General features: G+C 43.8%; 1 protein-coding gene across 1 annotated transcript; it reads left to right on the top strand.

The window, feature by feature from the left end:
• The first annotated feature begins 39,049 nt into the window (after nt 1-39,049).
• Nucleotides 39,050-63,883, top strand: LOC144248204 (3'-5' RNA helicase YTHDC2-like). The gene is made up of 27 exons (XM_077790147.1): nt 39,050-39,224; nt 39,853-39,943; nt 40,319-40,512; nt 42,123-42,322; nt 42,928-43,094; nt 45,529-45,631; nt 46,803-46,959; nt 49,168-49,275; nt 50,368-50,516; nt 50,905-51,040; nt 51,394-51,520; nt 52,478-52,543; nt 53,325-53,509; nt 53,660-53,756; nt 53,833-53,920; nt 54,020-54,100; nt 54,540-54,622; nt 55,544-55,649; nt 55,787-55,906; nt 56,261-56,533; nt 57,027-57,153; nt 57,597-57,802; nt 59,096-59,291; nt 60,399-60,508; nt 61,937-62,226; nt 62,622-62,799; nt 63,599-63,883. The coding sequence occupies exons 1-27, from the start codon at nt 39,050-39,052 to the stop codon at nt 63,641-63,643; spliced, it is 3,858 nt and encodes a 1,285-aa protein (XP_077646273.1). The 3' UTR covers nt 63,644-63,883.
• Nucleotides 63,884-71,138: the final 7,255 nt, after the last annotated feature.

The raw sequence follows: 71,138 nt of genomic DNA, 5'->3' as shown, positions 1-71,138 counted from the left end.
ACAATTTGATAGTGTAGCACTTGGTAACTGTGATTTTATATGTAATATTAATTGTGTATGCATTGTTTTGTTCTTGATGTTTTTTCATGTTTATAACAAAGATGTTGATATTTCCATTTCTTCATGCAAATTTTAAGAAACAGAATTGAGAGAGGACCCTCCAGTCCCTGTGGGGAGTGTTGAATTTGTTTGTGTTTTAGCAGGTGCAGAATCTGGATAGATTTCAGTGAAGAATGTTAAACTTATCAATTTCAAGAGAACACTAATCTCTCCACAAGTAAATCAGAGGATGCACAGCAAAAGTGAATTGTGCAAAGATTTGTGTTTCACCCGCAGAAGATTGTAGGCTTTTAAGTTTTTTCATAAGTGTGTTTTTAATTATGTTATAGACTTTTTTGCTAAGTTTTAATGAGTTTTAGTAATGCCTGTGATTTTTCTGTTCATTTTGCCATTGCTTTTCAATGGCAAAAGAAAAAGAGGGATAATCAATTAGATAATCAAAAGCATAACATTAAGTTTATCATAAATATAGTTTGTATTTAGAATTAAGTTTGTTCCTTTCATGTTAAACAGAACAATCAAAAACATGAGAAATATGAAGTGGGGTGCACTTCTGTAATATAACCTCATTTTTCACCCCACAAGTTGCTTCAGTGCAAGCTCTCACACAATTGAAAATCCTAGCCTACTGGACAAAAAAGTAAATTAGTATTCCATCTAAAATGTTGAGTGAGCTTGCCACAAATATAAGTAGTATCTGTCATGCAGTTCTGCAAAACAGAGCAGCTACCACTAATTTACTTCTTCTAGCCCAAGGTCATAGTTGTGAAGAATTTGAAGGAATGTGCTGTATGAACTTATCTGATCACTCTACATCTATCCATAACCAAATACGAAAATTGACCGAGCTAACTTAACAGTTAAAGGTAGAGGATAGATTAGGTTTAAAAAGATAGCTAAAAGGATTAGAGATCAGACCATAGTTAAGAGACATTATCAAATACGGCATAATAGTTCTAAGCATAATTGTGATACTTTTGCTTGTTTTGCCCTGTGTGTTTACTTGCTTGCAAGGCTTGATGCAGCAGCTTTTGCAGAAAATGCTGAATGCACACCTTCTTGTACAAAAGGAAAACGGGGGAGATGAAGAGAGCCTGACAGAGGAATGGTTGAACGACAAGGGACATGATACTGTAAAATTAACCCAAATAGGGAGGGCTACGTGGCTGCTGCAAAGTTCGCATGGCCCTGAAGAGTAGATGGTGTGCAGAAAGCAGGATATTGAAACTGCTTGGTATGTAGAAGTAGAGAAGAACAAAGGAGTACTAAGCTGTTCTAACTGCAAGGCCAGCTGGACAGGCATGTATCGATCACAAAGATATTTTTAAGATAATAGTACAAGTCACATAGCAACCAATCATGAGCTTGGCTTTTGCAATATGTATGAGCTAATTAACAAACATATATAAACTGTGTAATCTGTCACAATAAACTGAGACTTGATGATCATGATAGCATGAGTCTTGTCTCCCGCGGCATCCCTCTAACACCTTACCTCTCTCCATGTTGTGCCCCTTCACTGTACCTGTCATCCATGTTGCGACCGCCGGGTATTGCCTCTGCTACTCCCGAAAATGGCGACCAGAGCACTTCTGGGGATATCCAAATTAAGGACAGTAACCAGAAACTCCGAAAAACCCCTGAAGACAACAAGCCAACTTAAAACCTGAACAACAAACTGACTTTGGCCATCGGGAAGGAGTCCCTCCGCCTTACCAGCACTACAAATCATCTCCAAAGCGTCGCCATACCTAAGTAGAGCCAGCCGAGAGCAAAAACCTTAGTCGACGAGTCCAAAGGCGTCTTCCCAGGCACGCCCGTGAGGACGGAAGCCCCAGTTCTGCTGCACACCAAAACTGACTACCTCCTCCTCTGCGTCGCCAAAGGGAGCAGTGGCGGTGTGCGCGACCCCTCGGGCCCCCACCCAGAGCTGGTCACTTCAATAAAGGCATTAAAAAGGAGCTGGTCTCCTTGCCCGTTCTTAACAAAAAGCATATGTACACTTTCCTGATAGCCTTGGGATTTTACTCCTTAAAAGTTGCTAAGTTTCTCTATCAGTCTATTTGCAAAATAACTGGTTATCCTAATAAATTTAGATACATTTCCACTTTGATTACAAATTAAGCATTGCACCTTCAAGGCATATCCAGGGATGCACAGGTGACACTGCGCTCATTGTCTCAAACAAGGTGAGCACAAACATAGAAATTCCTGTTATTACCTTCCCATGCATAGCTTTTACCTTTCTGTAGCCTCAAATGACCTCAGTTCTGTGATTATATTAAAAGCCATGGTCATAATTTGGTTTTAAACTAAGAAAACATGCAAATTAGTATTTCAGTGATAGCAGTGGCAGATCTTTTAGCTTTAATCCAATTCCTGCTATATTCAGAAACCTGCTATTGGCTTCAACAGGAGCCAGCATGGGTGCTTAACCAGGAATAAATCTGGAAGGTAGTTGTCAGTGATTTTCAGCATGAAAATGTTTTTATAGACATTGTAAAGGGAAGTGACAGGTAGCAAATACTCAGAGTCAGGAAATTCTGCAACCAAAACCTCCAAATGAAACACCTCTCCTTTTACAGACCTAGCCTTCAAAGACCTCTCTCAGATCTGTGGAGCTCATGGGAACCTCTAGCACCTTTATTTATAGTACGCTTAGTACCTTTCTTTATAAAGGTAAATTATAATTGAAAGCTGTGAACACAAAGGGAACATTTAAGCACATGCAGTGTCTTTAGACACTGCAAACTATGTTTGCTTTTGCTCTACCATACTCCAGTGTATTTGGGAAAATAATGGTTATGCAAACCTGTGTGTCAGTGTAGTTAATCACAGTGGCATTGTGTGGATGGATGGATGGATGGATGTACAAAGCCTTGGGATAGAAAATACAAGTTCAGACTTTGCTAATTATTACTGATAGATTAGGAGTGCTTTGGTTGATCTGATTTTGTAGTGTTGCAGTATCTCTTATCTTAAGGCGGTCAGTAAGATATAACTCTCTACCCCACACATGCAGACCTGTCAGTGACCAAGAAAAGGACCCATCTGCAAGAGGATCCAAAGTGCACCAAGCAGAAAACCCCTAGAGACTTTAAAAATCCCTGGGTGGGACGCACCCGGGGTCTTTCGAGGGTACCTCGCGTCTGGAGAAACACCTTGTTACACGGCACTGCTACAGTTACCTCTGGCTTTTCCCACAGACCCTAGGCTTACCCTGAGGCCTCATCCTCTGTTGTTCTAGTTTTTAATAAATAGGCACATGTTTTTCAGAAGTCATCAGCCTCCTTTTAATTTCATTTTGCCTGTTTACCACAATGAAATTCAGGATTTCAGCAGGACAAGACAAGAGCAGGCAGCTTGGCAGGCCTCCATCATCTCCAGCACTCACCTGCCTTGCCAATTCCTCCTCTTCCTGTAGCCATTGGCTGAACTCCTGTTGTTGACCTGCGGCCTTCTCCTAGTACCTGTGAGACTGGGACCTGTTTGCTTCTTCCTGTGGCACATTCTGAGGAGGTTTAGAATGAAAAGAATTCCACAGAACCTGCACTTTGGATCTTTGCCTATTTGCTGCTTGCAACTGTCAGCAGCAGAGGTGGAGTTTGTGGTTCACTGAGCTATACAGCCCAGAAAAGAAAAGACTAAGATCAGGAAAACCAGGATCAATTCACTCAGTATTTTGTCTCCAATGACTGGTGACAAGTCAGGAGTCTAAAGGGAATCTAACAAACCAACTGTTCTGCTCAGTTTGGCCAGACTAGTGCACACACCTTCTCCGAGTCATTTGCTAGGTGGCAGCCTTCTGCTTCTCCCAAAACAATCCCTGCTTTTGTCTTCACTGTAGAGGGAAGCTCAGGCAAAGCCCACCCATGCCCAGCTGCCCTCAAAGGCAAAAGGAACTCCCCAAGCAATCTCTGCCTGCATCCAAGCACCACAGTGGCTTCTGTAGGGAGTCCAAAATTCCTCTCCCAGCACCAAAGCAAGGAGGAACATGTGCTAGAGCCCTTGCTGAGGCACACACACTAGAATACACTGCTGGATTGGACAAAGAATGCACAGGACATACTCAGCAGCTTCAGGAACTGCTTCTCTCCTGGCTTGAGCGGGGAAAATTGCTCATGCTCGGGTTTTCAGGCTGCAGAGAGGAGGATTCTTCGGAGGATACTGCTGCAGCAACAGCTTTGATGGCATATCCTGCACCCATCTGAGACAAGAAATTTGTTTGTGTCAGAAAGGTGCCTGGCAGAGATGCACCAGACAGAGCATTTCAAAGGCAAGCCCTTAGGAGCAGCGCTGGTGTTCGGCTGCAAGCGGAGCTGTCAACTCTTCCCTCTCCAGTCAAACCCAAACAAGCAGTCAGTGACTGCAGCTTGTCACAGTCAGCCGTAGTAGAGACTGTGAAAGGGAAAGGGCAACTTTACCCTTCACCCTGTTCTGAGGATTGCATTCACCATGGACAGGGACAACTTGTTCAGAATCTGCATGGGTCACCATGCTCGCCTGAACAAACCCCTCAGAAAACAAAGGGAGCACTAAGAGGCCAGTAGAAATACATTCCAGGATTGCTGGGCCCAAGCACTAGCCCTGCTGCCCAGGGCAGCAGCTGAGATTAAGCAAGCCAGCAAGTGTCCTTCTGAGCAGCTGCCATGGAGACCACAGAGCATGGTGGTCAGAGACATTGGCCCCATGCACCTGCAGCTCTGCAGGGGAAAGGCAGCAAGGGCAGAGACCACTTGTTGCATGACTGCAGTGCTTCCTCCTCTTCCACTCACCTGCTTTCCTTCAGACAGCCTGTACTGCAGCAGGACCTTGTGCATCCTTTCCATTTCTTCATTGTGCCTCTTCTCCATTGCCTTCATCTTGCTCCAAGCTTCCCGCAACACTGCCTGCAGCTTGTCCTTGGTATTCTATCAAGAGGAATCTTACTGGCATCTGCAATCTCGCTCAGGTTTCTGCTGTTGCAGTCTCAAAAGCATTTGTGTTCAGCCACTTCCTTCTGCTTCTCTACCCAGCTCTAACCCTTCCATCCTAGCTATTCTTCCTGTTGCTCAGTGCTGGAGCCTGCCAGGCTCTGTGCTTCCAGGGCCTACAATGGTCCTTGCCTCCCCTTTCCTCACATCTCCAGTTCACAATCCCATCACTGCCCCTCCAAGCTCTGCTCCCTGGCTAGTCAGGCTCACCTTTCCATTCTCCCGCTCCTTATTCAGCTCCTGCCTCAGCTGCTGTAGCTGCTGCTGGCCTTTGCTTAGATCTCCCAGCAGCTGGCACATCTCATCAAGTAGAGCAGTCTTCGTGCACTGTTGCTGCACAGAAACAAAGAGAAGACGGCTTTAAATGTCCCACACAGCACTTGTGTGGCAACCAAGATTGATGTGCTCATGCTTTCGAAAAGCAGTTTGTTCTCCTTCCTGTATTTACCAAGGGCCAGATAAGAGACAATGCAGACAGACAATATCCAGAGAAGCAGTGCCCATAAGGAGCCAGAGGAGTCCAAAACAACTCACAAACTCTTTTCACACTCTGTGCCTCTTGACTCGCTCTGGCTCTTATCTTTTCTCATCCAGGTTGCATGATGGCTATTTACTGCTTCATCTCCAGCAGCCTTTTCTCCTGTCCCCTCTGTACCTCTGCCATGAAGTTTGCCCATTCCTCCAGCTGCTCCTGTGCCTCCCAACTCTGTTGTTCCAGCTGTCTCTCCTGATTAGGGGAAGAGAAACATCCAGATCAAGTCCCATCAATGCTCCCCAAAGAAAAAAAATAGAAGCTTCACCCCTCCAACAAGCCCCACACCTGAAGAGTGCACAGTAGTGGCTTTGTGCCCTCCAGCACATAGGAGAAGGGCCAGCATGTGTAAGGAAAGGAGAGGTCACCTTCCTTCCCTGCTCTGATGGCTGCCTGTTTTCTGGCCCCCCTCTCTTCAGGATTTCTGTCTGTTCTCAGAGGCTCTGTTCTCAAATTCCCCTGCCCTTTGATCAAGGAAAAGCTGCAGATGGACTGCAGGACGAGGACGGGGCCAGCACCTCAATGACCCAGTCACAAGACAGGCCACCAGCTGAAGTGCCAGCACCACGGGGCCTGTTGCAACTGCTTCAGGCTCCAAGGGAAGACCTGTGTCCACCGTGGGAGGACAGAAAGCAAGGAACCCAGTTGCTGGGACTGCAGTTGGCAGCAATGTTAGCAGCAGTCTGCTGCATGGCACGAGGCTGTGGGGACGATGCTGCCCCTTCACTGCCATGCTTTGGGTGGTGAACACCCAGCCTCCTGGGGAACTTGGCTTCTGCCCATGCTGAACCTGTGGCTGCATATACTGTCCCAGCACTGTCCTCTGGCTCTTCACAGGCCTTCAAGTGTGAGCTCTTGACCCTCTCTGCTGCCTGGCTCAGCAACGTGTAGCCTACAGCAGATACCTGTGACCATGTCCCATACTCAGGCTGCTCTTCTGCTAAGCCAGCCCCCCAAACTCATCTGAAAACTTCAGCCATGTATTGTTTCTTACCAGTTTTTGCACCATCTTCCTTTTCTCCACTCCCTCTGCAGCTTGCCAGGGTCCCAGAGCCTTGCTGCACTGCTCTTCTGCCCAGCGCAGCTGTTGAGCCATGGCCTCACACTGCTGATTGCTGAAAGATCTTACAGCCAGCAGCTCACCACGAAGGCCCCTCACATCCTCTGCAAACATGACACACGGCAACAGTCAGAGGCTACACAAGCAGAGGAATCTAAAAAATGATGGAAAAATTATGATGATTGTTGGAACTCAAAATGTCTCTCAGACATTTTTAGAGGTTCCAGGCTTTGGTCAGAAGTATTCTAGACCCCAGAAGGCAGCTGGAAACAGCTGTGATTTCGAGTTTGAGCCATGGAATGAGTTACCAACTTTGGAGGTGGAACAAGCAGTCACAAAGGGCTAGATCGTATAGTAAAAGTAGTTACAAAGTAGAGGGGAAATTTTTTTAGTATTGTACAGGGGGGTTTTAGCACCTGTACAGGGGGGTTTTTACTTTGTACATGGGGGTCAGAAGTTCTAAGATGGAGGAAAGTGAGCTGATCCTGTCCTTCCTCCTTCTTCTTCCTTACCTCCATGTTCTTGGTGATGTTGGTACTCACAGATTGGTTTAGAGTAAAAAAGCACTTTGCAATATAGGTATTAGGTATTGGGGGAAAACTATAAACACGTAATACGTAATATATAATATAAAAGATAGCAGCAGCCCTGGGTGGGGAGAGAGAAGAAGAAGACAGTAGATAGAGAGGATGTCAGTGTGTGTGTGTGCCTCTGCCTGGGCTGCTGATCAAGCAGCCGCAGCCCGAGAAGACAATCTTTTAGATAACTAACAATAAACTGCCTTGAGTCCAAAGAGCAAGAGCCTGCGCAGGTTTTCTTTGGAAGCACGGGTTGGAGGAGGAATTTCACCACCACATGGGACCCCAGAATAAGGCCGGGGTTCTCACAGATGATGAAAGAAAACCAAGAAGGAAAAGGAATAGAAAGTGCAAAAGGAGATGTATGAGAAATACCAGAAGTTAAGAGTTTTACCAAAACTATGAAAGTTCACTTTGATGAGTTAAGGTTGATGCAGGCTAAAGCCCGATCAAAGAATTAGAGGGGGGATTGTTATGAACAAAATAATAAAATTTAAACTTTTGGGGAATGTTGTTAACAATGTATTTATGAAAGGGATGTTGCTGATACAAGTAACAAGATCTGTAGTTAACAGGGCGAGGTGCAGGGTTGGGTGTTGTGGGCGCAAAGCAAGGTGATTAGTTGTATTAAAACTCAATACTGCTGTGTATAGCTAAAAGGGGACTGGACCCAGGGAGGAGATGCCAATCTTTGTGGAGGGGGGCAGAGAAGCTTCCAGAAGTATTGCACCGTGGAACACGGCCACAGCTCGGATCAGGACTGGAGGAGAGGCCAACCAATAGGAGGCGAGAATCTCAAAATGATTGGCCAAGACTGCACCAACTTATGGGCCAATCAGCAACAGGAAAAGAGACCTATCACAGCACGGATCCTGAGCGGCCAATCAGGAGAGGAGAGAGACTTTAAAAGGCCTGGGGGGTGTGACGCCCGGGTCTTTCATGGGAGCAGGTGTGCTTGGAAATGCTCCTAGGTATACAGTTACTAAGTAGTTGAAACAGTCTCTGGACTAGCTGCAGGCTTTGGCTTCCAGTTGTTCTGTCTGTAATAAACAGGCTTGCTTGTTTTTAAGTAACTGGCCTCCTTTTTTTTTGCTACTTTGAAGTTTTCGTTGTAAGCCTGTCCATAACACCGGGAGCAAAGAAAACTCCTCAGCCCTTTTGGGAAACTCTGGTAGAGTAGCATAGGACCCCTGAAAATGTCAAGACTTCAGAGACTTGAAATAATGTACTGAATTGTTAGACTTTCAACAGTCTGGAAAAAAAAAAACAACAAACTTCGATTTTGTTTTAATGGCTGTTTACTAGGGTTAAAGTTCAAACATTCGGATAAGAGTTAAAACAGCAGCAGACTAATAAACCAGGAGGAGGAGGGTTAAGGAAGGGTTTAAACTTCTTTCTGACTTGGGGAGGTGTGGTGTGGTGGGGTTTCTTTAGCCACAGAAAGGCTCCAGTGATGCTCGGGTTGCTCAGGCTGAGGGTGCGGGAAGTGCAGCTCTGCCCCTGCTCTGCCCCTGCCCTGCCCCACGTGTGGAGCTGTGCCCAGCTGTGCCCAGCTGTGCCCAGCCCAGCAGGATGTGCCTGTGGAGCAGGGCCGGAGGAGCCGTGGGGATGTGTGGGGGCCTGGAGCACCTGTCCCCTGGCCAGGCTGGGAGAGCCGGGGCTGTCCAGCCTGGGGAGGAGCAGGGAGCGGGGAGGCCTCACCGCGGCCTTGCGGTGCCCAGAGGGGGCAGAGAGCCATGGGGAAGGGGAAGGGTTTTAGACGAGAAGGGGAGATTGGGATTGGGTGTTCGGGAGAGCTGAGGGGCAGTGAGACATTGGAACGGGCTGCCCAGAGAAGCTGTGGCTGACCTGTCCATGGACCGCTCCAGGCCGGGCTGGGCAGGGCCCTGAGCGCCCCGACCTGGGGGGCGGCAGCAGCAGCAGGCGATGGCTGAGCTGCCTCCATGGCCTTCTGGAGCTCCATGGGTGAGCACTGCGGCCATCAGTTACCTGGGCATGGAATGTTGCCACCGGTTGCCAGGGGCACTCCTGGTTCCAAGGTTCTGTTGGCACGGAGTCTGTTGAGCCAGTTGAGGGATTCTCTGCTGTGCAGCAGACGCAGAGCATCCGTCTTCTCCATCCCACAAGGGAATAGAGAGCAATTTGCTGACATTTGCCAGCCAAACTCTGGACTGATCGTACAGGTGAGTGCAGAAGATTCCTGGAAAGGCTTCTGATGCTGAGGGGCTGGGCTGGGCTGCAGGATGGGCTGCGGGTGGGCTCAAGTACCGGAGTCATGGACTTCGCCTCTTGCTTTGGACAGGAACTGGAGACTTGGGAATGGGAGTCTTAAGGCATGGGAGTGTTCAAGAAAACTGGCAATCCAAATGGATAATCTCACCTCTACTTTTCTGATAGGTTTGGAAGAGCAGTTTTCTGTCACGCCAAAAAACCTGCAGTGGGCTGCCTAAAGGAACCAAAGGGATTGATCACATCCCTGACATTCCTTTTTTGCAGTTTGTCCCACTTATTTTGGTGGTTGTTTTTGATCATGAAACACCATGAGCTCAGTAAGTACTTTGCAACTCAATGCAAATCTGATTCTTGAAACGTTTTCCAGGGTACGTCTAGAAAGCATTTCAAGAGTTTGTAGCAAATGCAGAGGAACAGAAACCTTTGAAAACTTCATGTAACTTGATGTTCTGGAATTGGGAAGGTTTTGAATGTCTGTGCTTGTTAGCAGTAGTGCAGAAATGCTTACGGTGTGAGCAGCAACCTGCTGGAATTGGGAGCTGGTCTCCTCATTTTCAGCCATTGGGACAGGCTCTTTCTCGGGGAGGCGGCTTGTCAGAGATCAGGGGTGCTGTCTTTTCCCAGATGTGATGTGCTTGGGTGGGAATGGCCCACAGCAGCATTTGGTGTGTATTCCAGCCTTTGCAGGAGTGCTTTCTGTATCCTTGTGTGCTGTCATTGGTGTTGCAAAACCCAAGGGCCATGTTACTATTAGTGGCAGAGAAAATGCTGAGGCTTTGTTCCCTGTCAGCATCAGCGAAAGCACCCTGGAGGAGCAGTTGATTCCGGACCAGCTTGGAAACGGAGCAGGCTGCTGCCCTCCAGCGCAGGTGGAACTTTGCAGACGGAGCCAACAGACCTTGAGGAAAGTGCTTTTGAGCCTGGTAAGAACAGAAGCGGCTTCTGGAGGGTTGAAGACCATCTGGCCATGTGCTTTTGCCAGTTTCTAGGCCCTTTACTGGGGAGGAAGGGAAACCTTGGGATTGAGGAAGCTCCTGGTATGGCTTCCCTAAACAGCAAGCCTTCTGACAACGGTTTTGGTTTGTGACTGAGATCATTATTGCTGCTGCTTGTTATTGCTGCTCTTAGTGGCTGCAAGTGGGAGATGAGCTGTGTAGGAAAGGTCCTCAAGTGCTGCTCAAACACCTGAACGTGTGTTCTGATGAGCTGGCAGTCACTGCAGCTGCCACAGTGGAGGGTGGCAAGCTGAGTTTGAGATCTCCCAAGCTTGACGGAGATGAGGAAAACCTGTCATTAGCTCTGCCCCATCCTTCAAGGAACCAATCTACAGCATGGTGCCATAAAATTAGTAATTGCTGTGGTTTGTTTGGTTGGTTTTTTTCCTGTGTGCTAAACACTCCCCTGTGTGAAATGAATCATCTGTTGGTGTGAACCTCCTGTAATCTGTTGTCATCCAACAGAACCTGTGAGGAGCTCAGCTGCCCTTCAGCTTGTTTTGCACAGGGTCTGCCCTGCTCCCTGTGCACTGTTGAGGGCAAAGCTTGAGTGAAATGTTGGACACATTCCTGAACTTGAGGGCACGGTGAATCCAGCCACAGCCTGTTCTACAGTGGTAACCCATTGCATTCCTCTGCAATCTCTGACCATGGTTCTAATGTTCTCTCTTTTCAGCTGGTGTAGAAGTCATAGATCTCACAGGTGCCTCTTCTGAGCCTGAAGTCATAGATCTCACAGGTGCCTCTTCTGAGCCTGAAGTCATAGATCTCACAGGTGACTCTTCTGAGCCTGAAGTCATCACTATCAGTGATGATGAGTCTCCTGTGGTAAGTGATGACTGGCACACTCCTCTCCATCTTGCATTCAAATTAGTTTTCTTGTCTGTCTTCTGAAATCTTACTGAGTACCCTGGCCTCAAAGGTTGAATGATGGCTCTGATTTGCCACAGTTTAGTCAGCAGTTCCCAGTCAACCACAAACACACTCATGAACATATCAGCATGCCTGAGAACTGCTTGCAGAGAGCAGGTGAGCAACCTAAAAGGTTGTTGCTTCTGTGATTTAAAGGAAAGCACAGGAGGTTTTTGACTTCCCAAGGAAGAAGTGTTTTACCTGCAACATCAGTTTCAGGTACCTCTGTCATTGAGGTGTAAAATGCAAGTGGGGCTGACTGGGGTACACAATGATCTGGTTTCTTATTCCAAGAAGTCTTTAAAAGGGTCACATTTGGTATTTTTTCATTTTCCCTTAATATTTGGTAAGAATATGCTTGGATCCAGCCCACAGTGCAGTGTATCTGCTCAAATTTGGGTTGCCACTGCTGCTGTGCAAAACAGAAACATGCAGCAAACATAGCACAGGAGTTATATCCTGACAGGGTTGTTCCTGAACCTTTGCAAAGAAAAGGCCTCAAATTTTACAGCAGAATTTGCATGACCCAGCTCCACATGCACCAAATGCAAGAGCAGGGTTGGGTACTGGGTTTTTTCCTCTTCAGTAGCTGTTCATATAATAAGTAGTGTTCAGGCTATCACAGCTGAAATTGCCAGTCTGGGGGAAAAAGAGAGACACAGCTCCATCCCAAATCCAATTAGGGAACTGAAATAGGGGCACAGGAAGTACAGTGTTCAGGTGGTTCCTAAGTGGTGGTTCCATTTCTACCCCATTTCAGGACATGCAGCAGAGCCAGCAGCAGCCACATCTTTCCAGAGCATCAGAGAATTCATCCGAGCCACTGGCAAGTAGTGATGAAGAGGAACCAGGAGATAGTGGGTATGTGAGAGTAAAATATCTCTCTAAAATCTAATTTCTGATATATAGTGGGAACAGGTTTTTCCAGGCTTCTGGGTTCTGCTGAAGTCTGTGCAGAAACTTCAGGCCTGGAATGTAGTGACCTGTCTGGCAGAGAAGTAAGCAAAAGAATCCAAAAAACCACATAGCAAGATCCAGCTGAAACCTTTCTTTTCTTTTCGTGATGTCATGGCTGAATATTTGTTACAGTGTGGCTTGATAGATGTTGAAATGCTTGCAGCACATAGCGGCTTGGGGAACAGTTGTGGTGCTGGGCTGGGATTTTGTTTAATCAGAGTAGGTATTACATGCTGGTAACTCTGTCTGCAGTGAGATTATTGGCTTCACGTTCAATGGCTGCATGTTCTCTCTGGTTCCCTCTAGTGCATGGCCAGCAGGTCTTGCTAGTCCTGCAAAGCGGGAGGGTGTCAACTCACAGGTGCAGGACAAGGAGCAGAGCCAGCAGCAGCCACATGGCTCCAGTGACACAGAGAATTCAGCGGAGCTATGGGCGAGTAACCAAGAAGAGGAGCCAAGAGATAACGATGAGTATGTGACTGATGAAGTGTCTCTCCAAAGTGTAATTTCTGATATTCAGTAGACAGATTTTTTTGCCAAACTGCTTGATTCTGTGTGTTGGAATCTGATTTGAAACATAGTGGCCTGTGTGGAAGGGAACTAATGGGAAAAAACCCCCAACAACAGAGCAAAATCCCAGAGAAACCTTTCTTCTCCATTCAGGAAGGCATTATTGAATGTTTCTTAAATGATGGATTGCAATACACTGTAATGCTTGCAGTACATAAAAGCTCTTGCACTGGTGTGTTTCTGGGCTGGGATGTTGCTAAATGAGAATGAGTGGTTATTTCTGTTTTTGCAATTTTATGTCTTGGTAGCTCTCTTTGCACTGTGAAATGGACAGCTGCATATTCTTCTAGTTCTATTAACTCTGATGAATGGCCAGATCATTTTGAGAGTCCTCTGACATGGCAGGATGACATTACAGATGTAAGCATGATGATCTTATCACATGTTCTTGTCCTTTCTGCTTTGTGGGAGGGGAGGAGACAGAGTGGGAGCTCTGTCTCTGTCTCAGCTGCCACTCTGTCTCCTCAGTTGTCCTCGGTGGGATGCCACATGCAGCTGGCTGGAAGCACAGCCCTTGCTGGGAAGCTCCAACTTGCCCATCCCTCCAAGTCCTTTCTTGGTGGTGTCCATAGAGGGAGAAGCCCTTGCCAGGATGGCACTGGCAGCTCTGTGTGCTCCTTATAGTTTTATAGCATTGCCTGAAAGACTGCACATAGTCCAAGTCCACTTTGCCTGGTGCCAATAGAACAGCAAACTGGAATTCTTTACTTCCAGATTTCTGTTGTGGCTTCTTTTCTTCAGTAGCTGTTCATCTAACATGAAGTGTTAAGGTTATCATAGCAGAATTTGCCAGTTTTGGGAGAATGAGGAAAATAAACAGCGCCAGGTCAAATCCAAATAGGGAACAGGAACAGGGGAGAAGGGTGTTTAGGGGGTTCCTAAGCTGCCCCTGTACCCTGTTGCAGCAATGAGAGCACAATCAGCAGCACCCACTTCTTTGCTTTTCAGGGCAGCAGCTCTTTGTGCTACTGCTTTGAATGCTCTTAGGCAAACTGAGAGGGTGATACCCTACCCTTGCTCCCCTCTTCTGCTGTAACTGCTTTCTGAGCTGGGGTTTGCGTGCAGCACCAGGGGGCTCACCAAATCTAATTGTATCTTCTTTTCTCTCCCTTCCCATGTGCACCAATGCAAGCTTCTTGAAGGTGAGTTGATGTTTTCCAGTAGGTAATGGACTTTTATCTAAAATGTGATCATTAGTTTTGTTGTACTTTCCCAAAAAAGTCAAGCAGCAGGGATTGAAACTGCTTTTAGCAAAAAGCAAGGGGCAGGGCTAAAGCCTCTGGCCAGTGTCTTAGAGAACGGATGCAATGTGTGTGTGGTGGCCTCTGTCAGTCACAGTGGGAAATGCCTGCAATAAAACTAGCAGAATACTTACGCAGAAGGAACTTTAATTTGGTAACACTTTCTGCAGTTTTGATTGATTAGTGATTGATTAGTGTTACATGGACCCTGGAGTTGCAGAGGTCATCTCTGCCTGCGGTTTCTGAGAGTTAAAAAACATTTCTTGACCCTTTTGCTGTTACAGAGCAGGCCCTTTAAAAATGGCTCTCCCTGTGACTTGGTCAATATGTTGTCCACAAAAATTTGATTTGTTACTGGGGTGTGACAGGTAAATAATCCTACACTTGAGAGAGACATTGGTTATTTATTTCAGTGTTTCACCAGTCTGGGTGCTCAGTGGTATTTCACAAATCGGACACACGCACTCTCAAAATAATTTCTGTTATTTATAGATTTTATCAAACAAAGAAATTAGCATTACAAGTGACATGGTTATCTCCTTAGCTCGTATTCTGTCTTCTTTTGGGTAATGATTGCTTATTTCTCACTTTAATTAGTCCACTTGGTCCATTGCTCAGTTTCCCTCTTCTTTTGGGCTGGGGAGTTTCTTGAGTTGCTGCTCCATGAGTTGTGGGTTGCAATCTCCCCCTGCAGGAATTATTGTCTACCAGTCAGAGCTGCTTTCAGGAGTGCTGGGTTTCTTAGTCTCTTCCTGGTCTTGGGAGTTATGCCAGATGTTCTTTTGGCTCCTCAATTCTGCATTTTTTGTGTCCACTCTCAGTGGGCATCCTTCTCCCCAAGCTTTGTTAACCCTTCCCCAAATCTGAGATCCTTCAAGCATGTCAATCCTGGAACCTTTACAAGGCAATTCTACCAAGAAGGAATTTGTTTTTCTTCCCCACTTAGAAGCATGTTTGTTAGTTGCTGTCTATTTAATGGAATAAATCTCCCTTCCAGGTGATTTGGTTTGAAAGTATAGAATGATCAAATATAGCAATACAAAGTGCATCCTTCCTTAAGAAATCTTTCACATAGTCTACATTTTGCATAACATATAACTCCATTTTCAAATTATCTTAATTCAGGAGGATGATGATGGCAATTTTTAAAGGGGATACTGCTCCGAGTAATTTTATAGTATCCAGGGACTTTCCTTGAGAATCTCTTGGGTCATCTTTTTTAGCTGTGTGGAGGCTGAACAGAGCAAATATTTTATGTTGTTTTGTAGCAGAGTAGTCACAATGTATGGAAGGGTCCAGTCCTAGTATTTGGGAAAGTTGTTTGAAATTGTTTTTAACCTAGCTGAATAGTGTCCATTTAAAATAGGAACCATTGCTGACTACTTATATCATTTGTTTCAAAGGTAGCTCTGGGGAGAGAGAGAATAATAGATCTAACTTCTGAAAATTAAATTACAGTGCATGGAGAGGAAAGGAGAAATGTTACACTGAGCAGCCAGGAACAGGTGGATGGCTCTGGTAATGGAACAGGAGCTGATGATGCACCTGTGGCTGACTCAGGCCCTGCAGAACAGGGAGCAGAGGAGGAGGACTCTCAAAGTTCAGAGTATGTATGCCTCATGCCCCACCACACACAGAATTCTGTGCCTTTCTGTCTTTTCTGTGCAGGACTTAGTAATACTGCTATGCCTGATTTATCTTTGATGCCTTCCCTACTCTACTTATTTCCCTCCTTCTCCCATGTTGCAGGATGATCACATGATACCATTTGAATTTTGGGAGAAAAAAGCAGCCCAAAGCAGATGTACATCTTTGCGTAGAGCCTTAGAGAAGAGTGTGGGAGTATGGCAAGGAATGGGGATTTGTCACAGGCCATAGCTCAGTATTGCATTTGCTTTTTCTGACAAGCTGTATTAGTGATGTTCGGTATGGAAATGCTTCCATTGTAATTACTGGGGCTCGGCATCACGGGGCCAGCAGGCAGCAGCTGGGCGAATTCCAACAAAAATTCCCTGCTGGAAAGGTGCTAGGTGGTTGCCTTTCTCCTGGAGCTGGATCCCTTCTTCCCAAGGTAGACTTGCACACAGGCACTTGTGGAGGTCCTGCTTTTATGGCCAGTGCTGGATGTCACAAGCCCTGATTTGCTTGCTTCTGTGATGGAAATCTTGCAGTTCAAGTTGGGTGCCTGTGCAGTAAAATTCCCATTCTGCAGAGGAACAGGAAAGTCCTGCTGTAGGAGCACTCCATCAGGATAAGAAAGACACAGTTCATCAGACTGATTAATTTTAACCAAGTGTCTTTGTCACTAGGGACAACAAAGAACATTAGAATTATGATATAAGGTTTTCAAAGTGTCTTTTTGGGGTGGGGGAAAGACACAGGTTTTAATAAAGCTGGTGTGCTTTGAGCCTTTTGGAAAGGCAATGTAGGAGACTACCTGAGTATGGAACTTTTAGGTGTCAGGCCTTAACTATGCCACCTAAAGGGCTTCTACGATTCTAAACCATAATGCATTTTACCAATGAATTTGTAGATGCTTAAGTTTTGGTTGTTAAGTCTGTAGGTGACGAAATCCCAACCCCTGGTTAATATAAAACAGGAATACTTTTTCCCTCCAGTCTCAAGCTTCTCAGTTACTGAATGTAGCTGCTCTGTTTAGTTAAGGCTGAAATAGCTCAGTGCTGCAGCATTTAAAATTGACCAAAGGCTCCTTCCCAGGGCTAGATCTTGCCAGAACTGTGTTACTCTGCAGTTTAAAATTGGGTCCTGGAATGAATATTCTGGGGTGAATAATTCCCAGAGGACAGCTGATGCTGTAGTTACAAAGCTGTTACTGATGACCTGCTGGAAGTCAAAGTTGCCATACACAAACTGGCCTGTGCTAGAGACTGCTGCTACTTCAAAGCCCAGAGCAGGGTGACTGACTGCACCTTTCTCCTAGGGAAAGCCAGGACACCCTTTCCCTCAGGGCAGGGGAAACCCCAAATCCTCATTAAATGCACAGCAAACAGAGTCTTAAAGACAGCAGGGTTCTTCAAAGGAAATGTGTCATGGCTAGTCAGCGCAGTTGTATGAATATGTGAGATTTTATATATCAATAACCACTGAAGCGTGGTTATATTAACAGCTGCGTGTTCTTTCTAGTTCTGTTTCCTCTAGTGCTGAGCAAGGAGTTGTTATCAGGTGTCCGCTTTGCATGGAATTTTACTCAGAGGTAAGGATCCACCTGTTGTTGTCCTTTCTGCTTTGTGGGAGGTGAAAGCCAGAATGGGGGAGCTGCACAAGTCACTTGGATGATGTGGGATGCTGTGGGCAGCTGGCTGGAAGCACAGCCCTTGCTGTGAAGCTCCACAAGTCACTTCTTGGTGAATGTAGAGGCAGAAGCCCTTGCCAAGATGGCACTGGCAGATGTGTGGGTCCCTCATAATCCTAATTCTAGGTGCTCTAAATAGAGCCTGGTGCCAGTTGAGCAGCAAAATCAAATTCTTTCCTCCCAATACATGTTGTGGTTTTCTTTCCTCCAGATTGTGCAGCACGGACGACAGCTTGTGGCAACCCTATGTGGCCATGTCTTCTGCAGCAGATGCCTCCCTATTGCCCTTGGGGTTGCTCACATATGCCCAACCTGCGAGGTGAAACTCAATGCAGCAGTATATTTTCCCATTTATTTATGAGTGCTTCTGAGGACAGACTGAGATGGATCTTGGCCAATAGACAGTGTAGAGACTTGTTTCTTTATGTATATAGTTCTTCCTGTATAAACTTTCATTTCTGCTGAATTCAATTATAAATAAAGTTTTGATTGATTTAAATATAGCCTGTCTGCTCTTCTGTGCTGGACTGTACTGATTGTAGTTCTTGTGGCCGGTGTGTGTTGTACAGGGAAAAAGAAGCACAGCCTGCTTGGGGTGAGAGGGATTCAATTTCTCAGGCCAGACTCTGGTGGATGCTGTGGTGAAAATGTTATGACTTCATTGCTCAGAAGATGAAAAGAGTAGCAGGTTGTGCACGCAGCCAAAGAAAGCAATGTTCTTTGACAATGACTGGTATATTAACAAACTGCTGCATTTAGTGCTGTAAGGTTTCATTAGAATTAGAATCTGGAGGCTTCTGAAGGAATGTGTTTTTGAATGTCTGCAGTTGGTTACCACCTTTGAGCTGTTGGCAGTACAACTGTGTTGTAGCTTCCTTCAATCACAGCAGTATAATCCTATGTTACACTGAAGAGAAATGCAACTGTCCAGAGATTTAAAAAGTGGACATAAGAGAGGAAAGACAATTACTTCTGTTATACACAAGTAATAAAGAGGCACAGGCAGATCTCAGGTAAACAGTGGGAGAGTAAATTCATTGTGCCATGAAACAGAAAACTCAGATGACCAAACTGAACTGAGGTCCTCTGTGTATTGAAAGTTGGTTGTCTGTGTGGACATGAATCCTTAGTTTTGGTTTTTCATTTTTGTCTTTATCGTATTATTTATCTGCTTCCTCAGTCATATTTCAAGATGTCCTAATATTGCCATATTTAGGTAGAGGTAGTAATAGACAAGGTTCAATGTACCCTCTAATTTTTATGTGGCTTGGTCTTAATAAAAAAAATGAAAACATTAGTATTAGCCTGATAAAGTGACTTTTTGATTTTTGTTTTTAATGAAGACTACTTGAGTTGTCAAGAAGACTACTTGAGTTGTCAAAATTAAACTCAAAGGTAATTTTTCAACAGACACAAATAAAATTATTTAATTACAAGATGGCCATAAATTTTAGACCGATGTTTTTTGTTTCTCATTTTTTGGTAGACTTTTAGCTACTTGGTGGATGCAATGACAGTACGTAGAAATGTCTTACTAAATTATCTAAATGTCTTTCTAAAAGCTATATTCCTAGGTGACATGCAATGCCACGTATTCTCATTAAAAGGAGCACTTAAGGAAATGATTTATGGTCAAGTAAATTTAAGTAATGAAATGGCACTCAGCTGATATTATAATAGGTTTAAACAGATGTTAGTATGGTTCAACACTATCGGCTGAGGCAATTTTCTTTAAAAATGTTGGTATAGGGTTAGGAATTAAAGCATTCTCTGTGTGTATATATATATATATATATAATTTTTTAGAAAGTATTGATCTAGGGAAGCACTGATTAGCAAAAAGTAACTGAAGAGTTAAAGCATTGGTTTCAGTTGTGGTGCATAGCTGTCAGCATAAGGAAAAGCACATTTTCAGCTCATTTCATCATTGGTCTGTAGGCATAGGAGAAGTGGGGCTTTTTGAGCTTTGAAGGCCAGACCAGAAAGACAGCATATTTGCATTGTTCATTTCTCATAATCGGTGCTTTCAGATAAATACAAGGTGCTTAAATATTCGTCTATTAAATGTATATTTGGAATTGCTTTAGTGTCTTTGCATTTTTATATAAAGTATTAAATCTCCTTTTGGATTTTTCAAAAAATGGAAAAGTCATCCCTACCCATTCTTCAACACCCAGCATGTTGTCAAATACCCAAAAGGATGAATTGTAATAACAGAGAAACTTTTGTAAGAAATGAGCTTCCTCATGCAGAGCAGGAGTTGAACATATCCTTGTGCTCTCCAGAGCCCTGGATCAATTCCCACCATTCTCCCCACAGCCCAGAGCACCCAACGGGACCAGGGGCGGAGGAGCAGCCCTGAACCTGGCAGGGCTGAGATGGGTTCCCTGCTGCTCTCAGGAGCCACAGCCCTTCCTTCTGAACACAGGTCCCGTGGCAGAGTGGCTAGAAGGAAAAGTGAATACTGATTCTGCTCCTTCTGCTCTGTTCACCTTCCGGAGCAGAGCAGGGCCTAAGGAGAAAGGTGCTGTCCCTGGTGTTATGAACAAAAAAAAATAAAGTTTAAACTTTTGGGGAATGTTGTTAACAAGGTATGTATAAAAGGGATGTTGTTGATACAAGTAACAAGTTATAATTGGATCTGTAGTTAACAGGGCGAGGTGCAGGGTTGGGTGTTGTGGGCGCAAAGCAAGGTGATTAGTTGTATTAAAACTCAATACTGCTGTGTATAGCTAAAAGGGGACTGGACCCAGGGAGGAGATGCCAATCTTTGTGGAGGGGGGCAGAGAAGCTTCCAGAAGTATTGCACCGTGGAACACGGCCACAGCTCGGATCAGGACTGGAGGAGAGGCCAACCAATAGGAGGCGAGAATCTCAAAATGATTGGCCAAGACTGCACCAACTTATGGGCCAATCAGCAACAGGAAAAGAGACCTATCACAGCACGGATCCTGAGCGGCCAATCAGGAGAGGAGAGAGACTTTAAAAGGCCTGGGGGGTGTGACGCCCGGGTCTTTCATGGGAGCAGGTGTGCTTGGAAATGCTCCTAGGAATACAGTTACTAAGTAGTTGAAACAGTCTCTGGACTAGCTGGAAGCTTTGGCTTCCAGTTGTTCTGTCTGCAACAAACAGGCTTACTTTTTTTTAATTAAATGGCCTTCTTTTTTTGTTAAAGTTTTAAGGCTGTCCATAACAACTGGGGCCTCGCCCGGGAAAGCCACACCCAGAGGCGGGTCCGGCGTAGGACTTGGATTTGGGAGGTGCACCCATCTGATTTCAGCTGCCCGGATTACTGAGGACTAGGTCGGATGCACAGAGGGGCTGCTGGCTTGATCCCGAGGAACGGCTGGAAGCCTCAACAACTTAGAATCGCCTTCCAGGCAGCAGGAGAGGTCCTCGCAGCACTTGGGTGAGCGGCACTTGGGTGAGTGTGCGAGGGGGACGGAGGGTACGGAAGGGTACGGCCCGAATGGAGGGAGTGTGTGTGAGTGAGACGGGGCCGGCAGGCCAGACCCCCGGAGCGATAGTGGAAGGAAGCGAGAGGGCAGAGGACTGAGTGTGGTACCCTCGGGGCTCAGCCATCCCCAAGACCACCGGGCTGGGCTGGATTGAGGGATTCGGTCCCAAGAGCACCCAGGGAACGCCTCGGAGTGAGGGGATACCCCTAACAGGGCCACGGAGGGCTGAGTGCCCAGAGCTTCCCAGGGGTGGGTCTGGGAAGACCGTCCAAAGGCATTAAAGGTGACTCCCGTGGGTTCCCAGAAACCCAGTGCCTGGAAAGGTCCTTCCTACGTGGAAGGAGGACCTCAGCGTCGGTGGTAGTAAATACTCCTACCTGGAGACCGACGACAGGGAGCCACCGTTGAGAGGAGTGTCCTCCTTTTTGGTGGGGGGGATCGGAGTCCCGGCTGAGGGGGGTAGGACCCCAATTCTCGGCAGGGCCGGGCGCTCGGGGCGGGGAACGCACCTGGTCCTGCGCGGGGTGGGCTGGGCAGGTGGACGCACCTGGTTTCGGCTGGCGAGGGGAGTTAGGGGGATCCTCCTGGCCTGGTGACTCGAGGTGAGAGTGGCCGGCTCGGGGCGGCCGTTCAGCTCATCGGGAGCTGGAGACGGAGCTGGGATCTCGTCCCAGCGCGGCGAGCCAGGGTCAGGGAGAGTAGAACCTGCCTCCCATAGGGAATTTATTGTTTCCTTTGGCATGGTACTTCAGTTACATAGTTTTTACTTTTGAGTCCAGGACTACCTAGTACACCTAATTGTTGGTATAATTGCTTTCTAGGTGCTGATTATTTGGGGATACAAATGGTTATTGTTTAACTGTTTCCCACTGAGTTCATTGTGTGTGTGTAGAAGGTCGGAGCACCGGTATAGTGAGGTTCTGGGGAGAGGTGGTAGCCAAGAGTCCCCAGACCACTTACCGGACAGGGAGAATGAACTTAAAAGCATTTAGTTAGAGAGAGAGTATTTCTGTTTAGTGTACTGTTAGTTTGAAGGTAGAAGCATTAAAAATTATAAGTTGCTAAATTTTTATGTTTGAGTTCAAGACTACTTGAACGCATTTAATTGGTACAAATTTCCAATTTTTGGCATAAGTAGAAAGTTCAGTCTTCATTTTGGAGTGAGTGGTGCTGCGGGCTCCGAGGTGCCATTTGGGGGCGAGGCAGTGGTGGCTCAGAGGAGCCACTTTGTGGCGGGGCTGGGCCCTCCTGGAAGGGGCAGTGGTGACAGGCAGGCATTGATTGATGCAGAAGGAGGCGGCCGAGGGGGCCTAAGGTGGACAGAGGGCTTGGGGGCCTTCTTGTTAGTTGTGCTCAAGTTTGTGATCCTGATCACCAAGCTATAAGAAACATAATCTATTTCTATGTGTGACTTACTTGTGATTGGAATCTTGTGGTCAGTTATAGTGAGTTCTTTTATTCTTTTTGTTTCTATAGATTGTTTTATTGGATTATTCCATTACTTTTGTTCATTGTGTTCATTTCAATTATGAGAATTGTAATTTGGTATTTTGGATCATTACTAGTAATATTTAGATTGATCTTTTTATTGTAATCTATTCAGATTGTTTTATTTCGTTGTTTCTGTTAGATTAATTTGGTACTTTAATAGTATAGTTTTATTTTGATTTTACATTTTGTTTTATTTCCGTTTATGAGTTCTTTTATTCAATTGTTTTACTAGACAAAATTTGTCCATCTTAATTATTTAATTCCAATAATTCCATTTAATTATTTTATTTAAATTTGACAGTTGTGACTTCAGTTATTCTAATTCAATTATTCAGTTTCTATTCTACTAATTATTTTATCCTATTTCAATTATCTGATTTTTAACTATTCTCATTTAAATCTAAACTAGGTTAAAGTTGCTATTTCAATTCCAGTTGTTTTATTTTATTTGTTTTATTCTGAATGGTTTATTTCAATTGTTTTATTTAAATTGATTAATTATTTTATTCAATTGTTCATATATTTAAAAAAATAAAAGTAAAAAGTATTCCAAAAATTTTATTTTAATTGTTTTTTTCTGACTATTTTTTTAATTGTTTTGTTTCAATTCATTAATTATAATTTGATTGTTTATAAATAAAAAAAATATATATTCTAATTGTTTTATTTCAAATATATAGTTTAAAGGATTAGATAAAATAAAGATGATACAATATTGCATGGAAATATGGCCAAAAGAAGCTCTCCAAGAAGGATCAGTTTACTGGCCTTGGTATGGTTCAAAGGACAGGTGGCTGTGTTTAGCTTCAAACAAATGTGTGAATTGGAGGGAGAGTGTGAGTGAGGAAGAAAATAAGTATGCAAGTTGCTGGTTAGAAAGTAATAGCCTGGAGGAAAAAGCTAAAGTGTACAAAGTGTCAAAGGACATTAAGGGCGTTAAAGACGCAAGGGAAGAACCCACAAGAAAGTGGGATCCTTTGGATTATCTTCCACCCTCTTCACCTCCTGTTCCTCCAACACCTGCTCCTGTCCAACCTGCTCCTTCAATACCTCCTCCCGTCCAACCTGCTCTTTCAATACCTCCTCCCGTCCAACCTGCTCTTTCAATACCTCCTCCCGTCCAACCTGCTCCTTCAATACCTCCTCCCGTCCAACCTGCTCTTTCAATACCTCCTCCCGTCCAACCTGCTCTTTCAATACCTCCTCCCGTCCAACCTGCTCTTTCAATACCTCCTCCTGTCCAACCTACCCCTTCAGCCTCTCAGACTCCTCCCCATATTCTCTCCACACCATCAATAGGAAGTACATTAACAACCCCAAGTCAGGTGGCTATAACCCCTGACTCCAGGATTAATGTTTCGTCACACCCTCCAAACCTCCTCAGATCCAGTGCTAATCAACCTCCTTTACACAGTGTTGTCTTAACACCTCCAAGACACATAAATGAAACAAAGATTGAAGGGAGAGAGGGATCAGTAGTGAATAGTGATTGGCAGAATAGTGTGCAAGGAAATAGAGTTCAAGGTTGTAATTGTGGTAAAGCTGAAACAGCAAGTCCAATAGCCCACCATTAGAACTCGGTTTAAAATGAAAGAGTGTTGCTCAGGAGCCAAAAGGGCAGAAAGTCTGTGTTCCCCTAAGGGAAGTTCCCATGGGAGGAGCCAATGAGGGAATAGGATTTGTGAATGCCCCATTGACAGCTTCAGAGGTCAGAAATTTTAAGAAAGAAATAAAGACCTTGGTAGAGGATCCCCTTGGAATTGCAGACCAGCTAGATCAATTCTAGGCCCTAATATCTATACCTGTGAAGAATTAAATGCAATAATTGGGATTTTATTTTCTCCTGAGGAGATGCAGCTAATACAAATTGCAGGAATAAAAGTGTGGGAGAAAGAAAATAGAATGGGCAACCCTGCAGATGTTCCCCCAGGGGAGGTTAAAATGCCCCTAACACCAGCGGATTGGGACCCAAATAATGAAGCAGGGAGGAAAAGTATGAGAGAGTATAGATCTTTGAACATAAAAGGAATCAGGAACGCAGTTCTGAGAGCAAACAATGTAAAGCTAGCATTTGATAGCCATCAGGAAAAGGATGAAGCTCTAAGGGCGTGTTTAGCCTGGTTAAAAAGAAATTTTCAACTTTATTCCAGTGTGGATCCAGAAAGCCAGGAGGTAAAGGCACTCATTTGTTGTGGTCGCTGCCATGTCCCTGAGGGCTGGTGGGACAGGGCTGGAGCCTTCCTTAGCCGCAAGATGGGTGTCTGTGAGCTCAGCCTGCTCATGAAGGGTGAGGGTCCCGATGCTGAAAGCACTGTCGACATTGGTTATAGCATGAGCTGCTCTGGATTACAACTGGAAAGGCATTGTTTGGGCAATGTTTTGGCTGAAAGCTGGAGAAGATGTGCTCCTCTCCTGGGAATGCATCTCCCTGTGCTTTGTTTCCTGTCAAGAGAACTCTTCCAAGGGCTCTACACAATCAGTCTCTGTGCCAGCCATCTGCACTGCAGGGCTGCCTGTCCTGTTGATGTTGTTGCTGTTGTTGTAACTAGCTGACTGCCTCCAGACACTGGGGCTGCCTTTTGTATCTCCTGGAAGCTGGGATCTCTGCTTTAAAGTGAGCATCTTGCATTTTGTTTCCCTCAGGGAAAATGGTGAACGTGGAAAATCCCAAGATGAAATACACTGAAATGGAATATATTGGCAAGGGGTGAGTCCAGCCACACTTACTTCTACACAACCATGGGCCAGGGGTTCTTCTGCTATATCACTGGTATATCAGGAGTTCCACTGGAATATCTATCCAGTGTGAAGTCAGGTCAGCTGCAAACATGTTCAGACACTGGAGATTGTCCCATCTCTTCAGTGCTCCTCAGAACTTGTGAGGGTGCTCAGAAGGCATTGTCAGAGACATCTCCATGCTGCCAAAGTCTGCCTACATCAAGGAGCAGGACCTGGAAGATCTCCTTGTCTCTCAAGTGTGGGACAGCTCTGTGTTAATTTCTTCAGTATTTTTGTATGTCTCAAAACCACACTGCCACACTAATGAATAAAGAAGAATCTTGCTTGCCTGAAAGGGCAACCTAGCCCCTCTCAAAGCTGTGAGATAACAGTTCCCAGGAACATTTCTTTCACATGGTCTGTGGAAGGAAATACTCCATGGTCAGGATAGGAACCACTCTGTTTAGAAACTGAAACACAAGATGAAAGAATAAATTCCCTTTAGGAGCTGAGGTAGTAAACCCCAGCGCTTCTGCAACCAGCCCAGGCACTGCCCATGCACTTGAGAGGAAAATGCATCATCTGCCTTCTGGCAGAGCCCTCCTGCATCCTGCAGGTTTTAGGCATTTACAGCAGAGATCTCCTGTGTGGGCCAGCTTTCACTCTAAGAAATAAACAGCTTCTCCTTTCTCTGCTTCTGTTTTGTTTCTAGGCATTTTGGATCTGTGGTTAGAGCACTGAACCAAGCCACAGGAGGAGAGGTAAATGCCAACATCCCCCACAGACTCTGCTGCACTCAAGGGCTTTCCCCTCTGGTGTGAGCAGCTGTGGCTGGAGCTTTGGGTTGAGCTGTGCTGAAGAGGCACAAGAAACACAGACTGGTACCAGCCTGCAAAATACATTGGGGACAGTCTTTGTCCTTTTCAGCTGCCAGAAGGAAGTCACGCAGGGCAGCAGTTCATTTCAGAGAAGGATGTGCTCACTTTCTCTCAATTGCTAAAACAAAGGTGGTGCCTTAGAGCATCTCACTGCTCTTTGGGGCTACAGCTTCAGAGTCCTGAATTCTCACTTCTGGTTGCCAGCAAATACATCTGAAAGTTACTGGTAGTTCTTTAGCCACCTGCAGTGCTGAAATTGGGAACTGCACATAGGGAGAGATCTGCAAGGCATCCCTAGAAACTCGAAGCCCTGCCCATAGCCCAAGATGTAGCCACAGAGTATTAAGGCATGGATTACTTCTTCTGAATCCCATACAAAGCAGCAGGGAGTGGGCTCAGAGGTTTGTGGGTGATAGTTGAGACACCAGTGTCACCAAGTGTTCACAGCAAAACTTCAGTGGCCACGTGTCCTGTAACTAGCCCCCAAGGGAGTGGAGAAATGGGCTATTGCAATGTCACTTCCTAATTACTGCAATGCCTAATCACAAGGCAGTTTGGCACAGCTCAACTGTGTCATTGCAAAATCACTTGCTCCATGTGCTTTGTGGTCTCATGCCACCAACTTCTCAAGTTACTGATTTTCAGTGTCATTTTAGGTGACCATAAAGAAAATAAGCCTTAAGGGACGGCAGAGGAAGCAACTAACCGTTAATGAAATCACAATCATGAAGAAGCATAGGAGTCCCAGTGTTGTGAATTATTTAGACAGGTGAGTGGCCATGGTCTTATCCTGTGAATATGCATGTACATACTGCAAACATGAGAGGTTAAAAATCCACTTTGGACACTTCTAGAAGGTAGAGCTGTTAATTATAATGTATTAATATTTCTCTACTCATCTGCAATGGATGAGAAGAGAGTGCATCTTGTCTGCATGAGTCTTCCCTGGCACACGTAGTTTGAAAATTATTCAAAACCTGGGTCAGCTGTATTTTATATGTTAATACCTTTTAAGTTCACTGCCTCCACATTTTTTTGGATTGATTTTTTAAAGTTTCTTCAATGCTGAATGATGAACCATCCTAAAGTGGATTTCCTTTGGATTGTTGCCCCACTTTTCTGTTGCTATGCATGCCAGGAAGACTAGGTGCTTATTTCCAGAAACACCACGCGTGACAGGCTTTTTATCTGGGCTCTTACTAAACCACACTTTTCACTTGCTGGCCATCTAAGACATCTCCTTTTTCACAGCTGTGCCTTTCTCCCTGAGACTGTACAGATTGCAAACAAAGCACAGCCAAGAGGAAATGTCTATTCCTTTTATTTTGTCCTTGTCACAAAGGGCCTTGGAAACAAGATGCCCGGAAGCAAAAAATCAACCTAGCCATGCATGTTTATCTTCACGCCCTTGTTTCTTTCCTTCAGCCACCTTCTGCGTGAGGAACTCTGGCTGGTCATGGAGTACATGGATGGAGGCGCTCTGAGCGATGTCATCAGGAAGACCTTCCTGACTGAAATCGAGATAGCAGTCATCAGTCGGGAGGTCAGCAAGCCCACCTGTGCTTCCAAGGGTTTGGGCAGGATTATCTGAGAAATAGGGGCTCAGAACAGGAGAGGTTTCACGTACCAAACTTTGCTTCTGCGTTGCTGGTATGCTATGGGCACGTAAAAGCATCTCCAGTGAAATGCCTGGAGTGCCCCTGCACTCACTCTACTCAGTTCTTGTACTCTTATCTCCTGCTGTTGTATTCTCACTCTGCCTCTTGTATCTGCTGTTCTCCATCTTGCCTCCCTAAACTTTTGCCTGTCTTCACTGCATTCCTCACTTGTAGAAGCAAGGTGCTGGTAGCAGGATTTGAAATGAACAGCAAAGGAAATAAGAGAGACTCATTTCTCTCAGTCCTCAGCTAAAAAGGGTACTAGTGCAGCTAAAATGCTCTTTGCTTCTGAGCACATCCACTGCAGCAGCAGTCATCCTGGCTGGTTTGCAGGGGACAGTCTACAACAGCAGGTGCTGTTGCTCTTTCAAAAGGTGACATGCCTTTCCTTAGAAAGGTCCTGCTCTGCAAGTGTTGGAGCAGCAGCTCTTCCTCTCAATGGCACTGTGTTCTGCCATTACTCGCCATTCTCCTGGGGAATGGGAACCTTTTAGAGTCTCTGTTTCTTTTCTGGTGTGATGAAATCCCTGGGTTTTGCCCTCCTGGTTCTGTTGACTCTCTCAGTGCTTGCAAGGATTGGCTTTTCTTCACTCAAACCAAGTGATCCACAGAGATGTGAAGAGCAACAACATCCTTCTCAGAACTGACGGCTCTGTCAAGCTGGGTCAGTATATTCCTGGTCAGGTGCAGCTTTCAGGGATGTGGGGTGAGGGGCTGCTTTGAGTGGCTGCCAGCTCCTCAGGAATGGTGCTGGTGGCAGTGCGGGGACCCCCCGCTCTGAGCTGATGACATGGTTGCAAGGTGCACAGAGGTATGACAAGGAACAAGCAGTCAAAAGGGGTGTTGCTCTGTGTGTGTCCATTGCAGAGGGAGGGAGCAACAAGTCTAAAGCTTCCATAGAACAAAAGCCACTGCTGAAGGCAGTATACAAAATGTGGGGATTTGGCTAAAATCCTGAGGAAACAGAGCAGGGACAGTTGTCCAGGAGATTCAACAGCACATTCTCAAAGTTCTACTGGGCAATTCTTTTGTTTGGCTTCCTAATTGCACAGAATTCAAATAAAAGCAGTATTTTGCTTTCCCCTTAGCTGATTTTGGCATCTCTGTTGAGCTCAGCCCTGAGAAGAATAGACCGTCCTCGGTAGCCGGGACTCCTTGGTGGATGGCGCCTGAAGTGGTGATGGGTCAACCATATGGCCCCAAAGTGGACATATGGTCTTTTGGAATTGTGGGAATCGAAATGATAGAACGGAAAGTTCCCTACTGGAGCCGAAGTCCTGCCACGGTAAGGAGCAAATACTCACTGATCCCGCTTGTCTTTCTCACCTGCCCTGTGTTCTGCATGCCATTGGACAAAATCCCATTGCCATCTGCTGGAACTACTGCCACCAAGGTCCCCTCCTTAAAATGTCCCTGCAACACATCAGCATCTGCTGTAGTTTTGGTTGCATCAGTGTGGAACTCAAGCTCTACCACATGCAAACAAACCCCATGCTCAGGCAATATTTTCCTTTGGGTTGTAAGTGGTTCCAGTTCTTTGGTCTGTGTAGATGGCCACAATAAAAGGAAACAAGCATCTTAGAATTGGTGCTGTCCTTCCAGAAATTAAGGAAAGAAAGCCAAACCTAACAGAGTTTCTAAAAGAGTGGTTTTAGTGAGGAACTGCATCCCCTGTGCAGTTTCTGCACACTGAGAAACATGCCTGGAACCTGAACATGAGGCTGCAAGGGCCACAGAGTCTCTTCTGCTTCTTGTGCAGTGTTGCTGAAACACTTAGTGACTGTGTTTCTCTCATAGCCCAAGCCACCTTCTCCACATCACCAAGCCGGAGCCTGGTGAGAGGGAGAGCCTGCAAAAACCTCCTGTTTGTTTCCTGGCATTTTCTGGGATGGGCCTTCCATTCATGCATTGACTTGTGTAGCTAAATGAGCAGAGGGTGTCCACAGGGATGGCACCTCTCCATCTTCGGAGCAGGAAAAGTTTTTCTGTTGCTGCATAAGGGAAGCTGAAATTTTCAGACTGCTGACAGAAAGAGCTGCAGGTGGCTCCTGTGTGTCCAAGCAGGCATTTTCATCCCCATACATTTGTGCATGCACCTTAATGTGTCTGTGTGGAATATGAGATTATAAATATTTGTTTCCTTACCTGGGGATTAACTGATGGATTTCCTTTCTTTTTGTTCAATTACCATTGTTTTCAATAACAGACAAAAAACCTGATGAATCTTGTTGTATGGCAACCGGGCTGAAGGGACCCACAAGCACTGCAGAGATGCCTTTCATGTCCTAATCCTTGGAATTAGTTAGTATTACAAAGTCACCCTTCCAAAAAGGCTGCCAAACTGGTGTGAATCCTCAGAGAAGCAAATGTGCTTTTGGTGATGTAGTTCCCAACTAACTAGGTCAATCAATGAAATTGGCTGCCAAGGCAAGATCTGCGGGATGATGGCAAAGCTGTGGCTGCATCAGAGTTTGGTTTTTTATTGGTAAAGGAAAGTAATCTCTGGGTCTCTGCCAGGGCAGAAACTGCCACTGAAGAAGAGAGGTTAAACAATGGCTTCTGGGAGGGCAGTTACAGATGGGAAAGAAGCAGGTGGAGCCTTGTGTTTCCTGTTTCTCCAGACTAAATTCCTGATAGCCACAGCAGGGACGCCACAGCTGCGGCAGCCCAAGCTCCTCTCGGCTTGGCTGCGTGACTTCCTGAGCTGCTGCCTGCAGAGAGACGAGGAGCGGCGCTGGTCTGCCAACGAGCTGCTGCAGGTAAAATGCCAAGGGGCTGAGGTGAAACAGTGTGCGAGGGATGGGCTCCTCCTCCACCAAGGTCCGAGGCCTCAGATGAGCCCCCTTCCTCCTCACCTCCACTCTTGGTGCTCTTCAAATGAAAATGCTGAGGAGTGCTAGACTGGGCTGGGCTGGCAGGGCTCTGTAATGTCCTGTTTTACCTAACAGCAAAAGAATTGACGTAGAGCATTGTAGAGAGACATGAAATGGTGGTGGAGGAAGCCACGGCTGCCAGTCCTGGCAGAGCACTCTGGAGAGATTTGGCTGTGGGCAGGAGGGGCTGTGGGGGATTCACTGTGAGCCTCTGAGGGGTCCTGGTTTGTGCCCCCCACCCCACCCTTAGAGGTTTCTGGCACACAAACAGGGAGAGCTGAGAGGGACTTGTCCCAGCCCCATCTGCTGCCTGGCACGCTCAGGCAGAGGGGAACTGGCCCAGGCTGACTGCCAGGTTGTGTGGCAGAGAGGGAACTGCAGGACCCAGCGCCACTCGGCTGGCCCTGCTGGGAAGGAAGGTGCCATGCAGCACAGGAGGGGCAGGGCATGGAAAGGCAGACACTGCTCTGTGTGCCTGTGGAAACTAGCACAAGACAGGGACCTATGGGAGTCATTGGAGCTTCTTGAAAGGAAGAAACCCCAGGGACAGAAAGCACCATTTCTAGAGCACTGGCAGGGCAAAAACCCCAGCAAGATGGAGAAACCAGAATAAATGGATGAGTGGGATTCTGGGCCGGGTTTGCCTGTGATGGCAAGATCCTGCACATGAGAATTGAGCAGCTGATGGTCCCATTGTTTTACTTTTCAGGTCTTTCTAGGAACCAGAGGAATCGTGATTGAGTATTTGAAGCACTAAACTTGGAAGGAGATGATTCACTGTTCTTTGTTTGGTTTTTTTTTTTTTTCCCCTTTGGCCAGCATCCATTTGTAACATCAGCCAAGCCAGTGTCCATCCTGGCACCACTCATCACTGTCCTGAAGAGGATGCAGGAGGGAAGAATGTATAACCAAGACAAGGTGTCATCTCCACAACCAGTTTTGAGTAGGATTGTAGAATAGGATTGTAGAAGAGTCTTGTAGAATAGGATTGTAGAGGATTGTGGTGTAGGGGTGTTAAAGAGTTTTGTAGAATAGGATTCTGGAGTAGTATTGTAGAGTAGGATTGTTGAAGAGTTTTGTAGAATAGTATTGTAGAGTAGGATTTTAGAGTAGGATTGTTAAAGAGTTTTGTATAATATGATTGTATGGGCAGACTGTGGAGTAGCATTGTAAAGTAGGATTGTTGAAGAGTTTTGTAGAATAGTATTGTAGAGTAGGGTTGTTGAAAAGTTTTGTAGAATAGGATTGTAGAGTAGGATTGTGGAGTAGGAATTTTGAGTTTTGTAGAATATGATTGTATGGGCAGATTGTGGAGTAGCATTGTAAAGTAGGATTGTTGAAGAGTTTTGTAGAATAGGATTGTAGAGTAGGATTGTAGAGTAGAAATATTGAGTTTTGTAGAATATGATTGTATGGGCGGATTGTGGAGTAGCATTGTAAAGTAGGATTGTTGAAGAGTTTTGTAGAATAGGATTGTAGGGTAGGATTGTTGAAGAGTTTTGTAGAATAGGATTGAAGAGTAGGATTGTGGAGTAGGAATATTGAGTTTTGTAGAATAGGATTGTATGGGAGAATTGTGGAGTAGCATTGTAACATAGGATTATTTAAGAGTTCTGTTGAATAGAATTGTAGAGACAGCTTGTAGAGTAGGATTGTTGAAGAGTTTTGTAGATTACGATTGTAGAGTATGATTGTGGAGTAGGAATGTTGAGTTTTGTAGAATAGGATTGTAGAGGAGGGTTGTGGAGTGGCATTGTAAAGTATAGTTGTTGAAGAGTTTCGTAGAATAGCATTGTAGAGTAGGGTTGTTGAAGAGTTGTAGAATAGCATTGTAGAGTAGGATTATGGAGTAGGATTGTTGATGAGTTTCCTAGAATGGATTATAGAGGAGGATTTTCAATAAACAAAGTTTCTGAAACATCAGCCCATTTTGAAGATTACCCTCCTTCTGACCCCTTCAGGGGCTCTGTCCTCACCAGGCTTGTGGGAATTGTTCCAGCAGCTCTGGGTGCCAGGCAAAGCTCCCTCTGCTGCAGCTCTGTCCACAGGCTCCTCTCCTGAACACTCAGGGGCAACAATAACACTCCCCTTGAAACAGAAACAGAAAGAAAGAAACCCTTCTCAGCAGTTACACAGAACACCTGGTCCAAAAACTCTGTGGCTCACACTCTTAATCCCTTGCTCCTAACAAGAAGTCTGGGCACCAAAGCCCTTCAATAGTCAAAAAGATTTGACTCCTCAAACACAGTCCAAAAACTGTCAAAGCTGACAGTGTTGGACATGGGTGTGACACTGAACACATGGGATGGTGTAGTAGATAGGGACAGGCGAACGGAAGATTTCGGGATGTGACGGAAAGAAAGACCCCCATCCCCCTCTCACCCTGCAACATGTTATCCATTACCCCAAAGAATGTAACCACACCTAACCAAGTAGTTTTCCACTCCTGACTAACCCTAGAGACCCTGCCAACCACCCCTGACGTAGCAGAGTCCCCCAAGACTATTTAAACCCATGAGATAAGATAATAAATGCTTTTCGACCGTCCACCACATTGGTGTCCTGCGTGTGTCGTTAGCCCGAGTGGCCCAGGGGAGACTGGGCTGCCGTGCTGTTCCTTGCAACCAGGTCGCCGTTGTCTCCCATGAAGGCAACAGATGGCTTCTAAGGAAGGAGTCCTGCCAGCTCCTGGCACAGGGATGTGCTCCTCCCTCCACAGCCCTGAGCACAGCAGTCTCATCCAGGCTACAGCTTGGCAGGGACTGCGTGGGAACACACATCTCTTCCCACAGAGATGCCCAAGAGCAAGGCGACTGAGCTCTGCAACATGGACAGCAAGACGGGCCAGTTTGCCCAGCTGAGGATCAGCCCTCAAGATCTGCTAAGCTTTTGATTGAGCAATGGGCTGTAATCACTTTGTTGAAGATTTTTTTTTTAGGAATATCCCAGGAAGTAAAGAAGGAACAAGACAGAGCTGGAAAAAGGCGCCTGGGTGTGTTGGATTTGGCACAGCTTGGTTTTTGGTAGCAGGGGAGGGCCATGTGGGTAGCTTCTCTGGAAGGCTGCTAGAAGCTTCCACCATGTCCGACAGAGCTGGTCTGGGATGGCTCTGAAGAGGGACATGCTGCTGGGCAAATTAGAGAGGTTGTAACATCTCTGTGATGACATATTGAAGAACAAAAGCAAAACAGCCCATGTGTGGTTCTTTCCCAGGGGTGGCGAGGCACTGCTGCCAGGGGCCATCCAGGTGCAGCACGTGGCGATGAGCTGCCACGGCTGCTGCCATCCTGGCACGACCTGTGGTGAGCCTTCTCTGCCTGGCTGCTCCTGGCCAGCCGCACTGTGGACAGAAGGGCAGGGGGGCGATGGCAGCAGCTTCTCCTTCCCAGCATCCACATAAAGAGAGGTGTTCAATAGTGCCAGCCCTGAAGTGGCCACCACTGCCCCCATGGTGGTGGCAGGGCCACGTGGCTGGGAGCAGAAATGTAATGAGCGGTTCCCCGGAGCAGAGCCTACATGAGATCAACATTTTGGTGCTGTGACATCCTGCAAGAAACTTTGAATTAGTCAAACTTTTTGGCAATGGTACCCCATAGGAGCAGTTTTTCTTCTAGTCAGAGAAGAGGAAGAAGTGAGGACATGTGAGGGAAAACAACATGGCAATGCCAAAGTCAATAGAAAAATAAGGATATGAATAAGGGGAGAGAATCCACTGGGCCATAACTCTGTGGGATGTGTCTTGAGTTTTTGGAAGTCGCAGTCTCTCTTTTATCCTAAACTCACAATTTCATCTTGCCCTCTTTGTTTCCTCATTCGCTGAGTTAGTGAGAAAGTACAGATTCCCAATTCGCCTACTCCATTTAACACATATTCTCCCTCATCAAGCATTGTATGGTCATTAAAATTATCTTTAATCCCACCCTGGTCTGAGAGCGTGGTCCTGCATCAAGATCAGCTGCCTGAGCTGTCCATTCTGCCTTTAGCTTCTCCGGGGTGGTAGTGTGTTTTTCTTCCATAAGTTGGTTCTGTTATCCCTGTGCAGATGGTTTGTCCTTGAAGCCTATCCTCTCACCTCCCTTGTCCATCTCCCCAAAGATGCTCTTTGTTCCAGTACCTTCCATGTCCATCACTGTAACTCTGCCCTCCTCCTTTGTCTGTCAGTATAATCCCGTCTTTACTTCCAGATCCTTCCCTGTCAATCTTGTATCCCCCTAAAACCTAACTGGTTCATTCAAACTGTACTCTTCCCCTGTTATTCCCTATGGGTTTGAGCATTGTAATCCATACCTTCTGCTCCTCCCCAGGTTCCTTGAAATTTGAGAAAGTCTGTAACCTCCCCTTGTACCCTCCCCTGTATATAAATTGGTGCACACCTTTGTTCTGTGTCTTTCCTTCCCTGACCCTTCTCCTGGAATAAACCTCCCTGAGAAACCATTGGAAGACCCCTCCCTGTTCTTTGTCCCGACCCTTTTGCAGATACAGCTCGTGCTCTGGGGGAGCAGCCTCACTGCTGCAGCTTTCTAGCAGCCCTGCTATACTGCCACCAGGCCAATCCAGGCAAGGGGCGGCCACTCTCGGCATGGTCAGGGAAGGGGCTAGCTAGAAGTTGACCCAGCACTCCTGTCACTCCTGCCCTACAGGGAGAAAGCGTGTGTGGGAAATAACCATTTATTCCCTTTTCCTTCAGTAAAGATTTGTGAGAGCCCTGCTAGAGTTGCCAGTGGGTTGGCCTCTTGCAGGGCTGGGGAGAGTCCTAGGGGCTGAGTCCCTTCTCTTAATGGGGTGCAAGGGTGCCCATGGCAATCGGTTGTAGCCCAGGAGAGGGGTGGAGGGGCTGAAGCTGCTGCCCTGGGCAGAGGGATCTGCCACTGTCACCACCTCCTGCCATGGCTCCTCCTGGGGCCAGTCCCACTCCACGGAGACTGGCACAGGTGGGGGGCAGCTGGGACCCCCAGGGAAAGCAGCCTCCGATGTACCAGCTTCCTCCTCCACATGACAGACTTCGGGGCCATGGACAGGAGCCCCCATCCAGGAGCTGCTGCTCTGGGAGCTGCTGGAGGTGGTGGAGCTGGCACTGGCCACAGGGCTGTTGTTGTCGTCCCTGAAGGCACCAGAGCACAGCAGCCTCTGGGCCTCCTCGCTGCACTGGCCCACCATGATGCTGATGGTGCCATGCACCAGTGGAGCCGTGTGCTGCTCGAGGACAGGCTGCAGCCCCTGCACCAACACCTCGGCGTTCAGCCCCTTGAGGCACAGGTCGTGCAGGATGGAGCTCTCTGCGGCCTCAACCAGCCACCACCAGAGCCGGAATATCCCCTCCAGCCTGCGGCGCAGCCAGCGCTGCAGGGGCTCCAGCAGCTGCGGCTGTCCACGGAAAAGTCGGGCCCACACCTCGGGCAGGAGGCCACCCGGGAACTCTGGCCCTGAGGGGCCCTGCTCAGCTGGGGACAGTGTCCCCTGTGGCACAGCTGCACAGGACACCACAGGGCCATGGGGCTGTTCTCATCCAGGCAGCCGGGAGCTCTCCCTGCCCGGCCGGTGGCCACTGGCAGCTGCTCCGGGGCAGTCCCGGCTGTGTCCTGATGCTCGTCTGCGTGCTCAGAAAGCCTGACGGTCTCTATGGGTGTCCTGCAGAGTGGGCACGAGGGATTCCTGTGTGCCCACCGCTGGATGCAGCCCAGGCAGAAGCGGTGGTGACAAAGCAGTGCACAAGTCACATCCTCTCCGTGCCTGGCACCAAGGTCTGCCAGGAACAGGCTGTGCCCAGCACCAGAGAGGCCTGGCTTGATCCTCTCGGCCGTGGCCTCTCGCTCAGTAGAGTTCAGGCTGCAGCCAGAGTGGCCCTGTGAATGCCTGAATGGAAGCAGTGAGAGACACAATGTCTGTTGGAATCGTGCTCTTCCCAGCCTTCATTCTGGATTAATTGCTGAATACTATGGATGCCTTGAGGGCACTGAAGGGCTGCAGTTCAGTTCAGTTCAACAGTGATGTGGGAAATGGATTTGTAGAGACAAAGCTCAAGTTCTGGACCATGGCAAGTGAGGACCTGAGAGAGATTGTTTTACAAAGACAGAACAAGACAGAACTGATCAAAAGGCCTTTTCTTTGATGTCTCAAAAATAAATAGAAGTGAAGTAAGGGAAGTGGAAGTGGAAAAGACAGAAAAGTAAGAAATGATGCGTCAGCGGATGATAGGAGAGGTTACAGAAAGGGGGCAGTGGCAATCACCCGGATCAGCAGCCAAAGGTCTGGGGAACTATCAACGTAGGAGTGTATCCAGTAGTGTGCAGTAAAGCAAGAAATGCCCATTTTCACTGCAGTTAATTTATTAAACAAATATCTCTCAATATAATTTGACATCAGCCTTACTTCCCTAAATCTGTATAAATACATAACTTACTTCATGGGATCATTAATGATCACAGCAGCAAACAGCTGTCTGGTTACAAATGTACCATAATGCTTAAACCCCTGCATACTGGAATTCCTTTTTTGTTTGGGTTGTTTGGGGGTTTTGTTTGTTTGTTTGTTTGGGGGTTTTTATGGGTTTTCTGCTTCTTTTTGTTTTTTTTGTTTTTTGTTTTTTTTTTTTATTATTATTCAAGGAACTGAAAAGATAAATATATCTTGTGCTCTTTCATTAACTTGATCTTGAAGAATTGGCTTACCAGTGATCCTTGCATCATATTTCAACAGCTAGCAAGTCTTACACCACTTAAAATATTTTAAAAATCCCAAACAAACAAAAACCAGAAAGACTAATTATTTTACAGTCAAGCCTGACACAGTCTAACACAGTGCATAATACTACTGTTTCACTAACATCCTTTGCAGTTCTTTTTCTCTTAGAACTGGCATATTTTGTGGAACATAAGAGTGTTTACAAGAGAGAAAATGTTCTGCAAACTGAAAAGAAGTCAGCAAAAGTGACTCTAGGGAAGGTAAAATAAGAATGCCTAATTGTATTTAAACATGCAGATGTATTTTTTGCGTAAAACTGTGCTGCCTCTTAATTCTTCTTATAAAAAATACATGGGCATTTGACGTATGTTAATACAAGAAAATAATTCTTATTCCAGGGGTTATTTGTTTTGAGTAAACATTAGCCAGAAGGTATCTCTGAGGCCAATCATGAAAGCAGAATTTTTAAATACTTACAGGTTGTTATTTCTAATACGAAAATCCACAGCTAGTAATTTTTACTAGGAGAATACCTATAAAGAATACAATCTCCATGTCTAAGAGCTTGGTCAAGCACAATTCTTTGCTCATTCATATGCTGAGTGCAGACTGTGACTCAGTATTCAGCAGGGCTGCAGCAGGCAGTGCATGCCTGACCACACTCTCCTATTTTTTCACCCTTCTAATAGCATTGGAGAGTCAAAAAAGCAATGAAAAGAGAAGGGCATGTATTAAGGAATTTGTTATGCAGGATGCACTCAGGCTTCACACCATTTAGCCATACAGATGAGCCCTAACCCAACAGTTACCTCTGTGCACTGCTGTATTTACAGGATTGCAAACTGAGAGCAGAATTGAGCCGAGGAATCTTTTTTCAGAATCATGGGGCTTTTTGTCTGTAGGAAGGCAAGCTGATGCTGTTAAGAGGTAGAAACTGTTAAGAGATCTGGGTGCTTAAGTAAAGATGTGACTCTTTCAAATTAGTTATGAACTCTCATTTTTCCTTGTTGATACCAAGGATGATAAGAGGAATGCTCATCTTATTCAGCTGGCGTGTTTAATTTTCCATAACTGTGATGTGCTTTGAGGTGGCAGTACTGAATGTCACAGGAACAGCTATGAGGAACTAGCATTTTGTACTTTGATTGAAGATACATAGTCAGATACCTGAACTGAAAAACTGAAAAAAAAATTAAAGTAACCTTAGAACAGATCAATTGTTCCGCTCCAGTGTAATCTCTCAGTGCAGAATTATGCTGAAGTTAGCTTTGTAAAAGCCTTGCTGGAGGTCGCTTAAGAGCTACTTTTCAGCTAGCTACATCAGACAGTGAGTGTTTATTTTCTATTTATTTAATTGCCCATTTCAACTGAGGAGTAGTAGCTTATTCTTCTTCCAAGTACTCTCCTTCTGACCTAATGATGTTTCCGAAGCAGCAGCCTTCAGTACCGAGGCCTGTGTCAGGCCCAAGTGGATTTGGTTAAGTTTCTAGCTCGTGTCTTCAGCGTGGAGTCCAAGGACAGCAGGAAAAGCAGGGCAAGCAACACTTTACCGAGTGAGGAGGCTGAGGCCCGAGATGACCCTCGCCACAGCTCCGTTTCACACCATGCCATGAAAGCAGGTAATTCATGACGGGACAGGGAGCAGGGCCGCGTTCTGCCCGCAGCCACACGCGCAGCGCGCTCCTCGGGCAGCCGTGCCCCCCGAGCGGCGGCACAAGCGCCAATTTCCTCCCGCCGGGGCCGGCTCGGCTGCGGGCGGCTCCAGCCGGCCCCGCCCCGCCCCGGCGGCGCCCTCGGGCCGAGCGGCTGCGGCCCCGGGTCCGGGCGGTGTCGGGGCCGTGCGGGGCCGCGCGGGGCCGTGTCGGGGCCATGTCGCGACACGGGCGGGTCCCGCGGCGGCAGCCCGGCGGGGCTGCGGGGGACGGGGCTGCCGCCGCCGCGGTGCGCGCCCGGGCCGAGCCCCTCGGGGCCGCCGGCGTGGACGAGGTGGTGGCAATAGCGGCGCAGCTGGCCCTGGAGCGGTTCCGGAGCGGGGACGAGGCGGGTGCGCGGCACGGCCCGGCCCGGGGGCAGCTGCGGGTGTGGGGAGGGCGCTGGCAGCGGGTCAGGGAGGGGATCCTGCCCCTCTGCCCGGCCCTGGTCAGGCACGGCTGGGGTGCTGTGTCCATCTCTGGGCTCCCCAGCACGGAGACAGGGAGCTGATAGAGCGGGTCCGGCAGAGACCACTGAGATGGAGGTCTCTCATCAGGAGAGCTGTGGGAGTTGGTCCTGTTTGGCCCAGAGGAGACTGAGAGGGGATCTCACTAATGCATATGAATATCTCCAAGATGAGTCCCAGGAAGGCGGTGCAGGCTTTTTGGTGACAGGACAAGGAGCAATGGCCATAAATTCAAAGAGAAGAAGTTCCACCTGAACTTGAGGGAGAACTTCTTTCCTTTGAGTGGCAGAGCACTGAAACTGCTGCCCAGGGAAAGCATTGAATTTCCCCCTCTGGAAACATCCCAAACCCTAGATGTGTTCCTCTGTCACCTGCTCCAGGTGACCCTGCAGGGGGGTTGCACTGGGTGGTCTCCCTTCCAATCCTAACAATTCTGTGGTTCTGTAACATTGAGTTGTCAAGATTACTGCCTGTTGCATTGTTACTGTCTTTTCATTATTATTTATCATTCTAGAGATGGAATTTCCTTCTAGTTTCACTAGTACTGAAAGAGCATTTGTTCACCGGCTCTGTCAGTCTCTTGGACTGGTATCTAAAAGCAAAGGGTGAGTCGGGGTACAGTTTTCAGTTCTTTGGTGCAGATGATAGAATTTCAAGACTAATGATAACCTGATTGATGTTTTCAACATCCTCAACTGTGTTGCAAGGAATAGTATTAGAAAAAAAAGTGTAAAAGTAGCTACAGAAATGAGCATCTTTGTTCATTGCTGTATGCATGCTTGGAAAAGCTTGTGACATGCATTTTGGGACAGCTTGATTTTATACTTTGTGGATTTAATGGCTCCATTAAAAAAGGTTCTCACTGTGATTTCTGTTTTTTTTTCTAAAGATTTTGCTTAGCATCTCATACCCTGACAGATAAAAGTTAACCTAGAGTAGGTTCCTTTTTCCTAAAATAAGTTTTCCCTCCCCCCTGACAGAAAAGGAGCCAATCAACACCTGACTGTAAGGAAGAAGGATGTGTCAGAGGCACACGCAGTCATGACTTGTGACTTGGCTCTCTGTACGAAACACGCCGTTCGGAGCCTAATTCAGCGCTTTCCCGTCACAAATAAGGAACGCGCGGAGCTCCTGCCAAGGACAGAGCGAGGAAGTGCCTGTGCTGTTGAATCTGGTACGTTCAGCATGTGTTCTGATTTGGACTTGTCCATCGACACCACTCGAAACCACCTGCAACCCAGTGACAAAACAAACCTCTTCCTGCTCTGTCCCCTCTGGTGTCCTAACAGACACCTTCAAACAAATGCATTAATTTTCCTTACTTTTAAGGTCTTTTATAACTGGTGCTGTGAGGAATTTGGGAAGTCGTATCATGCACATTGAGATGTCCACCTTGTGTTGTGTTAATTTAGAATCTTTGAGCCAGTTCCAGCCAAATCTTTTTGGAAGCACATTTTGAAATGTGGCTTCACAGAAGTAACTATGAGGTGGGGTTGAAGAGTCAGTGTTACTGTGATGCCATAAGAATGCCTATATTAGAAAATGAGGTTGTCTGTTCTGCTTATAGAAATTAATGTGCTTGATAAATCAAAAATTTCAGTTTTTACTTCTTCATCTCTACAAAATAGATTTGGTCCTTAAGAGACTACTGTCCAGACTTCTTGATTTCTTGAATATGGAAGAGTTCACGGAAAGACAAACTTCTGTCGAAATGTTGGGGTTCTTTTTAAAAGCAAGGTTTTCATCTAAATTATTGCTTTAGCAGCTACAAGTGGAAGAGTTGCACTGTGTTTCTGTGTGCAGAGATGGGTGTAGTGAACAGAAAACATTTGTACCAGTATGCCTTGTTTAATTGCATGGTTTTGATACGTGGTGTCTCTTCTTGACGTGCTTTCTTTGCTGTTATTTCCAATTGTTTTAGTTGTTTAATAGGATTGTTATATGAACCAGAGGGAAGCTGTAATAAAAGTACTGAAATGCAATGTCTTAGGAATGTAAGGGATAAGTTAATGAACAGTCTAATATTTGCCTTTCTCTGCATCTCAAGAATGTATTTTTAGTTCTCCTGATCTCTTAGTCGTTTGTCTTGGTACAACAGAGCTTGAAATTTAGTATGTGAATCTGTTAATGGCATTACATATGTATAACTGAGTTTACAGCAAACTTTTCATTCTGCCAGAGAATAATTCTCAACGAAATATAGAGTAGCACTTGCAATGATGGATGTGAAGTAGCTCCCTCAGAAGATGTGCCTGTTTTTTGGCTACTTATGCACTGCTTTCTAACACATCGCACTGCTGCGTGGGGGCCAGGGCTCTTGATACAGCATGCTTGCATTGGTATGATTTCAGGCAAACGTGTGGAATAGCTTAAAGGTTTAACTCTGTCAGTGTGTATTTCTAGGGGGAACTGCAGGTGTGAAATGTGGGCGCAGATACAAAGGCCACCAAAATACGCCAGGCTGATATTCTCTGGTTTAGTTTGTTTCTCCTTTTGCTCTTTGTAGGCTTTTTTGACTTGGAGCAATGCTCTGGAAGAGTCTGGTTTTCTTCAAAATACCTATGAAAGTAATAACTGTTTTGAAAAATACCTATTGCAAGCACTGCAGGACATGCTATAAATATGACGTCTAAATGTGTGATGGGTTTGTCACTTTACCCACAGGGATGCATAAAAAGCCATCAATGTTAATTTTTAAGTACATTTTTAAGTACAATTTTTGAGCAGTGTTTTTGTGACCTTCCTCTGTGTCTGCATAAATGACCTTTTAACTTGTCTTCACAGAAAAGAAAGAAGTAAACAAGACAAGTGGTCGACTTAATGATGGTATCCCCCAGGTCCCAGGGAAAAGAGGGGAATCAGAGTTTGATTCCTTCAGGCAGTCACTACCAGTTCTTGAAAAACAGGAAGAAATTGTCCAAACCATAAAGGACAATAAAATCGTTCTGATTATAGGAGAGACTGGATCAGGAAAAACGACGCAGGTATGTTGCTTCAATGAAATAAAAACTATAACAGTATTTATTCTAAACTAATGCCAGTTGTGTAAAATTTGTGATATGGGGTACTTTGATGCTATTTCAAGGCTTTCCTTTTCCTGTATGATTGAAAATGTTGTTCCAATTTATTTTCTTGCTTTTGAAACACTAAGCCTCTAGATAGGTACTAGAAGCAAAAATGATTCCTTACAATTTTCTGGTAGATACCATTTTTTCATTAAAATAATACAAAATATTGAAGGGAAAGTGGCTGTGATGTTTGTATAACCCTTTTTCTTCTAAGGCTAGTTCTGTTCTTAGTATCCAGAGTAATCTATTTTTTGTGTTAAAATGTGAGATTATCTGCAGGGCTTTGTTTTTTTTTTAGATTTCTCTGAAGCAGGAGGGAGGCACTGTAAGGTTTTTCTTTAAAAAAAACCTAAATAGGTTATACTTAGAAATTCACTTTCTGCTGATTCAGATATGCTTGCTGTGATAATTGTAATGAAAAGTCTTTTGCAGTGTGCAATATTGATATGCAGTTAATGGTTTCCCTGTGCTAACAAAGCTGTGACTTTCTCAAATAGCAAATTTGAACCACTTCTTTACAGATCCCTCAATTTATCCTTGATGACTGCTACAAGAATGGAACTCCCTGTCGTGTGTTTTGTACTCAGCCAAGACGTTTAGCAGCTGTTGCAGTGGCTGAAAGAGTGGCAGCAGAAAGAAGAGAGAAGATTGGCCAGACAATTGGTTACCAGATCCGGTTAGAGAGCAGGTACCAATGGTACTTCTAAGTGTCGGTTGATCTTGTGTTGGTCTTGTGAATCTTGTGTACATTGAAACTGCAGTATGTTTGTGTTGCAGCCTCACAGATGGGATACGTTACTGCAGGTAAGGAATACGTAAGAGTGAAAAGGATGGCTTTCTTCCTGTGTTTTGCAGTTTCATGTAGAAGGCTGTCTTACAGAACTGAATCTCAGGTATTTTCTGTTGATTTCTTCTGCATGGAAATCCTTGTCTGATTTTCAGATCAAGTCTACACTTTCTTCTTTTTTTCCCCCTCTTCTCTGCTTTTAACATGTGTGGATTCAAAAGGTCTGCAAGCTTTGAAGGTAGGTGTGAAAACCAGCATGCTGTAACAAATGTTATGTAGTGAGAGTTGATAGGAGCCATAAAAGGGAAAACAGAAAAATTGGAATGTGACTGATGAAGCTGAGCATTATTTATCAGTCTAGCCTGGATTAAATGTATTCTTCTTCAGCTGCTGTGTTTAAAACATGAAGTGATGTAAAAGTAGAGGTTTCAGTATCACTTGATGAATTTGTCTGTAAAGCAGAGCATGAATGGATTGTTTGGGGTTTTTACATCTTGCACCGTGTAGCGAAATGACATTTCAGGGAAAGGCCAGCAGTTGAGATATGAGTGACCAGAAGATGGCTAAAGGTTGTGTTGCTTGAGTGAACAAAGATAACACATAGCTGGTGAAAATGAATGCACTTGAACAATGAAGCCACAATAAGAATTCAAATATGTGTATGAAAGCTCACAAGGATATTAAGAGATTAGAAGAGCTGGTGAAGATGTGTCACAAATAAGCCGAATGATTAATATATGGAAGTACTATGCTGGCAGAAGAAGAGCAAAGTCAGGTGAAAATGGTAGAATTACTGGGAGCAGTGCAGAAAATCCAGCTTGAGAAAAATCAATACAATTACTCCAGGGAAACACTGAAAGGGGGAGATAACAATATTTTGAACTGTGGACAAAAGAAATTTGGAGTGGAGATGTTGAGAGGTGTTTCTAGTAAGACAGAAACATAATTTTTAAGGTTTTCTCAACTGTCTTCCAGAGAAAAGCTGTAGAGTACAGTACAGAGGAACTTTTCAGCTCTTTTAGGATGGCAGTAGCAGAGGGAGTAGTGAGAATTGCTGTTTTTATTGGGACAGCTAACTGTGCCCCAGGTATGGAATTGTAACATTTCAGTATTTTCACCTCCTGAAAAACCAGAGGATCAAGCAGATGCCTCTGTGATTTAGCTGTAATGAATTGTGTCTTCAAGGCAAGGCTTTGGGAGCTGTGGGGAGGCTTCTGTGAGGACGTGCCAGAAGCCTCTCCCGTGTGTGACAGAGCCGGTGCCAGCCAAGACAGACCTGCCTCTGGCCAAGGCTGAGCCTATCTGCGATGGTGATAGTGCCTCTGGGACAGTGGGGAATGGGGAGGAAAACCTGCACAACAGAGGCAGCAGTTCAGGAAGAGTGGTGAAAGCATGTGAGAGAAGCAGCTCTGCACACAGGAAGGTCAGTGCAGGAGGGGAGGAGATTCTCCAGGTGCCAGAGCAGCCCATGGTGCAGCCCATGGTGAGGCAGCTGTGGCCCAGCAGGCCGTGGAGGTCTGTGGTGCAGCAGGGATCCTCCTGTGAAGGATTCTGTGTTGGAGCAGGTAGATGCTTGAAGGAGACTGTGATCCTCTGGGAAGTCTGTGCTGAAACAGGCTCCTGGCAGAAGCTGCGGCCCCGGGGAGGGAGCCGCACAGAAGCAGGTTTGCTGTCAGGATTGTGACCCTGTGGGGTCCCACACTGGAGCAAACTGTTCCTGAAGCACTGCACCCTGTGGAAAAGGACCTGTGCTGCAGCAGTTCCTGGAGAACTGCAGCCCATGGGAAGGACCCATATTGGAGAAGCTCGTGGAGAGCCCACTTTCCCGTGGGAGAGACCCACATTCTCCTTATCTTTCTCTGGGGCCTGGGAGTCTTTTTGTTATGTTTCTTCTCCCTTGCCCGTGGAGAGGACAGATAGAGTGGCTTGGGTAGGCACTTGGCGTCCAGACAGGCTCATCCCACCACGTGTAGACAAGTACAAAGGCTATATCCAAGCACAGGCTGAGGAATTGGAACCTGGTTTTCCACATGGAATTTTCTAGTAAAATGAATGACGTGCAGGGTTTCTTCACAGTTTTCTTTTATTTCCTTAGTTATTAATATTGAATCTTATTCTTTCAATTAATACGTTGTCCAGAGTTTTGAGGCGCAAGCACTACAAATTGTTAGGAAATGTCTGGGAAAAGGCATAGTTTAAAAACAAGTGGTGTGCATGAATCTTTTGAGGAGAGAACTGTAATTTCTCTTCTGGTCAGCAGCTGCTTTAATTTTTGATCCATGGAAAGCTTTAAATGGTGCAAACCCCTGAGTTGTCTCTGTGATGTGATCCATAGGGTTTCTCCAAAGACGCTGGTAACATTCTGCACTAATGACATGCTCCTTGGCACGCTGATGGCAGGAGACAGCACTCTCTCCACCGTGACCCATGTTATTGTGGTGAGCATCCTGTGGTCTTTCATGTGGGGTGGAGCAATATGTATTGCTTTGGAAAATGAGGTCCTCATTTGTTTTACTGAAATTTGCTGAGCACTTTAGGTGTTTTTGTTTGGTAGAATCTGAATCAACTTCAAAGACTTTCTGAGTCCTCAGAGTAGAATGCATGTTTTGTGCAGTTTGGTGTTTTTCTGTGTGTTTGCGTTTTTCCTGTAAAAATATCTTATTTTCATGCCAATGGTTAAGTGTGGAATCAGGAGGAGTGGAGAGGGACAGAAGTGTAAATATTTCTGAACTTCCATGGTCAGCAGAAAATCCTTAGGGAGGCTTACCTTGATGTGGTTCAATGTGATTGTGTCAGATTTTCTCTTACCATTTGTTTTAGCAATACAGGTTTTCAGTCCATTTGTTTGCCCAGAGTTTTCTAGATAATGTGGAGTCTAATTGCTAGCAAACTATTCAGATTGTTCATTTGTGATTATGTCAATATTCCTATGATGGAACTGAATAAGTAAAGGGAACTAGAATGTTTTTGGCAAGACTTACGTACTGAAGATGAAAAGGTAAGTTTAGGTGCCTGCCTGTTTATCAGAGTTAAAAAAGCATGAGAATGATTTATACGTTCTTGATGTCAGCCTACGAACTTTGTATTTTGAGTCCTTGTTTCCTTCATTCATAATATAAATCAAAACAGAAGAATGAAAAAGATGATTAATCAGTTATGTACCTTAACTTATAGGCTTTGTGTATGACTTGTCTAAGCAATTTGTCTGTTTTTCTGATTATGTGGTGTCATACATTTTTTTAAATGCTTATCAGTGGTGAAGTGAGAATTTATTAAAATAAGATTTGTAGTTTGTGGTGTTTTCTTGAAATTTGGCTTCAAATACAAAACCAGAGAGGTTTCAGATACTCACTTTAGCCTCTAAAGTTAAGGTGCTTACAGCTTCAGCATTGCAATGCACTCAGCGCTGACAAAAACTTTTTGAGGCATTTTTGTTTCTTTATGGATAGTTTTTTTAAAAAAATCCTATTACTTAAACTAGACTCACACATTTTAAGGCCTCTGTAATGTGCCACCAAAACATGTATTTTTTTTTAGAGAAGTTTGTTTTTGTTAGAAGTTGTGAATCTGTGATGGTTTTTTATCTCTTTTTTTCCCCTTTTGTTACAGGATGAAGTACATGAGAGGGATAGGTTCAGCGACTTCTTGCTAATAAAACTGAGAGATGTGCTGCAAAACCAGAATAATTTAAAACTAATTCTCTCTAGTGCTGCTCTAGATGCAAATCTCTTTATTAGGTATTTTGGAAGCTGCCCAGTAATACATAGTAAGTCGTGATCTTAACTCTTAAGTCTGAGTATACCTGCCCTGAGACTCACAGATCTTACTAAACTGTAGCAAATTATTCTGAGTAAAGGCACATGATTAATACACTGAGAATTCCAGGAATCCTTGTTCTTTCTGTATGCAGGTTTCTTGTTTCTTGACTGTTTGCACCTCATTCAAAGTGAAGTGTTTGAGTCACTGGGAGTTCTGTAAATGCAGGTACATCCTGCCCCCCTCCACTCTTAATTGAAGAAGTAGGAAGAGGTTATTGAAGTTCTGTCTTCATGCTGATACAGGACTTAGGAGCTACATGAGTGTGATATATATCAGTGCATTCCAGTAGGATCTTACTCTTCAGGCTTTGTGAAGGTTGTCACTGGTTACTGGATAAAACACAGATAACTGTACCAGTTCAGTTCAGAAATACAGGCTTAGGCAGATTGGGTTTCACATGAAAAAAGAATCACATGATTCTCTGATTTAAGGAAAATTAGTAGTTGTTCATCTAGGTAAATATTCAGAAAAGACATCCAGTTTTGCTTAGTTTGTTTGCAGACTCAGTTACCTGCAGTTAGACTACATTCAAATGCAAAGAAAAGTTACCATTATTTGCTGGTTTAATTTCATTTGACTGATCTTTAGTAAAGCCAAAATGTAAATGCGTGGGAGATTGCGGGTTTTTGTGGGTTTGCGGTTTTTGCCCCACCCTCCTGGCTTGCAGGTTTTCTGCATGGGTGACCTCCTCTGGCACCTTGCAATCCTCTTACTTTTTCAACAGTAATGTCCAACTTTAATGTGTTTTGAAAAGTAGCTTTTAAGAGAAATGCTTTATCTGACAATCAGGTAGACTCTCTGCATGTCAGCCTTTTTAAAAAAAATCTCAATGGTTTTAGGAAATGGGATTGCTTACTGGTTTATTTTAGCAAATGTTTGTGAGGAGGAAACCTTTTTTTCCTTCCTTTTTTTGCAGATGGAATTGTTTAGTTCTCAGTTTTGAATTTCTGCCCAGTTGAATAAGGTTTGCAGCTTGTTGGAGACAGGAATCTGGAAATTACACGTGATTTCATGTTCTTTGAATTTTTTTTGCAAGGGAGTGCCTCAGTTATGATTGTTGTATGACTTTCCAGTTTAGTCTTTTTGCAGCTTCCTGTTCTTTCAGATCGGTCAATTTGTGTTGGAAAATCTGCTGGCAATCTCTCCCAATCTCTCCAGTTTACCACAGTGTTTGTGCTGGTTATGTAACAGGCCAATAACAATTCAAAAGATATTTTTTCCCCGTTTTTTTTTGTTGTTGTTGTTTTGGGGTTTTTTTTTTGTTTTTTTTTTTTTGTTGTTAATTTAAGAATTAAAAGAAGTGGCTTTGTCTGTTAATTTAATATACAAGGTTTGAGTCTCCTTCAGCAATACGGCTGACAAAATCCTGACCACAGAAACCACATTTTGTGGCTGTGGATCGCTGTAGTACACAGAGTTTGTGATCAGTGTTGGAAGGCTTCCTCTGTGACCAGCTTCTAAAAGTATGTGAATTGTGGATTGTTCTTTCTGAAGGAAAATCCTGAGTGTTCCTGAGTCAGGTTAAGGAACAAGAAATCAAAATGTAGAGATTTTAATCTTCATGCAAAAAGCATCCTGCAATGTCGACAGATAAGGTCTAGAAAACAGTCCTGTTGAAAAAGAGATCAGGATAAATTATCAGAAGGTAAAGGCCGCTGGGATGTCTCATCTGTCAAGAAGTATTCAGTAAAGAAAGCTCAGCTTTGCTGAATTAGTAGAGGACATGGAGATAAGGCTGCCTTCTCACATGATTCTCATGAAAAGAAAGGAGTTCAGTACAAAGATTTACTGTCTCTGTGTGGAACCTTGCAAAAAGCTGTATTAATTGCTTATTATTTAATTACATTTTTAATCCAGATGGGAGACTTACATGGCAAGTTCTTGTTTGTAAGCCTAAAAAAAACCAGCTGTTTTCTTTTTCTCGTTTAAAAAAAAATTGTAGTTAATAATTGTCAATCTTACGAACATCTCCTGCTGGAACACTTCATAAAATTGAAGAGGTTGAGGAGAAACAAGGTGGCATTTGATTTTGGAAATGTTTTGTTTTGTACAGTTTCGAGAAAAATAAACTCCAGTGAAGGTAGTTTTTTAAAAAATTAATTCTGTAAGTGAAGCTGGTGAATATATGATCTTTTACGGATTTTTTCTATTTTAGTCCAAGGGAGACCTTTTGAAGTTAAAGAGATGTTTCTGGAGGACATTTTACGAAGCACTGGGTATACAAACAAAGAGATGGTGAAGTACAAAGAAAAGAAGCAGCAAGGTCAGCAGACTTGTTAATTCTAAGGGTTGGCAATGAGAATCATTGATTGAACAAACAATTAACAGGATTATTTTCTGTTGAAATTCCAGAGTCAGGAGATTAAATGAGCGTGATTTAGATGACAGCAAGTATCTTTAAGCTGTCAATATTTACATTATGGAAATAGTTTATGCAATTAAAGAAAAAAGATCACTTTGATTCAGTGGTTGCATTCTGTTTTCACTCAGTTGATGAATGTAATCTTTTTTCTAATTATTATGCTGTAGAGTTATATATAACTGGGGGCTCTGCCCACATGAATGCTAAAGAAGCATAGGATGCTCTGTACCTTTGGGTGCAAATTAAAGTGCAGCTATTAAAGCAGGCATGATTTTGTACATCTTGCACTAAATGGACAAGGTATTCCCTTCAGTAACATTTTTCACTGCTTTCTTCAGGCATGGATGTATTTTTTTAAGTGTTAACACTCTTGAGCTAAACATCATTGGTTTTAAGTTGATTAAGTAGATACTGCTTCAGAAGTTTTCCTGGCAACTGAAAGTAATGATCCCAGTGATTATTTAAAGGAAAAGTAAAAAATGCAAACCCCAAAGCTATAACATTCAATATCCAGTCCTAACTGGGTATTGATCACAGTGCTCATCTCTGATCACTGGGGTCAGAAAAGTTCAGTTAGGACACTGGTGTTTTCTGATGTTTCTTCCACTAGTGTAGAAAAGTAAGTTGTTACATGCAGGGACTGTATCACTTGTCTTCAGAATTCCATTTGTGGAAAAAGATCTGGCCTGAGATTGTGTGGAAGGTGATTACTTAAGGAAGATACTTTGAATGCAGTAGTTTGGAATAATGGAGGTTTGGGGGGTTAAACACCAAAGTGTTGGGTTTTACCTCGTTTTTATAGCCCTGGTGCAGTGCACTTTGGGTACCCTTAAACATGTCATTTCTGTTGGACTGGTAGTAGCATTCTAGACTAAAAAAAGATGTTGAATGGGTAAAACTTGGTAAAACCTGCTGTGACTAACTTTTTTAGTAGAAAACAATGGATAATAAATATGACTCTAAAACTTTCTTGGGGAATACTTCACATTCTAGAAGAGAAACCGAAGAACACTCTTGCTGAGTGGTGTTCAGCTCAAGATAACACTAACAAAGGGACATCTCGGAGACAAAAATCGGTTCCAAGGACAAATGAGGAGTACAAACGGTTGGATGATGGCGGTGACACAGTATTTAATCAACTGGTAAGTTTTTTCTTTAGTCGGAAGAGATGTTACAGGTGTTTATATTTGTGTTGTATTACTAGCCATTTAAAATCTGTTTTCTAAAGTTCTGTCGAGTCTTTCAGGACATTAACGTATTTTAAAGATTACTTGATGAGGATGAACGGATCTAGCTGAAGTGTGCTCTTCAGTTCGGGTGGTTGCACACAGCTTTTCCTCAGATCAAATGGCTCGACTGCCATTGTGTTCGTACTTGCGTATGACAAAATCAATGCATGAACTGATACCTGAGTGCTGGGTTCTGTGGCTGCTGGGAAAAATAACCATTGCAATTCTTTGTGGGTAATGTATGAGAATAAAGACAACTCTTGGAAAAGATGAAGCTTTCAATATTGTTTTTTGTCTTCAGACTGAAAAAGATGTGAATTGCCTTGAACCGTGGATAGTAAAAGAAATGGATTCCTGTCTTTCTGACATCTGGTTGCATAAAGATATTGATTCGTTTGCTCAGCTGTTAAATCTTATTTTAACTGAAAATGTCAGTGGTAAGTTTCATGTGTTATTGCATAAGAAAAGAGCAACCTCAGATGTACTTAGATTTTTATGGCTACTTTTATCTCCAATTTCAAATGGTGTTACCTTTGCATTCTGATGCTGACTGAAAAAATGATAGGGCTAGCAGAAATAATGAGTTGTTTAGTTAGTTGTTGTTTTGAAGTATTGACAGAAGTGTGTTTCTAAAACAGTGTAGAATTCATATGAACTAACTTCAGAGATAAAGTGAGGAAACAAATTCTCTTTGGGCTGGAATTTGAAAGCAGTATTTGTACTATATTTAGATGAAAAAATAACATTTCTACTGGGTTTGCTGGATTTTTTTTTTTTTTTTATTTCTCAGTTGATTATAGGCACAGTGAAACTGGTGCGACTGCTCTGATGATTTCTTCAGGGAGAGGCTTTTTGAGTCAAGTAGAACAGTTGATCAGCATGGGAGCAAGTATCCACTGCAAATCATCTAATGGCTGGTAAAAACAGAGAAACCAAAAGATAGATTTATTTGTCAATATAGGAGAGAGGAAGAAAATTCTTTAACATCTAAATTAATTTGCTAGCTTATCACACTGCTGTAAGAACTATAGATTTTGACAGCCTCAACAATTTCTAACTCCTGATAATCACATTGTTTTCTGTAAATTCTAAATTGAATTCTTAATTACATGGTCTTGATTGTGAGCTATAAACTTTGTTTCAGTAGGTCTTGTTTAAGATACTGGTTAGTAGAACAACTGTAATCTACTGAATTGAACCAAAATATTTGGCAATTCCGATTTTCATGGAGTTACACATATCAGAAGATCTTTCTGTTATGTTTCTAAATATATTGTAGCATGTAAAAATATTTGTGGATCTGTAGAAACTCAGGTTTTGTGGTCATGGAGTATGTCTTCATATAAACAGGGAAGTACAGTAAATAATTGTAGTATGGAATGATAAGAATTAGGATTCCAGGGGTCTGATATTTGGTACTAACATTTGAATAACTTGGGGAAGAAATGCAATTTAAAGTTAAAAGGGTGAACTGCATAGTGAGGACAGCTTCTGAAAGACATGAAATAGCCAGATGTTATGCCTGGGGTGTGACTTTTTGAGATGACTTCAAGGATACTGCAAACAGGCAGGTCTGATCTCTGCACCATTTTTAAAGGAATGGCACCTTCTTCCTCCTCACTTCCTTGAGCATGTTTGCTCCTGTGTAAAACTGACATTCTATTGTGGTAAAGAACTGTAGTCACCTAAAAGTCAGCTGTTAACACCTATTCAAGCACTTTCAAATGGGAAGTTGCAGATCCAGCAATAACAGTACTGATGTCAATACAGAAATGGGTACAAAAGTCTGATGTCAATTGCCTCTCCTGATGTGCTCTTCATATGCATCTTTTGAAGTGAAAAGTCTAATAAAAATACTTGTGCAACTATTTCAGGATGGCTGTGGACTGGGCTAGGCACTTTGGACAGACAGAGGTTGTTCATCTGTTGGAATCCTACAGGTAAGCTGTAACTGTTTTGCAGAATGAATTGTATATGATATACATAGAGTTGTGATGGGAAATTTGAGATTTGTGTTCTTCTAATCAGAACAGGTTTTAGCTTTTCATGCTCTAAAATCTGGACTTAATAGCAATACCTTTTTTTAAGAATAGGAGTATTTCAAAAAATAAACAGCAAAAAAGTTTGTACTCAATAGCATATTGTTTATGCTTGCACAACTTGCTAATTCTATACTATGTACCATTTTCTTTTCACATGCTTATTTTGGAAACAAATCTGTAATGTGTTTTTATCTATATTTTTTATATGCAATAGGCATATTAAAGAAAATTTGCAGAAGTAATGTGTACACTAGGCCATTCAAGAATGATTTTCTGATTAACTTACAGTTATCATACTTGTGGTAGTGTTTTGTAAAGATTATCTCTACTATAATTTCTTTTAGTGTAGTTTCTGCTAGTGGGAAATTTTTGGAGAAGACGTATCTCTCAAATATTTTTACTTGAACAGATAAACGAGAAGTATCTTTATACTTTGCTTATGGTTGTGTTTCAATGAAGTTGAAGAAAACTAAAGTTAACACTAATAAATAAAGTGGCATCCTTCATTGGGTTAACATTGGAATTGGTAAACAGTAATAGTATGGTGATTCCCTTCTGCTATACTTTAACATCAGAATTCAAGACCAACAGTCATGTTGGTCTCGGTCTAAGTTTGAGTTGATGGCTCAATGCAAACCCGAAGGGGCAGCCTTGATTCTGGTGTATTTTCCTGTTACAGCGCTTCATTCGGATTTGGAAACATGGATGAAAGTTCCAGTTCCCTGGTCCAAAAAAGTGCTAGTGACCTTAGTGCAGAGGACAGAGAGCTACTGACAGCTTACCATCACAGTTTTGATGATGAAAAAGTGGATCTGGATCTGATAATGCACTTACTTCACAGCATCTGTCATAGTTCTGATGCAGGTAGGTAAATACCTAACCAGTGGTTGTGGATTTGACTTCTGATAATCATGCTCTTTTTTCAGCAATCCACAGATGTTAAAACCTTCTGAGTGCTATTCGACATGTATTTGAATTTTCTGTTTAACTTTGCAAACCCACTTCCTTTTTTAGGAGCAATTTTAATATTTCTTCCTGGGCATGATGAGATAGTGAGCCTGAGGGACCGCATTGTTTTGGATGACAAGAGATTTTCTGATAATGCTCACAGGTAAAACCTTTAGTTACTGTGGCTTTTCATTGCTTCTTTTAAGGATCCTTAAAATGTTCCTTTTGTCTTGCATTAGATACCAAGTTTTCGTGCTTCATTCAAGTATGCAGACTTTGGACCAGAAGAAAGTGCTTGAAAGTCCACCTTTTGGCATCCGCAAAATTGCAAGTATTAGAGGACTTTTTCCAATGCCACAATGACCTATTTTGCCATTGCTTTTGCAGTTATTATAGTTTTGGTGGTTTTGGGTTTTTTCTTTGCAGATTCTTTCTACTAATATTGCAGAAACCAGCATAACAGTCAATGATGTGGTGTTTGTCATTGACTCAGGCAAGGTGAAAGAGGTAGGACTGCCTTAAATTTTCCTAGTGTGATTCTAAAACACACAGTGTATAAATTTTGGAGAACTTTTTTTTTTTTTTATTACTTTACAGTAAAGTGAGAAAAAGCTTTTACTAGCTGAGAGCTAGTGCCTGTCAGGCAACAGTCCTTTCTGAAAGGCTTCAACATGAATTTGTTTTAAGACAAATACTGTAAGCTATCCGTCTAAAAAACCTTGAAAATCTTGAATTTCAAAACTTGTGGAGCATTAAGATACTAGAAAGGAGATACCCTCATTAATTCACTTGAAATTGAGAAGGTACCTTTGTATCAGAAGCTGCTGTATATATTACTATTTCATACTTTTTAGAAAACTCCTGTTGGTAATCTAACTAACTAGTAACTTGTATTTCATGTACCCTATTGAGTTTTCAGTTTGTATTCCTTTCTTTGTTTTTCTAGAAGTCTTTTGATGCACTGAGTTGTGCTACAGTGCTAAAAATGGGGTGGATTTCAAAAGCCAGTGCTATCCAGAGAAAAGGCAGGTAATAAATGCCTCATAGTGGTTCCCATTTTGCAGATATGCACAGTCCTTTATGTTTAGAATAAACCACACAACATAGTAATTGTTTCTGGCCTATTCCGGTGTTGTGTTGCATAGAGGCCAACACTGGTTCTCTGCAGATGAGTAGGCGTCAGCATGTATTTCCTTGGAATAATCTCCCAAGTTGTAGAAAAGTGATGCTCAGGCATTTTCCAAAGGTCTGGGTTGTTTTCCCCCCATTAATTTGTTCTCCTTCCTCTTTCTCCCACGTAGCACCCGCAGTCACAATGTTTTCACATCATGTCTATGGGCAGAGGACTGCCTATTTCACTTTCTCCAAGCTATCCATGACTTAACAGGCCATGATTATATTCTTCCCAGCACTGTGGGGGAGGGCTCAGAAGTTTATGTAGCAACAAATGCCTGTTTAATCAATCATATTGGCATTAAGCTGCATGTATGCACATAGATGTATATGACTGAGAGAATTTGCTCATTCCTCCCTCATTCACTCACAAGTTACTTCATCTTTATTCTACCTTTTACTCCAAGGATAACTTCTGTTTAGGGGATGTGAGGGGAAGCAAGAAAGTTTGCAACTGGTTCCTTACAACAAAGGATGATTGAGATTTGGACTGGTCTTAGGTTAGCAAAAAACCCACAGCACTTTACATTAGAAAAGCCTTGTTTTTCTTTCTCCAGATTTCTCAGTGTTGGGTTAAAATTACAGTAAAAAATTGCCACACTCTCAAAAATAATTAATGATTAGGAAATTCTCATGTTGCATGTGACCTAACAACACTTTCTTCATGGTAGTGCCTCTTCTTTTCCATTCTGAGTTTCTGTGTCTGTTTGTTGGCTTTTGGTTTTGTTTTTAGAAAGAAATCCTCATTTTCACAACTTCCCATATTTTATTTTCAAGGGCTGGGCGCTGTCAGCCTGGGGTCTGCTTTCATCTCTTCAGCAGGCTCCGATTTCAGAATATGTTGGAATTTCAATCTCCAGAACTTCTAAGACTGCCGCTTCACGTGCATGTTCAGTTAGAAACTATAACTTTAAAAAATGCAATGTCCTCAAACCATACTACTAATTGCAACAAATCATGTGTTTGGCGGCTGCTTCCAAATCTTGGTAATCTTTTTTTGTTCTGCCTTTTACCTTGCAGGAGATCTGTTTGTACACAAAAATTCTGGCTCCAATTAATTGTCCAATTGTAGACTTTCTTATGAAAGCTCCTGATCCTCCGCCTGCTGTAACTGTGAGAAATGCTGTGCATATGCTTAAGGTCAGAAAAGGAATAAGTTTAGATGGTAATTGTGTTTGATCCCAAATTTGTGGTGTAGCAGTTTACTGACTTCAGTTTGTACTGAAGCTGTTTTTAATTACTTAAGGATGTTTTGAAGTTTTGCTTGTTGTCTGTTTTCATTTTGTGTGTGGGGATGTGTTTTTCCATGTCAAGGGAAGAGAGTGCTTCAAAGTCTTGTCTCTTGTTAATAGTCTGACTTGCTTCTTCAGTGTTTGGAAACAAGTCTAGTTAAAGTCCATTATTCACATCCTTTTTGCTTTCACTGTAAATTGATTTTGTCCACTGTACCCATCCTCCTCTCCTTTATTTGTTTGTTTGTTTGTTTATGAACAGACCATAGATGCCCTGGACCCTTGGGAAGATCTCACTGAGCTTGGTTATCAGCTGACTGAATTACCTGTAGAGCCACACCTCGGTAAAATGGTGTTGTATGCTGTAGTTCTGAAGTGCCTGGATCCTGTTCTGACCATTGCCTGTGCTCTTGCCTGCCAAGACCCTTTTGTGCTGCCCACGCTGGCCTCCCAAAAGCGTGCAGCCGTGCTGTGCAGGAAGCGTTTTGCTGCCGGGACATTCAGTGACCACATGGCCCTGCTCAGGGCTTTCCAGGTAGTCTTTCATTTCAGAGAGTACTAATCACAGCACATCACCCAAGCAAAATGCAGATGTACCAGTTGGATGTAGAGTGGCGGACTGTGATTAAGTCCTCAGAGAAGACTTTCTTTTTGCCTAGTGCCTTTCCTGTGTACTGGACTCATAAATTTGTGAGGGAACCCTTTTTGTAGTATGTTTTGTTTCAAACCCTAGAAAATTTCGAATGTTTCAACAATGTGCCTCTTTGCATCCTACTACACTGAACTTTGAATCATGATCTTAATGTAATGATCTTTATTTATTGTTTTAATTTGACATAATCATCACTGGAGTGAGCACATAAAGAGAATCTAATTGTTGAACAGAAAAAATAATCTGGTTTGATACATTAACTTTTAGAGTGGGTTTTGCATTCATTTTATTGACATAAATGTAATCTTTAAAAAAACACCTGCAGTTTTTAGTTTAAGTCCTTCAAATTAATAGGCAAATGTAAAAACATTTTCAGGCATGGCAGAAGGCACGCAGTGACGGCTGGGAGAGAGCCTTCTGTGAAAAGAACTTCCTGTCCCGAGCCACAATGGAAATCATTGCAGGAATGAGAACACAGGTGCTTGGCCAGCTTAGAGCCTCAGGTAGAGAAGTTGGAAACAATTTTAACGTTGTTTTAAAGTCAAGCATATAGAAATTGTAACAAAAATCATGTTCACTGGTGTAATTTTCCTTAATTTGAAATACACTGTCATGCACACATTCATGCAGGGTATGGTGCAGATGAGGAATTGTGGCTGATCAAACTGAAAGCACCTTCATCTCCACATGCCACTGCGTTTCATGTTTTAATGAATTATTCCCATAGGAAATGTCTTTATATTGTAGAAAATAGTGGTATTCTGTGTCAGTATGAAACCCCTTATCAGGAAGGATTTCAGTGTAATGGTTTCTTCTTGGTGCTGTTAAGGTTGGCAGTGGTGAAAAATGCAACAAAGAAGTCATTTATTTCACCTTTTGTTTCTGACTCCTTTTGAGAGCCAAACACAAGGTAACATGGCACTGTTTTGTCTCTTTCATTTGTCAGGTTTTGTGAGAGCCAGAGGAGGAGCTGATATTAGAGATGTTAATACTAACTCTGAGAACTGGGCTGTAATTAAAGGTGCCTTAGTGGCTGGGATGTATCCCAATCTTGTGCATGTAGACAGAGACAGCCTGGTGTTGACGGAACCAAAGGAGAAGAAAGTGCGATTTCATCCTACCTCTGTTCTTGGTCAGTCTCAATATAAAAAGGTAAAGACACTTTGAATTCATAGTTCAAAAAAAGGGGCACTAAAATCTGTCACGTGTTTTAGAAATGTCTTTTCCTATTTGTCAGTACTTCAAAAGCAGTATAGGCATTTAACACTACAGCTTTAGAAAATACTGTTCTACCCAGCTGATAGAATTGGAGTTGATTCATTTTTCTGTCGTTTCAGTTAGTCCTTTCTCTAGATGGAAAAGGCAAAAAGGCAAAAAAACTGCCCTGCTATAAAATTGTTTTAAAGATATAATGATCCCTATTCTTAAAAGCAAGTTTTTCTCTGAAACTCATTTTTAACATTTCTTTTTAAAACAACATATTTTGTTTTACCATGGTAGGATAATTGATGAATCTGGTTGAATTCTCACACTTTTTTATGTGCATGTGCGGCTTTCGGGGGGTTCTCGCTGCTGTCCCCTGTCCCTCCCCGGCCCCCCGGGACCCTCCGGCTAGCTGTCCCCTCTCGGGGCCGGGGTTTTCCGCGGTCCCGCTGCCCTGGGCTCACCAGGCAGGGCTGGGTCAGCACGGTCCGAGCGGCAGCGTTGCCTCAGTCGCCGTTAGGATTCGAGATAAAGAGACCAAGAGAGACCAATGGTATGCTTGTCCAGAGAGGTTGTATTGCCTGAACGGTTGCAGGGACCAAAAGCCCCGGGCTATTGCCCAGATACAGTTTTATACAGCAGAATTAAGAGTTAAGGTCTAAACAATAGAGACAGTTTTCATCTTAGGCACATCAGAACCGCCCCAGGGGCCAAGTCCAATGGGAACTGCTCAGGGGTGGGGAGAAAGGGGGTTTAGAGAGGAATGCTGAAGCAGGACTTTCCTGAAACAATGGAGCATACATAAATGTATCTTTTCCCTCAGTTTCTCATTTCCAGGGCCTTTCTAAAACAATGGGGCATACATAAATGTATCTTTTTCCTCTGTTTACGATTCCCAAGGCCTTTCTAAAACCTTCCTCCACACTACCATGTCAGCATGATAGCAACATGCATGTATATTTTTATATGTATATAATTGTACATGTATTTAATTCTCAAAATACAGAATCATAGAATGGTTTGTGTTGGAAGGGACCTTAAAGCTTATCTCATTCCAGCCCCTGCCATGGGCAGGGACACCTTCCACTAGTCCAGGTTGCTCAGAGCTCCACCCAGCCTGGCCTTGGGCACTGCCAGGTTGAGGCACCCACAGTGTCTCCGGATAAAATGAGAAATACGTTCAAATTTACATTAATTACAGGTAGAGGGTACAATAGCCTGGTTTTACCTGCTCTTCCACAGATTGCCCCAGCAAATGGACAAGCTGCAGCCATCCAGGCCCTCCCCACAGACTGGCTTATATATGATGAAATGACGAGAGCTCACAAGACAGCAAACATCAGGTGCTGCTCTGTTGTGACACCTGTCACCGTGGCCCTCTTCTGTGGACCAGCCAGACTGCAAAGTAATGCCTTGCAGGCATCTTCATCCTTTCAAGGTACACTGGAGTCTGGATTTGGGATGTTTCCATTGGTATACATCAGCGTGTGACATGCAGAGCTTATTTTTCAGTAATATTTAATACATATATTGGCTGATTCTGGAAACAGCGCTGTTATAATTCCTGTAGCTATTCAGGAAGAGTTTGTTGGTTCTGTAACAAATCTCTCCATTTTGGGATTCCTTACCTATTCAAGTCCATAAATTACACAGTCGTAGGGTCTCAGAAACTGCAGTATAGTTTGTAAGGAAAGAATGCAGCCACAATATCTAATGAGAACTGTAGTATTGGTACTGAGAAGTGTAGTATGCATGTTCTCTTTCTGCAGACTACTTTATTTGAATCATTGAACCAGATTATTCAAACAGAATAATTTAGAAACAATCAGTATGGCAAACAAGTCATGTTGCTTCTAGCTAACACATACATTTTCAAGATATGTTCTACTGATAATTTTTAATTTCAGTTAACTGTACTATTAACTGTAAGTAATAGAGAATATATTTACATTTCCTTCTTTTTTTCTCATTTAAATTGAGTCCTGTTGGAATGGAAGCAAAAATAACTGCTTCTAGTTGTCATAGTTTGAATCAGACTAAAAGTCCAACTTATTTCTAAAGCTTTCCTGTCTTGCTTTTAAACTGTGAACCTTAGAGTAGTACTCATGCTGACTGAATTGCACTTAAGAAAAATAAAGAATCCTAATTAATAGCCATACATATTTTTTTTTTCTTACTGGGTCTTTAAATCTGCTGTTTTACTAGGAAATAGAGGCATGTGTGATTTTGCCAACAGCTTTAGGCAAAAGTTGTATAGTGGCCTGTGAAAACTGGTGAAGGTACATGAGTTGGGTCACATCATATCAATCCACGTTTTTACATAGTAGGACCTTCAGCAGGTCTGGCTACTTGATTGCTGCTATCTGGAGCAAAGACTTTGCAGTGTATTTGCAGAAAAGAAGAGGTAGTTTTACAAATGTTTACATTTAAAGTCAATTTTAGAAGGAAAAATATTGCTGGTAATACAGTAGTATGCGGGTTTTTGTATAGAAATAATAGTAGAAAAAATATGGAAATTCTGATGAATCTTTTGTCTTTAATTCAGGGGGAGGGGTATCTAATGATAGCAGCGACAGTGAGATGGAGGACAGGACGTCTGCTGATCTGGCACTGCTGAAGCTGGATGAATGGCTCCATCTTAAACTGGACCCTGAAGTAAGAAATTACTCCTGGGTTTGCTTCATGTAGAGGAATTGTAAAAAGATGTGAAAAGGTTTTTGTAACATTTGAGTAGCCAAGAATTTTCTCCAAGAATGTCATGGTCCATTTGGGTCTCTCGAACTAGGTACTCTGTGATTTAACCTTTACTTCACAAGCTCATTAAGAATTAAACGGCTTCAATCCCCTTTGGCACAGAGTTGTCTGTTGCATGAATTTGTGTATTCAAAATCCAAGTTGCAGTGTTTGATCACCTGTCACCCATACCTTTCTCTTCTTTTACCTGTCAGCAGAAAGAAAGAGAATAGTCACCTAAGTCAACAGTGAGAGTGCTCATCCCTCTTCCTCCATATTGGTGTGGGTGTCCTGTCTCTCACAAAAGGGAGCAGGAAAGCCTCAGCAATCCAGATGCTGTTGGGTCTGTTTCAAAAACTTTCTGGGTAATATGATGTTTTATATCTGAGCTTGGCAGTTTTGTCCCTTTCCACAAGTCAGCAGATTCTGAAGAGACTGGCAGACAAAAAATGATGACTGCAAGGGACAGCAAGCTGCAGGTGACAGTGACAGCATAAGGGCCCTTCTGCTCCTTCTGGCCTCCTGTCCTGCCTGCATGGTGCTCCATCAGGCCATAGCACAAGCTGGGATAAGCTAAAATCTGGACAGGAGCTGAGAGAACAGTCACATTGGCATATTGTGTTCTTCTTTCTCTGAGAGGATAACCAAAATCAGATCAAAAAAGGAGCACTTGAAGCTGAAGTTGCTGAGAGAAAGTTGCTGTCAGATTTTGGAAGGATACATTTCAAATCCTCTTTGAAATAGAAGTCTTTATGTCATTGAGGAGCTGTGGCTGCAGTTTATGGGTCATGAAACACACAACTTTACCAACTCTAATAATAATACTCTCTCTCCTAGTCATGTCCAGAAGAGTGATTTTTAAAAATTTATCGTAATGGAAGCGTTTCTGGTAGCAGAATTAGACAATAGTCTTCTGAATTTAGTCATCACATTTGACCAGGTGTCAATGTAAGAAAAATATCACTTAGAGCTCTTTTCCATCAACTATACTGAAGAGTGCATGAGTAGAGACTGATTTGAGAGGAAGGGCATAAAGCATGAAAGGATTGAGTTTTCTTGAAAGATAAGAAGGAAAAAAAAAGTCTGTGGAATTACAATACAAAGCTAAGTTTAGTACAGAGCTAAATGAAATGTTTCCAAAATGACCTTGTACCCAAGGAAAAGAAAGCAAATTAACATCATAGTTTAAATATGGATTATTCCCCTTCCCCAAGACCTTAGTCTTGCCTTCAATTCTGGGCTCTCTTTATATTGGAATGCCAGGTGTTGCTTGATAGGGAAAAGACAGGGTTCTCTTACCTGTGTGATCTAATTTTCATCAGTATTTAACAGAATTGGAATTCATTGCAGGCTGCTGGTATGCTGCTGCAGCTCAGGCAGAAGTGGCACAGCTTGTTTCTGCGTCGTATGCGAGCTCCTTCTAAGCTGTGGTCTCAGGTTGATGAAACAACTGTAAGAGCAATTACAGCTGTTCTGAGTGCTGAAGAACAGTCTGCAGGTCTGCAGCAGCCTTCAGGAATTGGCCAGAGACCAAGGCCTGTGACTTGTGAAGAACTTCCTTTGGCATCTACATGGAAGTCAACCAGCAGCAGAAAAAGCTCAACAGAAACAGAATTGTCTGACTCCTCTCATGCTGAAAAGTAAGATGCTGAGGTCTTCTGCTTACTGTAGGTTGCAGTTTATGTATACAAGTATCACTTAAGTTTCTGCTAGTAATAGGTGAAAACAGTGGAAGTACATTTGGAAGGTGTTATACTGTTGTATGCTGCATTGTAATCCCAAAGAGAAGTATTTCATACCTGGGGCTGCTGTTTGAGAGAGCAGTCAGGAATATTGTCCATGAATTGTGATGTTTGAGAAGTAGCAGAAGAAGTTTAACAGTAGCATTAAAAAGCAATGAATGGTCAGTATGAGTTTTTAGTTAGGTTTAATAGATGTTGTAGTTGCTGTAATACATGTGGTCATGCTGTAGGTGGACAGGTCGATGTAAATTGTTCAGTGACTGCTTGTGAAACTCAAGGTATGTCCTTTGTAGGGTTTCAGTGAAATCTTCTTCTCCTGCACTCCACCAGCCAAAGAAGTACAAAGAAAAAGACATTTTGCTCTCCGGACAATCCTCAGATGACAGATCAGCTCAGTCCTCAGTAAAACCTGCAGAAAGCAGTAGCTATTCCAGCCCCTGTGCTACTCCTTCTTCTCCAGTGTCTGGAAAGGTAGAGTTCTCTAACATACTACCCTGCTCTTCCAAAATAATAGAATTTCTTGCTGATATCATTCTGCAGTTAGGTATTTTACTGATAAATTAGGAATCTAACGTAGCTTTTCATTTGTAACACTGCATAATACTTCCTTCTGGAATTTAAAAATCTAGACTAAATATCCTTGTTTCACTAGTTTAATACAGCAAAAATAATTTATGGACTGCTGAGGTAAAGCTATCCAAAGTAGAAAAAATGAGATTTAAAAAAAATCCCAAACTTGTTCTAATAAACGTGTAAGTTTTTTTCAACTAAATGAGTATATTATATACATACTTCTGAAGTTTTTGGATTCTGCCTTTTTCTGCATTCATAATAGATTTTCAGTATCAATACTGATTCTGTCTTACCTGCCTTACTAGGACTGATTTTTGTGATGGTTATTTTAACAAAGCACACATTTTTAATGAGATTACTGTGACAGTTGTCCCTATATACTTGAATAGTAGACTGCAGTAACACGAAGGAGATCATTCAGAGGAAACTTCATGGACTCATTGGAGGATGTAGTAATTCCTCTTGAATCTTTCAGCTTTTAAATTAAGACAGCGTAAAAGGAAGAAAACATGTTTCCCGAATATAGAAATGCGAGTAGTGTGCTGTAGGCTACACTCTAGGATGATGAATTTTGGTGTCATCTCAAGGTCTGTCAGATTTTAACCAATTCTAATTAATCACTAGGCTTTTTAATCCTATTCTGCTTCCTGCCCCCTATTCTTGTTTCCTGCCCCTCATGGATGAATTACTGTGGAAGGGGCTAACAGCAGGCCTGTTAGCTAAAGGAGCAAAAAGAAGCTGAGAGGCAAGAAGCTGATCAAGAGCTCTCTCCAAGGCTGCTACCAAGGAGGCTGAGAGAAGAACTGGAGAAAGATAAGGAGAGAACTGCAGCTGGATAAAGCATTTTCAGAAAGTTAACTAAAGTCACTGTTACTGTTCACCAGTGGTGTTATGTTGATTTTTTGTGGCCAACAGTTGGGGTAGAAGAAGTATAAACAATTAGAAAGTTTATAAAAGGTCATGTTCGATAATAAAGAGTTGCCATCTGAGACCGCCTGTGGTCTGTGCTTTGTGTGGCGACCGCCTCACGATGCAGTGTATATACCAGTGACAGCTGGTGCCCACCGCGTGGAGCAGCAGCCTGAGCAGCGTGGTCGGTCTGGAGCCACGCGGGGTCCCAGCGACTGGCAGCCCTGACCCGCTGGGGAGTGGCGGGGGAGGCGGCGCTGGTGCAGCTGAGAGTGGCGGGTGGAAGCCACAGGCAAGTCCTGACCTGATTTTCTCCTATCAACACACCTGGAAGCAGGTGGGGCACCAACTAGTGATAATGGGAGATAAATCTAAAGAGGAAGAGACTGTTTTGGCTACATAGAAAGCTTTGTTAAGAAATAAGGGAATTACTACTTCAGACTATGCCCTTTGTAGTATATTGCTGTGGGCTAGATCATAGGATTTTGCTACTGATCCTGACACAGCATTTAGTGTTAAAGGTTGGAAAAAAAGTCAGGAACAAGCTGTGTGAAGTCACCTGAGCGGGAGATAAAACTATTGTCAATCTAGTTGTTACTTGGAGATCGCCTTTTGAGGCATTAAAGGAATGGAAAACAGCGGGAACAAGCAGAGTACAAGGTGGATGAAGATTTGGGGTTGATAAAGTAGTCTGATGGGAGGGATGAGTCAGATGGGGCCTCTGATGGGGAACTTGTTGCATACATCCTTGAAGAAAGTGCAGGTGCCCATGGAAGTTACCAGGCAGGCTACCAAAGCTTCCAGGAAAGTTGCCAGAGCTTCTGGGCTGGATGCTGAAGCTTTTGGGAAAGCTGCTAAGGCTTCTGGGCAGACTGACAGAGTATCTCCTTCTCAGACTCCTAAGCCTCTTTATCTCACCTGCACAGCAGCTTTCAGCGGTGCCTCTATACACTGCACCACTGCGTCAGTTAGCGGAAATGTCTTTGGCAGAGAGACAAACCCAGCTGTCTGCCCCCTGCTCCCCTCTGACGCTGTTGAGGCAGGATGGGAATGAACAGACTTTGTTCAGAAGGCTGAGACTATAACTGATTTATTTCAAAATACATCACTCTTTTATACAGAGCTTTGTGCAGACCAACTCTATTGGTCCTGAAGTGAAAACATGTCACCCTATTGGTGTGCAGTGGATGACGTACAGTAGTAAAACCTAATTATAAACAATGTGAACAAGAGAGATAAAGAACTTACATTCTTTCTCAACACTTTCTCAAGCTTCTACCTGGTTAGAAATTTATGGTTTTTCTTTGAATCTAAGACCTACACCCCTCCACTCTAGCCCAGCCATTTGCCCCCCGCCCCCCTCTGAGCTGCATGAACAGTTTGCAAGGTCGTATCCTCCACTGCTGGACAGTGACAGCAAATCAAGTGAAGAGTCACCCGCAGTAACACCTGAGGTGGGGCAGGGAACTGTTGGCAGTTCAGCTTCTAAGAGATCTAGCCCTACTGCCCCATGGACTTTGCCTCTGTGTCAAGTAACTGTGCTTCCATGACAGCCTCAGAAGTTTTGGGAATTTCTTAGGAAGAAAGCAGCTGAATAAAAAAATTGGGACCTAATAGAAAGATTTGGTGCCCCAAAAGTACCTCAGGAGGAGAGTGTTAAGGCAAATGTTGCCTGTGATAATCCTATGGCTTTTCCAGTTTTTAATGCAGTTCCTGGAATAGGGCAGGATGACAGTCATCATGTCTTTGCCTGGAAGGTTGTGCAAGATCTCCAATTGAAAGTGGCTCAGTTTGGTATTAATTCCTCAGAGGTAATGCAATTAATACATGTAATTAATGCAGTATGCTTGTACCTTATGACATCATGCATCTTGCTACAGTTTTATTCCAACCAGTACAGTATGGTGTGTTTCAAGAAACTCAGAGGTGAGTGGCTGAGCTCACAGCTTTAACAAATATGCAGCTGCCTCAACACGACTCGTCATGCTGTGGGTGTTGATGCCTTATTGGGCACTGGGCCTTTTGCTAACCCAGATTTGCAGGCAAGGTGGGATCCTTCAATTTTGACACAAGCTCGGCAAATAGGCATGAGTGCTTTAATTAAAACAATGGAAATGGCAGCTCCAAAACAGAGATATGTTACTATACAACAAGGGATGAGAGAACCATTTTTGCAGTTTGTGGAAAAGCTTGCTGCAGCTATTGAAAAACAGGTAGATAATGAACCTTTGTGACATAGATTGTGTATAGAATTGGTGAAAGAAAGTGCAGACCCAGACTGCAGAACGATTATTGACACCTTACCTGGGGAGCCCACATTGCCTGAAATGGTTACTGCTTGCTCAAAAGATGGTTCAGTAGAGCATAAAATGACAGCTCTTGCTGCAGTTCTAAGACCACCACCGAAATGCTGTAATTGTGGACAGCAAGGGCATGTAAGGGCACAGTGTAATACCCAGAAAATAACATCTAAGTCAAATGCAAGCAGCAATGTTATGTGCAATCATTGTGCTAAATTTGGGCACTGTGCACGAGTAAGTATCATGCAAATGGTCAGCTGTTGCAGGGAAATGGGAAGAAGAACACGAAGGGGTGTGTGGGGACACAAATAACCTGACGACCATTAACAGCAATTATGGGCCTTCCCAGCACTGTAAAGCTACCCATTTGCAAACAGTATTCAGGAGCAACAAGTGGGTCCACAGGGATTGATGTACCCACCACCGACACAGTAACTATTTTGACAAAAGAAATCTGCAAAGTGCCCCATGACACCTATGGCCCAATAGGACGTGGATTGAGTGCATTTCTGATAGGGATATCAAGTACTACACTTAAAGGTATTCATGTGCATTTAGGACTTATTGATGTTGATTATTTAGGACAGAGTCATGCTATGATATGAATTGATGACTGCCCTATTACTATTCAGAAAGGAACTTGCATCACTCAGCTTGTAGCCTCTGTGAGTTTTGTTCCCAATACGGTAAGTACCTCAAGTGTTCCGGACTGAGAAAGTAACGGAGAACCATCCAGAAAAGACATGCATCCTCACAGCCAGTGGATATCATCCAGGGACCGTATCGGTAACAGGTTTGATTGACACTGGAGCAGATGCTACAATACTCTCGTGACTGCGTTGGCCTCAATCGTGACCTCTCACTCGTGCAAGTTTTGGACTGATGGGGTTGGGTGGTTCTACAACAGGTGGCTTGTCAGCCATTGTAATTCATGTGAAACATCCCGATGGCCAACAAGCTAACATCAGACCCTCAGAATTACTGGGATTTTTAATTACTATTATTACAGAATTGCTATGGATTTTTAATAGGAGCCACTGTGATGCAGGGTGGTGAATGTCCAGTTGTAGCCTTGACATGGTTAACAGATAAACCTGTCTGGGTTGATCAGTGGCCCCTTACTACTGAAACGCTTACTGCCCTGCAAGAATTAGTCACAGAACAATTGCAAGTGGGTCATATTGAAGAATCATTCGGCCCCTTGAATACCCCTTGTAATAAAAAAGAAATCAGGAAAATGGAGACTTTTACATGATTTACAGCACATAAATGCTGTAATGGCAACAATGGGAGCTTTACAACCAGGCTTTCCTACACTGACAAAACCTGGCTAAAAGATGCATTGAATCAGATATATATCACTAATACTTTCTGAAAGACTAAATATGGTCTGCAATAATTCTAAAGTTCATCAGCTGCTTACATTATTCTTAAAATGTAAAATTGTACTGCTCTCAAAAGTAAGAACCTTCCTCAAACTCCTAAGTAAAAGGTTGTTTGAAACGTATTCTTTCAAACAAGAAGTGTTTCTCAAATATTTTACAAAACCTAGTGAAAATATTATTTTCTTGCAAAATTTCACATTCCTGTACAGACCCAAGCCAATTGTGCTTAAGCAATCATAATTACTCATACTATTACTGTGTTCTTCTACGCTACAAAGTACATATTATTTAATGTCAGTAACTTCATTTTATAAGCTAAATTAATAGTTTAAGACTTTCCATTAGGAATCAAAGTGTATCTGACAGTATTTCGGAGATTAAAATGTGTGAAAATACCACAAATACATAAAATTGCAGTCCTATACAGCATGTGAACATAGTAAAATACAATGATCATGACAGTTACATTTTTCCATTCTAATCTTTTTCTGAAGCTTTGCATGTGTACCAGGTAACTGGGCTGGGCTTGGTGTATCGCTGTAGAGCCCCAGGAGCTCTGCTCCCACTCAGCTGAATGTTAGCACATGGGCACCAGCCCTGGGCAGGAGCCAGTACAGGGCCCCTCCTGCAGGAGAAAGGATCAGGCCCTGCTCTGTAACTTTCATTTTGGCCACTTCTGTGAACAGGTAAGAAAGGTCAAAATGAAACTTTTCCCAGCTATTTCCATCTGCTTTATCTTTTTAGGTGCCAGAACTCTGGGTCACAGATGGCCTGGGTGTGTGCTGAGCAGTGCAGTCCCCATGAAGTCCTTGGTTTCCCCACAAGTTGCCATGCCTTGTTCCCAGGTGTGCCCAGCTCTGACAGGAGCAAGAGTCTGCAGCGCCGTGCCCTGCTCAGCCAGGGCTGTCTGGCACAGAGCAGCAGCAGCGCCAGCACCTTTCAATCCACTCCTTCCTTATCTTCTCCTGGGACACAGAAGCCTCTGGAAATCAGCACCACCAGTCTTCTTCCCAGCTCGGAGCAGCTCCTACTGGCAGGCAGATGCTGCCAGTTTGACTGCTTTCAAAGGGGAATAAAGGCAGAGATGTACATGCTCAGGAGCCCTGGGCATATCCAATAAATGTGCAAACATGTGGGAGATTTGTCAGGAATTGTTTCAGCTGTTATGCCAACAGTGCCTTCTCTCCTGGTTCTGTGTGTTATAGATGAGTCATGTAACAGTTGGCTCTCACTGTTAAGAGGTAGATATTATGCGGATGTAAAAATGTATAGTGATGTTATTGTAATACATCCTCCCAGAGTCCTATTTCCCCTGCCCCTTGCAATGGCTTTGGTAGTCAGGGGTTTTGGGGAGGGCTGGCTTGTGACCAGGAGGTGTGGGTGGCGTAGCAACACCTGACCTCCAATAAGAATGTAAGAAAGGAATCTCCACCAGTGGATGGCAAAACTTTGACAAAACTTTGGAGGGGTTAAGGGTATAAAAGGCAGAGCATCCATTCTATAGATGTGCTGCTTGTAATGGTCAGAGACTCCCAGTGCTGCAAATTTTCCTTATTCAGTCCTTTGTTAAGATTTAATAAACATTTAAATTTTTTAAAAGTAAGCGTTGTTTCTCAGAAGTGCAATGCTTTGGGCCATTTTCTTGGTCTGGTTTCCTTTGCTTGGGTCCCATCTGAGTGCTCAGTTGGGGTACAGGCTATAGGTGTTTGGTGCACTCCTGGAGTTACTCTTGGATTCCTTGAACAACAGGGTTTGGCCACAAAGTGAATTTGTGCTGCTTTGTGACAGAGAAGAACTTCCCCGGTTATTTTGTGTTTGCTGTACGGAAGGGTGGTTATTGCTCTGCATAAATTCACAGGCCAATATAGAGTGCTTGTACTGTGATGTCAGGGCATGGTTGCCATGTGGTCATGGTGACAGCAGAAGGTTGTCTTGGTGCACGGAAGGCCTCAGTGTCAGAGCAACCCTAGGGCTTGCTCAGTGCAGGAGCATCCTCCTGGTTGAGGCGCTTGTCAGTGAGAGCTGCCCACTGACAAGAGCCTTGTTTTTTCTAGTGTTGGACAAATCTGCACAGCAGTGCTACAATGATTGAGCAACTTGCTGCTGCAGCTTTCACAGCTTATGGCGTTGTTTATTCTGGCTATTACCTCACTAACCTGGCACGTAAGTAGAGGTTTTCCCTGGGTGTACCCGAACCTGGCTTCTGTATGTCTTCCTGCTCTTTGTTAGTGCCTGAGTTATTTTAAAACAGAAAGAACACTAGGGTGCCACTGGTTTGGTAAAGCTCCTGTCAAGGCATCCAGGTACAAGGGGATTTCTGCAGCCACAGGGGCAGCATTTGCAAGGGAACCTGCAGGGGTTCTTTTCCCTCCACGGGAGAGTCTGAGGCAGCAGAGTCTGTCTTTTCCTCAGTTTGCTGGGACATGCAAGACAGCTTTGAAAATGTAAACTGGAGACCTTCTTGGAAGGCCTTCTAACAACTGTGCAGTATTTCCCAGAATTCAGGGAAAGCTTCTTTCTTTCTACATTTTGTCATGAAAGGATTTGACTGTCTAACTTGAGCCTTGACTGAGTGTTAAATAGTGATTCCCTTTGCAAGGAAGAGCAAACTCCAAAGCAGTGAGTGTCTGCTCCTGGAACTTGGAGCTGCTGCTGTGTTGTGTCACAATAGAGCCTGCCCCATCAGAGTGGAATTTTGGAAAAGCTTTTCTGGGCAACTGTTTCCAGCAAGTTAATGAGAAGTTGTGCATGCATCTGATTAAAAAAAACCCTAGGTACCAGAAGGAGAGGATTTTTAAAAGAGGTGTTATGTGTTTGGTAGAACAGGAGCATTGAGTGTTAGAGAACAATTTGCATTTTCTTCATCATGTTTGTGTTCATTTAATGGCTAAACAGGCCAAAGGGTAGGCATGCCCAAGAATATTATCTGGATCTCTTGCTGGTTGTATGAATGAAATGTGTCTGCTGAAGGGATGTTGTGAAAGGGAAAACTCTCTGTTCGTGGTGCTTGTTCTGTGGGTTTCACCAGCCGAGGCAATTTTCTCACAGCATCTGGTTCATTTTCCCTTGCCTACTACAGGTCACCTGAAGCATGTATTCAGCGGTGCTGGTCCTAAGGTGAGTAAGAAAGGAACATTTCATGTTTGTGCTGTTTGGCAATTGCAGAGTAAGCTGTGTGCTTAGCCAGAACCAGTAGGCTGTAGAGGGCCAGGCATGCAGGCTGAAAGAAAATCCATTTTCAGGCATTCCACAACAAATACAAAGGCATAGCTGGATATTTCCTAATTTCCAACTCAGAGCCTTGAAGACCTACAAACTCAGTTTTGCAGAGAGTTGAATAAGCCCATTTTAATGAAGTCACAGCAACTTAGATTCCTATCCTTATAAAACTTCATGATACTTCCTTAGAAGATGTGGTTGTAGAATTAGAAGGACAATTTAATGCGGTATTTGCAGTCAAACGGGCAATTTTGTGGCTGGGCAGCTGCGTGGGCCAAAGGAGCCCAGGGTGCTGGTCAAGAGCAGCTAAAGGTGGCCAGTGCCTGGCCAGGTAGCCAAGAAGGCCAAGGGCATCCTGGCCTGTGTCAGCAGCAGTGGGGCAGCAGGAGCAGGGCAGTGACCGTCCCCCTGGGCTGGGCAGCGC

The sequence above is a fragment of the Lonchura striata genome, chromosome Z, assembly GCF_046129695.1.
Source record: "Lonchura striata isolate bLonStr1 chromosome Z, bLonStr1.mat, whole genome shotgun sequence".
Classification (NCBI taxonomy): Eukaryota; Metazoa; Chordata; class Aves; order Passeriformes; family Estrildidae; genus Lonchura; species Lonchura striata.
The sequence above is the reverse complement of the archived record's forward strand: the minus strand, read 5'-3'. Positions and strand labels throughout refer to the sequence as shown.

Coding starts and splice junctions, on each gene's coding strand:
- LOC144248204 (XM_077790147.1), top strand. CDS start 39,050: ATGTCGCGACACGGGCGGGTCCCGCGGCGGCAGCCCGGCGGGGCTGCG. Junction 55,650..55,786: donor TTCTAAGACTGCCGCTTCAC/GTGCATGTTCAG, acceptor TTTACCTTGCAG/GAGATCTGTTTGTACACAAA. Junction 55,907..56,260: donor ATGCTGTGCATATGCTTAAG/GTCAGAAAAGGA, acceptor GTTTATGAACAG/ACCATAGATGCCCTGGACCC.